The 72,089-nt window shown below is 40.0% G+C and overlaps 1 protein-coding gene across 1 annotated transcript; it reads right to left on the bottom strand.

The window, feature by feature from the left end:
• Positions 1 to 33,895: 33,895 nt before the first annotated feature.
• DNAJC10 (DnaJ heat shock protein family (Hsp40) member C10) lies at positions 33,896 to 70,497 on the bottom strand. Its single transcript, XM_073306089.1, has 23 exons — positions 70,346 to 70,497; positions 68,915 to 69,294; positions 66,026 to 66,191; positions 64,112 to 64,162; positions 60,099 to 60,181; positions 59,759 to 59,890; positions 58,565 to 58,658; positions 58,199 to 58,276; positions 56,216 to 56,259; positions 55,678 to 55,815; positions 54,331 to 54,420; positions 53,454 to 53,567; positions 52,102 to 52,216; positions 48,079 to 48,206; positions 47,647 to 47,763; positions 46,164 to 46,265; positions 45,408 to 45,563; positions 43,940 to 44,073; positions 42,028 to 42,081; positions 41,247 to 41,394; positions 39,456 to 39,575; positions 37,934 to 38,053; positions 33,896 to 36,800 (listed from the first exon to the last, which is right to left on the bottom strand). Exons 2-23 carry the CDS (start codon positions 69,119 to 69,121, stop codon positions 36,789 to 36,791), a joined length of 2,403 nt encoding a protein of 800 aa, XP_073162190.1. The 5' UTR covers positions 69,122 to 69,294; positions 70,346 to 70,497; the 3' UTR covers positions 33,896 to 36,788.
• Positions 70,498 to 72,089: the final 1,592 nt, after the last annotated feature.

Below are 72,089 nucleotides of genomic sequence, written 5' to 3'. Positions count from 1 at the left end.
ACTCAGTTCTGTGGTTCTCAACCATGTGTAGCCTAGGGGTATGCAGAGTTCTTCCGGGGGTACATCAACACATCTAGATATTTGCCTAGTTTTACAACAGGCTACATAAAAAGCACTAGCAAAGTCAGTACAAACTGAAATTTCATAGACAAGGACTTGTTTATACTGCTCACACTGAAATGTAAGTACAATATTTATATTCCAATTGATATTCTATAATTATATGGTAAAAATGAAAGTAAGCAAGTGATGGGTAATACTGTGTTGTGACATTTTTGTATTTTTAGGTTGGATTTTGTCAGTTTAAGTTAGGTGAAACTTGGGGGTACACAAGACAAATCAAATTCTTGAAAGGGGTATAGTAGCTAGAGAGGTTGAGAACCACTGACTCAGTCAATATGGATGAACCCCTTCCAGGATATTCAAATCCAAAACCAAACATGAGTAAGAGTCTTCCAATCCCTGGCTCAAGCTGGACTCATCCCCTCATTCCTGAGGGTACCTTCTCTCTTCAGCCCCGCTTTGGCTCCTTTAAATAAAGCCCTCTGCTCCAGCTTCTAAAGGAAACTTACCCTATCTCAGGGCATAGAAAACAGTCTTACCAGAACAGGCAGTCTGCACTCACCAGGGCCTTCAGCCCTGTCTCTGGGCCCCTGTCATGGGGTCACTCATCAAACTGGCATCTCCTGCTGGGCGTTTTGGGAATTGGCTCCACCCTAGCAGGTGAGCTCTTGGGGGGTGGCTGCTCTCCCGTCCTCGCCTCTGCCTGCAGGCCTATTACGACTCTTTCCTCTTGGCATCTGCTTTGTAGCACAGCCCTCCGGCTGTGTCACCATCCGGTTCCCCCCTTCCGGTGGACTCCTCCAACAAGAGTCCGGCCACTCCTCGCAGTGGCTTGGCAGTCCCCAGCTGGGCCGCTCCTTCAGTGGCTAGTGGGGGGGCCCCAGGCTGGCCCGCCCACTACTCCGGGCCCCTGCAAACGGCAGCTGCCTGCTAGCTCACTATTGTTATTCCCTAAGCAACTTCCCCACAGCCTCAGTTCCTTCTGCTCCTGCCTCTGGCTCCAGCTCCTTTGCTCTCTTCCCAGGACCTCAAGCCTGTATGTCCTGGCAGCCCTCTAGGAAGCCAGTCTTCTCTCTAGCACTTCCTGTAGCAGACTAACTCACGCTGGTCTGCAGTTTCCTTTTATATGGGCCAGCTGGACCCAAATTGGCTGGTCCAGCCGCTGCCCTAATTGGCTGTTTCCCCTGCAGCCACTCCTTTAGCTGCCTGCAGTTCAGCCTCCCTAGGCTGGTTTTAACACTCTCAGGGCCAGTGTGGGCCCGTCACAGCCCCTTTAAATGTAACCCATTTTCTTGGGGTTTTAAAACTAGCCATATCCCCTTTTCAGGGCTTAGGCCACTCCAGCAGTGGCTGGTGGGGGGACCCAAGCCCGCCCACCCACTATTCTGGGTCCCAACCCAGAGACCCTGTACACAGCAGCCACGTGCTACTTTCTTTACTTGACAGGTTTCAGAGTAACAGCCATGTTAGTCTGTATTTGCAAAAAGAAAAGGAGTACTTGTGGCACCTTAGAGACTAACCAATTTATTTGAGCATGAGCTAGTGAGCTGTAGCTCACGAAAGCTCATGCTCAAATAAATTGGTTAGTCTCTAAGGTGCCACAAGTACTCCTTTTCTTTTTTCTTTACTTGGTTGCTGCTGCATTCCCTGGGCCTCTTCACATCTGTCCATTACTGGCTTAGGGCTAGAGGGCTCAGGTCCTTTTGCTTCCAGGATTAGCAAACAGAGCCCATCACACTCCCTTTGGCCAATACAGTGAACTCCTCAGCCCCTACAATGCCTTTTTTCTGAGCCTGCTGAGCTCTGATTGGCTGCTTCTGTGCAGCTTCGGCTTGCCAACTGTCTAATCACACAAGCCCAAACACCCCTGCCCTGTCTCTTCCCTGAGGCCCCAACCCTGCCCTGCCCTTTCTCCGAGGCTCCGCCCCGCTCACTCCCTCCCCACCCCCTGGTCGCTTGCTCTCCCTCACCCACTTTCACCAACCAGGGGGTTGGGGTGTAGGAGGGGGTGGGGCTCTGGGGTGGGGCTGGGACAAGGGGGTTGGGGTGCAGGGTGCAAGCTCTGGGAGGGAGTTTGAGTGCAGGAGGGGGCTCAGGGCTGGGGAATGGATTGGGGTACAGGAGGGGTGGGTTCTGGGAGGGGACTCAGGGCTGTGGCAGGGGATTGGGGAATGGGAGGGGTACAAGGTGCAGGCTCTGAGAGGGAGTTTGGGTGAAGGAGGGGGCGAGGGTCGTGGGCTTCAGCCGGGTGGCCCTTACTTTGGGCGGCTCCCGGTCGATGGCGCAGCAGGCCTGCCCTGGCCTTGCACTGCTCCCAGAAGGCACCACCCCCATAACTCCCATTGGCCGCAGTTCCCGGCCAGTGGAAGCTGTGGAGTCAGTGCTTGGGGCGGGGACAGCACACGAAGACTGCCTCCCCATGGGCTGCAGGGATGTGCTGGCCACTTCTGGAAGCAACGCGGAGCAAGGACAGTCAGGGAACCTGCCTTAGACCCACTGTGCCACCAGATTTTTAGTGGACTAAAATCTCCCAGTTTGGCTTCAGTAGCTTCCAGGAGGTAGAGCCCGATTCTGGGAGACTCCTGGCGAAACCGGGAGGGTTGGCAACCCTAACAGCCTCTTGAGGCAGGCCTGGCTTCTTCCTGGGGAGAGGTATGATAGAACCATGGGGCCTCAAAGGGCCTGGTATACCCCGTCACACCATCCCTGACAGGTGTTTGTCTAAACTGTTCTTAAAAAACCTCCAGTGATGGAGATTCCATAACTCCCCCTCCCCCCCTATGATTTGTTCCAGTGCTTAAGTTCATAACTGTAAGGGTAGTTTTTCCTAATGTCTAACCTAAATCCCCTTTGCTGCAATTTAAACCCATGAAGTCTTGTCCTGTCCTCAGTGGATGAGGAGAACAGTATATCACTCCTCTTTTATAAGAGCCTTTTATGTACTTAAAGACTATTATGTCCCCACTCAGTTGTCTCTTCTTCAGACTAAACAAACCTAATTTTTTCCATTTTTCCTTGTAGGTCATATTTTCTAGACCTTTAATTATTTTTGTGTTGCTCTCCTCTGGATTTTCTCCAATTTATCCCCATCTTTCCTAAAGCATGGTGCTCAAAACTGGACACAGTATTCCAGTTGAGGCCCTCTCATGCTGAGTAGTCAGCCAAATTTGTTGTCAGTCAAATTATAATTGTTTGAAAATCTTCTCCCGCTATTCCAGCTGTGGTATGGTAGCTATGGTAGCTCTGTGGTAGAGGATAGAGACCCAGATTCAGCTTTTAAGTAATTTTAAATAGAGTAAAAATGTCTATGAAGAGGGGAAGAGCGAAGCAAAGGGGGTAGCTACTAAGAGTTCCATTTTGGGCAGGACTAGATCCAGGTTTTACCACCCAGCTTGTTGTATTCAATCCCTGCTTCTGGCCTGGGCCCCAGCATTTTGTTTGTAAAGGCTTGAAACATCAGCCTTCATTCCGCTACTGGTAGGCATTGTGATGAGCAGGTGGGAGACCATGTTGAGGCTGGGATTGCCTCTAATCGCCTCAGCTGTTCCTTCGAAGTTACTAAAGAGAGCAAGAAGGATCTCTCTCTTCCCCTGGACAGAGCAGGCCTGCTCTTTTTCTCTGGAGCATGCTAGAAGGGGGAAGTAGGCTCCACGGTCCACCTCTCCATCAAAAAGGACATCCAGGTAAGAGGGAGCCTTTTAGGGGTGTGTGGCTATGTGAGAGAAACGATTGTGATCGGGGTCTCAGTAATGATAACTTGAAGATGCTCCCTATTAATTGAGCTGTAATATCTTGGGCTGATGAGCACCTTGGCCGGTGAGTTTATTTAACCCAGGACATGGTTAAGAGTTCCGAAACAGACAGTGTGCACGAGTTTTCTAATTGAATGGAAGTTCTGGTTAGCTAGCAAATCTGAACTAATTAATAGTGCTAACATGGTTTATTTACCTCCAGGACCCAAGTTCTATGTTGTACCTGTACCAATTGAGAATATATAATCAACAGCTGAAAGAGAGCAGGGCCTGCGGTGAAATGTGTGGGTGATATAACATGAAAACCTGAACTTGGGTCTTGCCAGATAGGAAAGTAGCAGTTGATGTTCAGATCTTCTGTTGCAAAGTTTATTAATCTGTGACATTTAAGTCTGCACGTGTGTTCCCTATGGGCCATTCACATCTCTGTGCACAGCCTGAGGAAACAGGCTGTGTGTAGGTGTACTCTCTGGAGACTGCAAGGAGAAGGAATTGTCTCTCTGAGGCTATGGTGCAGCAGTGCAGCCGCTCTGAGGCCCTCACTGTAGCCTCAGAATGGAATTAAATCCCCTTGTGTGCTGTGATTCCCTCCGCTAAGGGGGACTGGCCATCTACATGCTGGGAAGAAGGGATGTGTGATGCAGTCTTTCCTCTTCTCCCTAGACCCTTCCGTAGGGGGTGCAGAAGGAACCCATGCTCAGAAAATGAGCACAGCCTGTGTCAGCTGCCAGCATCCTGCATCCCCTGCAGTGGAATCACTGAGGGTCAGGCATGGCTGTTAGGCCCCTCCTTGGGGTCACGGAGTGGAAATGGGATTTTTCCATAATGATTGGGGGTTTTATTTTAAACTGCTCATTTAAAAATATTACAGCTTTCTGATTACCTTTCAAACTTGAATTTGTTTGGAGGAAATATCTAGATCATCGTACACAAGCACAAACAAGTACAGATGGGCTGAATACGCTGACAAAAATGCATGTGACAGCCAACTTGGACCATATGTTAATTGTGGAGACTGGGGGTATTTCACTGTGTGACACACGTAATTCGGTGCATGGGATGTATCGGATGATTGATTAAAAACCAGGCCTTTCCCACATCTGGCTTTGGTTATTTCAGAAAGCAAATATGCAACTCGAATCTCTGTGGATAATTAGTAGGACATGTTGCTGACCATAAGGGAGCATTTCCTATTACAATTCCACAGATGAGAAGGCAGGAAGAGTAAACACTTTAGCATTGCCATTCACAAGCATGTCATGGTTTCTGGTTTTGACTCATGGTTTTAATAATTCTGTACAGCAAGCACAGCTGTTCAGTGCTGTATACATGAGCAATAAGGTGAAAATAATAGCAGAGCTTCAGTTTAGTCTACGTAATGCTACTCAGATTTAACCCTACTCCCGAGGAAGTCAATAGCAGCGGGGCCAAGTGCCATACATTGAAACACAAGATCCTTTCATAATGCCTGCCTTAACATTAATGGAAATAGCAAATCTCATTAAACTGTAACTGCTCTTTCTCAGAGACATTGGCAGTACAAATTGAAAGACCCAGGGCCTCAGGTTTTCAAACATGTCTCCATTTTGAGTAGGAGAAATATCACTAGGCTGCCAAAAATTAGCCCCACAATATGGGGAAGGTTCTATCACCATTTTAAAAGACAGAGTAAGATTCCAAAGGGAAAGAACATAAAGTTTACTTAGTGAGGTGACCAGGGGCCAGGCTTTTAAAGGATTCTAGTGAGTCAAGCCTGAGGAAATGTCAGCTGAGTAGAAGACTGATGGCAGGGAAGGAAGCCTCCCTACTTTGAGTTATAGCCAGGGCAGATCCAGTGTCTTCTCTGAGGAACCAAGCTGCTAAAGCTCCAACCTTTGGGGAGATGTCATTATGATTATTGACTTACATAACAGCTGTGGTGTGCATGGCACCTTCCAGACCTCTAAGATGCTAAGGCCCCTATCCTGAAGTTTAAATTAGGCAGATAAGGCATAGATGGTAGGAAAGAGGTAGAGAGAGAGAACAGTAAACACAGGGAAAGTAACACAGCTATGTTACTCATAAGCCACAGGAGAGATTTACCAGGCACTCCTGCTTCCCTTCACTCAGAAGATATAATGTAAAAAACATTGATACACAGTTGCCTCATAACCTTCAGTCATACAGCCGTCCTGATGGCCTAAGAAAATAGGGAGAGAGTTGGAACTTCGGGGATCTACTCCCAGTTCCCTTGAAAACTTGCTGTGTAACTTTGGGAAAGATGCTATGCCTGTCTGTGTCCTAGTTATCCACCTGTAAAATGGATATAACCATACTGATTTACCTCCTGAGGGAATTCCATGTCTCTGTAAAGCATTTTACAGTCCTTGGATGTAAGGAATTTATATTCAATGATCATCATTGAAAGGTCACAGTTATTTCTAATTCAAAGTATTAGGGAAAACGAATATTTCAAACACAACTTTGTGCTCACTGTTGGCAAATGTTGACTCTTTAAATGGCAACCACGGTATTGTTAAGTGCAAGACATTGCTATTATTCCTCTCCCTGTAGCTGTGTAATAAATCTATGTGAGAGACACAAAGTAGAAAAATGCAAACACACCTGAAGTACAGCTCCCCTTATTGATAATGAGCACCTGGTCCATACAATTATGCTAGATTCCAGGATGTTCTGAATGTTCACTTGGCCACAGCAATAATGGGGGAAACCAGGAGGTAGTAATGCAAAGAGAAAGTTCATTTTCTGACAATCTTACCCATGATGTCCCTAGCGCAATTTCTACTCTCACTGAAGCCAATGGCAAAAGCCCCTTTGACTTCTGACGGAATAGGATCAGGCCCTGATTCTCAATCTGCTCTTGGCTTGTCTGCCTTTCTCTGAACAAATCCTTTGTCCCGTTCAGGATTCCTGAAGAGAAATGCATTTGTCCTCCCCAGCTGAATTGTAACCTTGCTGGATTTCAGTCCCATTCCTCTGAGCATTGCATTGACTAGTTCATAATTCTTCCCACGCTTCCTAACTGCTGGAGAGCATTCAAGCTATATTCCAGCTATCGAGCCATCTGATATGATGCTTTCCAGATATGTAGTAAATCTCAATTTTCAGCTCACAGTGTAGAATTTAGTACAGATGACAATGTGGATGAACCACGGAAGAAGTGGTTGCTTTCTTCCATGGAAGCATCTATTCTACTATGAAACATGAGAGAGGGAAATTAGAGAGGTGTCCCTCCCCCCCCCCAAGAAGTCCTGACTTCTAATCCTGGTTCTTCCAGTGACTCCCTGTCTAGAGTTGGGTAACTTCCTTAAGCGTTCTGCCTCAGTTTCCCCATCTATAAAATTGTTAATACCTACCGTACTGGGGCGCTGTGTAGATTAATGTTTGTACAGACTTTGTAGTTAAAGCACTAAAGTTTCTACAGCACTTTGACCCTATAAAGGGAGATATACGAGCTAAATATTTTCATCTGCTCAGATTGGAATCTTCCTGAAAAGCCTTTAATTAAAAAACAAAAACAAACAAAAAAAACCCCCACCTCATTTACATTAAGAAGGTCTCGGGTAATGTCCAATCTTTCATTAATTCAGTGTACACTATTGCTTGTGGAACCTTGAAAATCCTAGAAATCGGGAACTGACTATATAATCAGCAGGCCCCTGAGAAGGTAACAGTGAGATCTAGCCATCATCTTTTATCCCAGGTCCCCAAAACTTAAAAGGGTGCCTTTAGCTTATGCTGGCTTTGACCTGACTATTTTATGTCCCTTAGATACCCAACTGCCATAGAATAAATGGGCCAGATCCTCCGTTACACCAAGTTTACACCAGTGAAACTGCTGAAATCAACAGTTACACCAGCAGAAAAATAGTGTAACAGAGTGGAGACTCAGGCCTCACAACATTAATTCCACTCAATGGAAAACCAAACCTCTGAGTTTAAAAATAAATAAATAAATAAAGTCAAAATAATTGTCATATCTTTGAAATTATCAGCAACATTTGTGTCCAAAGGTTTCTGAGGTATACAATATATTGTACAAATGTGTGTATATGTAATATACATAAATAATGACACACACACAAACAAAAGCCCCCCTACATTAAAAGAATGTTAAGGTTGCAAAGTCAAGGACTCCGAAGTTAGGAAATGCCAGAACTAAGTTTGCCTCTGCAAATTTAATGTGCTCCCTTGTGCATATGTATTGTGATGTAGTGTTCATATATACTTTTTCCGTAGGAACTCTGCCTCATTCAGTGCACAGTGAATGAAAAGTCCTCCCACTCCCATTACCTTTCCCAACTGGCTCCCAGTCTCCTTGTCCAGCCAGTCCCAGTCTTCTCCCTAACCAGCTCCTCATCCAGTCTCAGCCTTCTCCACATCCCATTGTCTTCCAATCCTTTCAATCCCCCACCCCCCAGCTTCCAGTCTCCTTGCCCAGCCAGTCCCAGTCTTCTCCCTAACCAGCACCTCATCCAATCTCCGCCTTCTCCACATCCCATTGTCTTCCAATCCTTTCAATCCCCCACCCCACAGCTTCCAGTCTCCTTGCCCAGCCAGCCCTAGTCTTCTCCTCCTGCCAGCTCCCAATCCCAGTCTTTTCCCCACAACCCCAAACTCCTTGTCTTGCCTTGTCATCCACCACCAGGTCAGGTTTTTGTCTTATCTGCATTTGAGCCAGGCCATGTCCCTTTCTACGTTGCCTGGGCACCAGCAGCAGGAACAGTTAGAGCCTAGAGGAGACTGTTTCCCTGCCCTCAGTGGGCCACAGCAGCTGGGAGCAGCAATTGCTGTGGGCAAGAGCAGGCTCAGTGCAGACAGAATCCTCGGGGAATTTACCAGCCACATTCTAACATTTCAGCTGGGCATGTGTGAAGTGAGAATTTTTTCAAAGGCTTGTAAATTGGCCAAATTTGGGTTTTAATTCACAGGTATAGGAAAAGGCACATTCCATACACTATGGCAACCCCCTGCCAAAAATCAAGTCCCTGCTCAACGCATGGAGAGGCTAGAGTTTCTCAGTGAAAAACCTGTAGATATTTTTTAACGTGATTGACCAATTTCCCCCCTCCCTCCCTTAATCTTGTTCTTGGAAATAGCTGAAATATATTTGATGAAACTTTCCAAATATTCCAGCCTATGGTACATGCCCAGCATAGAAAATTTCAGCCCAAATGGTTAAAATCTGGCAAAGTCATAAGCAAGTGAAAGCAGGGCATTATAATAAGAAATGTTGGGGAATCTTAAGTATAGGCGCCTTTGCCAGCTCCTCCTCTAATAAGTAAACATTGGCTGTCATGGTGCCCAGGGTAGTCAATTTCCCTTTGTATGAAAGAAACAGCACAAAATATTTCCATAATACTTGGGAAAAATCAAGGCTTCTAATATATGTGAGATCTTTGAGTCTGCCGGTTGATTTTGAACCCATTATTATTTTAGCACATTAGCTTTCGTTTATAGTTTTACTGTGTGTCACTGGAAGTAGGAACAACAACCTGACTGATCTTTAAGGGTAAAATACACTACTCTTCTTTCAGATAAACTCCTAGTAATATTACTGTAGATGCTGTAAAAATTGTTCCTTATTAACAGGCTTTCAGAATATGCTCATGCATTCCAAATATTTCTGAAATTACCTGGAAAGCAGAGTAAAATATTTTACCCAAAATGCCCCCAAGATCAATCAGATCCTTTCTCCACTTAGATGAACACAGTAAAACTATAAACAAAAGTAAATATCTACATTTCCCTCATCATATGGAGAAAAGCCAATGGACAGACTCAAAGGCTTTTTAATCCTTGAATTTTCATGTTGAATCCACTGTAACCCTCTCTTGTCCATTGTTGGGGGTCTGTTATTTCCTGTAAGAAATTTTGACTCCAGCTAGCTAAAATTCTTTAATCCTTTTTGGCTTTTGATGTCACTTTTTAATGGTTTGCATTTTGCAGTTTTGTAATTAGTAATTTGAGATGCCACTGAAACTTGGCTCACATATATGATTAGTGCTGCATGAGCCCTGCTGGTTCCCCTCATGTGGATTATGCAAAATAAACCCAGTAGCAGACAGGGTTTGCAGAGATTTTCCAGCAAATCCACTCCTGCTGATTGCTTGGTGGTACAGGTTCTTGAGGGGCCTGTATCACTGACAAGGGGCAGGTTCTTCAGTGCTCCAGAGTCTTGTGTAGGATTGCTACAAATTATGGGACCTTGCTCAGAGCATGCAATTGCACAAGGAACAATAGGGTCCTACCTGCCCCCATAGCAAATATCAGAAAAGCAGGCTAGGCTTTCCTGCTTCCCCTAAAGACCCTTATTTATAGTAGTGAGCAAGCTAGTGGCCGTATGGTGATCCCCACAAATTATACAGCAAACATTTCCTCCCTTAATTTTTAAAACATTGTACAAAATACGTACAGTGCCTAGTTTTGATAGAAAGCATTCTAGGTAGCGATCAATGAATGTTAAAGAATGTCTCCATATAAAATAACTTCCCCCAAACCCTCTTACTGTTGGCATGTATTTGTTTCTGCCTTTTAAGAGTGCTGAAATTTTGTAAGTATATTACAGAAGTGAGATTAATGACACAAGGTGTTGCCTTTGAGTTTTTTCACACCTGTTCTTTGGTCTTCCATTATTTTAATTCAATTTAATGTAAACAACAGCAGGGGTGCAATCCTGGTGTTGGTAAGAAAGGGGTTACCCCTCCCCATCTGACTGGAAGGACCAAAGTTGCTAGCCTTAGTGCAGAGATTTTTGCAGGGTGGGAGGACTGAACCAGCTATGGGGAAATCATAAATTCCCTCCACATACTATAAGAGACATAGTTGTCAACATGAAGAGTTTTGCCTGGGAAAATTCTCCTAATGCTCCAGGAAACAGCTTGACAGATGGATGTGAATTCAGGTGGATTTTAGGTTGCTTTAATCTTGGAAGAGTGAGAGGAAAAGGCAAAGAAAAATTACCTGAAATTCACCAGCAGGTTTACAAAACACTAGCTTATTTAACAAACTGCCCTCCTGTCAGTGGGGCCTATGCCCCTTCACCCCACCAAGGCTCCATCTCTCCCCTAATGGCTTCTTCCTTCATTCTGCCTATGTCGCCTCCACTTTTCTTGCCCCCCAAGCCTCCCTTGAAGTACTTTTAATACAGCATCTCTTTAGCTCCCCCTTTTTCCTGCTCTCCACATGACTCTGCCTGCCCCTTGTGTCCCCCCACCACTTTGTGTCTTCTGTCTGCCACATCTGTCCCCTTCTTTCTTCCGTTTCCCCCAAAGTTCTGCCCCTTCTATGTTTGCAGCCCATCTTTTTCTATCCCCAGTGCCTTCTGCCTGCTCTGCCATGCCCATCATTCCTGGGTCAGGGCAGATCTCCTTTTTGCTCTCCTGGTGCTGTGACCAGCTGCTGCATCTCAACTCCAGCCCTCCTGCTGAGTCCAGTTGAGAGGACACAGGCAGGGGGCAAGATTGAGAGCTGTTGCTGGGAAAGGAAGTCTTCCTGCCCTGATCAGAGCGCAGCTGCGCTACAGCTGTCAAGAGCTCTCGGAGTAACACTGGCCAGAACAGCAGTTCCCTTGGAATGGGTTTGCAATCTCTAAGGAGCAGTTCCTCAGTTAATGTAAAAGGTCGTAGATCCACTGAAGTCAAAGGACCTGTGAGAGTTTATACCACATGAGGATCTGGCAGGAGTCTGTCTTGCTCAAGTAGGACTATTGACAGTGGCCAGAGTACTGTAGACAGTTGGAGCTAAGTTTGGTAGTGCAGGTCAGGAAGGAAGGCTTCTCTAGGTTGGAAAAACATTGTAGACTACAATTTGTAGCTTACAGAAAAAACCGTGGCAGGTTTCCTTTCTTTCTCCCTAGAACTTGATTACAGTGAGCCACCCTTGCACTGAAACTGGCATGCTTTATATCAGTACTCTAGATGAGAGAGAGGCGCTTTATTGTGTGTGCTGGCAGAATGGTCTTTACATCTACTTTTCTGTTTTTGAAAAATAAAAAAAAAATCACACCACAAAGACATACACCTAAGCATGGAGCATGCTTTCTTCTCTGAAAAGCCAGTCACAGATACTTTAAGTGCATGCCCACACCCACCACCACCAAAAAAATCCATTAGAGTAGTATAATTTTATCACAAACATTTTTATCTTTTGGGTACTTTGAAGGCACTTGTCATGTTGTGATCTTAGCACCATACAACAAAAAAGCATTGTGAAGGCTGTAATCTTATTTTGTGATAATTTTATCACTAATCAGGGATCTTTTTTAAAGTTTTATATAATTATTTATGCAAAATTAATACTTTGTTGTCTGCAAAAGATAGTTTAACACACTTCAGTACATGACATAGTTCTTAAGGACTGAGCAGTCCCATTGACTTTAAAGCTAAATCTGTTTTTAAACGCTTTGTTGAATCAGGTCTGTATTTTATACTGAACCAAGAAATCCTCTATTAATTGCCTGATAGAAATGCTGTAATTGATTTTTAATTACTCTCTGATTTTTAGAGCAGACATACTGACAACTATTAAAATGATGGGGACACTTTAAAGCTCCTTTTAAAAATCCTTATTAATGTACAGTATATTACATTTTTTAAACATTCTGCTAAAACCCTTGATAACAGGAAAAAGCTCTGGAAAACTGCTGATCCTGCACAAAAAACTATGGCGTGTTTAACCCTTTCAGAAAAGAAGCCTGATTTTACATTTAACGTCAGTATTTGATGACTCCCATATGCTCCATAATTTAAACAACTTGATCTGTTCATACCTCAGGGGTGTTTATTTGGACTCTGATCCTGAAATTGGTTCATATCAGGAGTTCCATTGTACAATATACTGCAACTCTGTGTTGAAGATGGTTATGCTAAGCTTCCATCTACAGATCCAGGTGATGTAGGCTTATTTCTGGTCACCATAAATTACACGGTTGTGTTAATTTCCCCATAAAGTCCACACCCGTAGTATTGGAATTTAACTTTCAAAAATATATTTTGTGCAAAGACATTTAGAGGCCCATCTCCTGCAATAGATTCTTATCCACTCAATAATGGGAATGTGGTTTTGTGCCCTAAATATTTAAATTATAATGCTTTGAGACTTCAGCATTAAACGCCTCATAATTTCCAGATCACTATTCTTTGAAAGTCTGCACAAAATTTTTTGAGGGTGGGTAGCAGAACTTGATGTACTTTTAAACACTGTCCTCAAGTTAAAAACTGGAATATCAAACCTATAAGAATGTGTTTTAAAACCAACAAACTGGAATAAACATTCTGGAGTATACTGCTAGCATGAAGGATTCAGTAATGATATGGTAAATAATGACAAGGTTATAGGGTATCCAGTGAAACTAGTAACTAAAGATATACTTTCAGTTTTTATGCCAGACAGATAGGTTCCTGTTATATTGTGGTGTTTACTATATTACATGGGAATTACATTTTCTAGCATTTAATCTACTACTATCTCATTTTCATGTGCTTTGCATTTTATATCTTTTGCTAACTCAGCTGTTTCAAGGTACAAATTTAAGCCAAAGTTTTGAAATACACATGTAATAGAATATTACCTGTATATTTATATATCTCAACTTTGTGTTAAACTCTGTACAAGAATTAGCACGTGTAAATGGCATACTAATTGTTTTTCTTAGAAATGTATTTTATAATAATCAGTTGATTTAATCCACTATAGCTTTCTCCTAAAATAGCTTAGCTTTATATATTAAATACCAATGATGTTTCCAACTGTTGATCTGTTCCACAAATTGCTAAACTTGAATTGGTTTGAGTAACAGTAACTCAACATTCAGTGATAATCATATTAATTCTGTAAGTGTAACCTGTTTACTTTTTATAACAAAAATTGTGTGTTCTTATTTTCAAAGTTTTCAAAGGTGTGTCTGAGTATTGATCTATCATGGTGTTCAAATCAAGTTCAGAGTGTAGTAATTAAAATTATTACTTCTGGTGGCTGTTTGACAGCCTATATGTGAAATTAGTTGTTTGGTCTCAGCCTAATGTCTAGTGAATAGGTGTCCACATCACAAAAACTCCACCACTCTCACAGTTGGCATCCTCACAGTGGAGGCCATAGCAGAGAGGCCAAAGGATTTGACATCTACATTCATGTATCACTCAAGCTTGAAGAATGAAATAAGTTTCATTTCATTCATACACCTCCATTATTTGAACTGTGGTGGGACTTCTGGCTTTTGTGAGCTGTCTCAAATTCCCACTGTTTCCTCCACATGCCTTGATTTGGTTTACTTTGAGGAGACAGGTGTTTACCCAAGAATAACTACAAAATACAAATATATTCCAGCACCTTTATCTGTCCTCTCGTGGCATGGCAGTTTTAAAAAAGGAATAACTGAGTCATAAATAGAAAAGGAGTACCTGTGGCACCTTAGAGACTAACAAATTTGTTAGTCTCTAAGGTGCCACAAGTCCTCCTTTTCTTTCTGCGGGACAGACTAACACGGCTGCTACTATGAAATGAGTCATAAATGTGGTGAATTAACTGCAGCAACAATACACTGAGAGTACATATATGTCAGGGTTCTGGAGGTTTGCGGGGGGAGGGAGGTAGAGAAACAAACTCCCCCTGCCTGTCATCCTTCTAACCAATCAGGGCCCAAGGGGCAGAACCAACCACTTCACAGTATTGCTGCCTCCATGTGACAGAGGGTCTCATAGATACTTTTATTATTTAGGAGTGTGGGTGTTGAATAAGTTACACCTAGTATGGTATGCCTAAGCTATTTGGAACACATTGAACCAGATTCTGCTTTCAGTTACACTAGTGTAAATCTGAAGTAAAACCACTTGAGATATAGGAGCAATTCTGGATTTAAACTGGTGTAAATGAGAGAAGTCTTTTGTTCATTCATTATTTACTGTATGATAGTTTAATTATTTATAGTGCATCTTTTAAAAATCTGATTATATTTTTTCCTAGTCACATGTCACAAAAATGTGTATGTGTGTGGAAATATATGTAAAATGAACATTTGGTGTTGTCATGAATTCAATGCTTTTTTATAGTGGCATTCAAATATGCTCAAACCTTGCTTTGTTTTCTGATATGCCTAGGTAAAGATGTTAACACAGTGTTTTCTTTCTGTATCTTAAGCAGTGAACAAACTACATTTGTAATAGTTGAGGAACTAGGGTGACCAGAAGTCCTGATTTTAAAAGGACAGTCCCAATTTTTGGGTCTTTTTCTTATATAGGCTCCTATTACCCCCTCACCCCTTGTCCCAATTTTTCACATTTGCTGCCTGGTCACCCTAGGAGGAACTAACAACTAGGGAAGGGATAAAATCACTAAAGGTGAATTACACACCACGTAGGCAACTCAAAGATAAATGACAGCCAATTCTGAGTAGTCTGAAAGTTCAATCTTAAAGAACAGTAGATAGCAAATTGTTACACCAGTCTTACAATATTTCTTGTTCATTTCTACAAGAACAAAACATAGGGTAGCATAATGAGAGACTGCAAATGCAGCCAAACCCCACAGGGCTAGAAGATAGGCTATATAACTAGTCTTTGATTCTCACAGAGATTATACAAGTATTAAGACAGGTTTCAGAGTAGCAGCCGTGTTAGTCTGTATTCACATAAAGAAAAGGAGGACTTGTGGCACCTTAGAGACTAACAAATTTATTTGAGTATAAGCTTTCGTGAGCTACAGCTCACTTCATCTAAGTTGCCACAAGTACTCCTTTTCTTTTTACAAGTATTAAGTAACTTTTAGCAGCTCAACATTGACCTGTTAAAAGGTTTGGGCACTTCATCTGTTACAATCCTTTCTCATTTCTGTTGTCTCAAAGGAATATCTTTGTGGCTACTGTACATGTTTAGAAATCATGCAGCTTTGCTATTAAAGTTAGCATGGTCATGAAAAGATGAGGGAGGAAGAATGGTGAGAAAGAGAGGAGAGAGCAGGAGAGGGAAAAGGCAGTGCAAAGAAAGAGAAGACAAAAACGTGAAAGAAGTACAAAGAGAACCTGATAAGTTTTTTTGGATGAAGGATGAAACAAATACAGTGAGAGCTTAGTCCAAGAGACAATGTAGGCCAAAACCAACATAGAATAATAAATTGTTGGATCTTCTGCTATTTATTGTTTAACATGGCTCATGGAGGAGGACCGCCCCAGCTCCTGGCTCTGTGCAGACACAGAAAAGGGCTGTGTGTGGCTGCAGAATGGGGGCCTTGTTTCTTATTTTGATTAGTTATTTTTGCAGTACCACCCAAATGCTGTACTTATCATTCGAGATCTATTCTGTTGGGTGCTCTGCAAAAACATGAGAAGACACAGTCACTTCCTCAAACAGGCTGAAATCTAAAAATACAAGATAAACAAAATGCATACAAGCAAAATCTCAGTCTACTGAAGGTGCTCTTTTTTTTTAATTTGTTTTCCCTTCCCCAGTGACAAATTGCCCCAGTCAATCTGCGTTATGATTGCTCCGAATGTTCCCTCCTACACCCATCTCACAGTAGGTTCAGGTACAGGGTCAGACACTGTATACACCCAATTAAAAAAGAATCTCTGCACACTCTATACCTACCAAAAAAATAAAAATAAAAAAAATCCTTTTGCTGGCAGAGGTATGATGGCAAAAATCATGTCCCCAACCAACATAGCTATGCTGGCAAAACTTTGAAGTGTGGATCAAGCCTAAGTATATGACAAGATACCACAGCATTTCTTCTTCTAATTATAGAGAAGTAACTGGTATATGAGATATTGTGTTTTAGTAACAAACTTTGCAATGACCACTCTATTTGGTGCTTAAAAGGTTACTATTTCTCTCTTTGACAAAGTGTGCTGGTAGCACTTTGAGCAGTCCCGTTAGTTTGGAAGTTGGGCCTACCAACCCAGTTTACTGAAATCAAGATGTACAAACCAGAGGAACAGTGTAAAAGATGTCTATGATGATGTCTATATATATATATCCATATATCATATCCATATATCCTTTGGAGTGGATTGAAGTAATATTTGCATTCTGTACATAGGTAAATTAATGTGTATGAAATGCATTTAGAAGTGGAGCATCTGTCTGACAGGGCTTCATTTAGCAGGGCCAACTCCAAGGGATGTATTCACTTGTCGAGTCATCTGTCTCCATTAAGACAAATAGGAGACTGTGCTTTTGAGGGAGGTTGTGCTCATGTTAAATATATACAGTCAAATACTTAATTTTAAAGTAGCGAAAAATGCAAGGTTAAACCTTGTAATTCTGATTAAGACAAGGAATGCTTCCCCCCCCCCCTTAATCTATTTTAATAAACTAAACGTAACCAGTAAAGGGCTTTCCTGTTTTTCCACTTCTAGTGGTTTTTATATGCTAATAAAGTTATTCTTATCTATATGGCACAGTTGACCCTTCCTTCTAAGTCATTTCAATCTGCACAGCCTGCTTTTGCATGCTAATTGAACTGTCAACAATAAACAAAGGAAGGCAGACACTTTAAGCTACTACTTTAAATTACAGAAACTTAGTTGGAGGCTACCTGCTGTTTCTTCCAAGTAAGCATGAGAAGCAATTAGGAAAAGTCCTGCATAACCCTGCAGTCTGCTACATCAAGAATAATCTGTATGTCATGAACTGACAAAAGACGCACAAAACCCCTGCAAATCTTCTCAGGACAAAACTGTGTGGGATTGTGTTTGTAACAATGTGTGGCCCAATTAATGGGAAAGCATTTAACTGAAAAGTTATATTGTCCTGTTGCCTTTTGCCCTATAAACTGGTGTCTTGCCTTAAGCATGAGAACCCTTGCTGAATATTTGTTTTACCAAGACAAGAACACAATGAAGTGGATATGAACCAGCCTGATAACTTTACCAATCCTGGGCCATGTATTAATGCTAAGAATTTATACTGAATGAATACATACCTCTTTGTCATATCTCTGGCTGTGGTTGTGAAAAGGTTACTAGATTCCCACATGATGGCACAAAAGGCCTAGTAACGCTTCTTGGGAGAATGTATTACCCACCCACACAACAGCTTCCTTTTATAGCAAGAAAGTGTAGATAAAATAAAAATCTAGAGCAAATCTAAGAGGACTCTATTCCCCGGTGTAATTGCTGCTCCTACACTATACAATGATTTCACTTATCCTTCTTCACCATGTTAAGTTTTCTGAGTGCTAAACTGCAGAATGAAGACAAATGCAACATAAGAAAATATGGACCACCCTGTAAAAGACTAACACACATAAGCCAGATGAGAGGATCCAGGTTAGAAAAGGGACAGTAAAACATATAAGGACAAAAGCACCTTGGAAGGGGGATTGAGAGAAGGAGCTTTAAGGTGATCTTTGAAAGTGAAAAGAGATGGATTTTAGGGGAGAGTGTATGCAGGCAGGATGTATGTGAAGGAAGATGCCCATCACAACAAGGCTAGAAGAGCAGGTCTCTAATGTACTGCATTACGCTAGGGGTTCAACTGTTAAATGTCTGATATAGCTTATTGAATGCCCACTTGGTAGATTGCTTGGCCCAGTTGTCCCTGCTTCCTAAGGCTTTGTGTTGCACGGTCACTTTGGGCATCAGTACTTGAAATGTTCACTCTGGCAGTTCACTACTGCCTTGGCTTCATTGTGTTCTGAGGCAGCACTGCCAGGGGAACTGAGACGGGAACACAAGGGGAGCCAGACTTCCTCTTTGTACAGCACTCAGCTGCCTCTGCCTTGTCATGAAGCCATAAGGGGGGGGAAAGTCTTTATAAATCTGTTTAATGTTCTCTAGGACCGTGAACAAGGAAATCATAACTGTGTAGTTACTGCCTGTTGTCACTGCAGGGCAGAGCTGAAGTTGTCTGGGTTCCCTAATTATGCATTCCCACACTTGACTGTATTGGGGATTCTTTTAAGTTTACCCGTAACTCTGCAGTTCCTCGTGCTCGTTTTTGTAATTTATTTTACCCTTAAGTTTTGGACTGTCAACTTTAACTTCATCTTAACAAAGCTTTTTGTCTGGGAATTATAATAGGCTTGAATATACTACAAATAAACCTGAAATGTAAAAGGCCCAATTCTATATATATTCAGGACAGCATTTCAGTGGGACTGTTAGGCTCTGATTTCAGAAAAGTATCTCGATTCAGGAAAACACCTATCAGCTGACTTCAGTGAGATTATTCATATTCTTTGCCCAGAGGTATCTGAAAGATTGGACCCTTATATAGTGATGGCCTATGAAACAGATGCTTTAATAAACACTGCTGAGAACAGAACCCATTTATTCTGAATTTGAAAGTGAATTTCATAATGCTTCCTTTGCTAAGGAAACAGTTTGCTAATTTAATCCAAATATATTCAAAATACAAAGAAACCAGTTTAGTAAAATTTATAAATGTTTATGAAAAATTAACTGGACATTGGATGCAACAGGAATCTGGGTTTTATAAGGTATAAGCACTTTTGGTAATATTACACTGCTAGCTCCTGGTTTACCTTTTCAGTAAAGTACAAAATGGCTAATTCATGTTAAAGAGCATTATTTATGCCATTCCAAGGGCAAACCTTGGTAACTTCATTGTAGACAGCAGCATTCTTTGTTCCATCCACCCAAAAAGCAACTGTAGCAAGACTGGACTTCTTCCTGCATGCCCCTATTTTTAGTAACTCACGGATATATCCTCAGAAATGCCAGCTACAGTCAGCGTCTGTCTCTCTTAAAGTAACCAGTTAGATCAAAATGTCTTTGGGGTAGTTAAAGTCTTGGTCAAACAACATGTTGATTCAAATGGTAAGAATGACTCAGGGTTGGAAGTATTTTGCATGGCACTGTTATAATGATAAAGGCATCATTGCAACAGTATTTTTTTAAAAAATGTCCAGAATGTGTTAGTAATTATAAGCAGGATCTTTAGAAACAGGTTTTATTTTGTGGGTTTAAGCTGGCTGGTATCGAGCATAAATATTTTACCACTTCGCAAACGTGAAACAGAGAACGGTGGAAAGATACAATTCTTGATTTACATTTTGAACATCAAGGTCCCAATCCTGCAAACTCTTATTCATGGCTGTAGTTCCCATTTCACTTCACTGAGGATACTTGCAAGAATAACATTACTGTTATACTGACCCTCATATTTGGTTAACTTATGGAGTCTCCCATTAAGATGATTTTATCAGTGTGATGTGCCATGCCATTTGTTACAGATCTGAACAGCAGCAGTATCAATCTTCCAGAAACATAGGATTTGTTTTATGTTACACGGGTTATCTTTTTTAGTTTGTCTGATTTTAGAATCCACATTTCTTTTTTAAATGAAGCAGAGAGGACCACTCAGTAATTCTAAAAATATTCAAATAAAAAATCAGGGACGGAAGGGTGGGAAATCAGCAGTAAGCAGAAATTATACCTAAAATATTGCAGCTAATTAAAGTCTTATCCAAGAATGAGCCAGTGCTCCGGCTGCTAGGTTCAGTGTAACATTAAATACTACCAGCTGTGACCAATTACTGGGCCTCCCAATGGTAATTTTAAAAAAGTAGTAATCACAGTAATTTGGGAAAATATATTTAGTATGGCATGAATATGTTGCACTGACTGCAATAACATTTTAAGGTATTATCTGACATTATAATGGCATATACCTATTAGTTTCTGCATGCTCTGTTCTTTATGTTATGTTGGGTCACATATTTTAATAGTTTTAATGTGTGTTAAAGCTCTGTACAAAAATAGGAATTGTTTGGCATAGGAATTGTAAACATTTTACTGAGCTTGCTTGAATGAATACTCAGGAATAAATGCCAGTATAAATGTCCAGTCTCCTCAAAAGTGATCATCTAGTCTGACCTCCTGCACAACGCAGGCCACAGAATCTCACCCGCCCACTCCTGCGAAAAACCTCTCACCTATGTCTGAGCTATTGAAGTCCTCAAATCGTGGTTTAAAGACTTCAAGGAGCAGAGAATCCTTCAGCAAGTGAAACCGTGCTCCATGCTACAGAGGAAGGCGAAAAACCTCCAGGGTTTCAAAAATCATTAACTTGGTTCTAACAGGAAAACTCCAAAATAAATTGAAATAGCTATTGGAAGAACACAATTCAAAGTAACAAAAAATTTACCATGGATTTTTCCCCCCCAATAACATCCCAACAAACTCATGGATTTGTTTCTTCTGAATTCTGTAGTAGAAGCTAGAAATACCCAATATTTTTAAAATAGCTTATTTCTCTGAGAATGTACTAGCAAGATGTTTCTCTTAGTCTGCAAATGAAGTCTATCTTGATGAGTGCAATAGTCTTTTCATGGGGATTCTGAAAGTTCAGAAGATATCTCCAAAGATCATTAGATATGTAGTAGGGTCAGATTTGCCCAGCAGTAGGCTCTTGTTAAGATCATGATAATTTGGGCATTCTTAACGCAACCATTAGTTAGACAAGTTTCCAGTAGTTCTAGGATAATATCTAAGCCTCTCAACAACTCTGTTTATGTGGGTGGAGTATTTAATATTTCAGCTTTCCATTTGAAGTTCTTCTGTTCCTCCCAGCTCCCCATCAGCTTAGCTGGGGCAGGAGCAGACAGTAAATTCAGGGAAAGGGAGTGGGAGAAAAGAACCATCTACTCTCAGAAATCTCTTTCCCATGCAGGTACTCATAGATAGTAGTTGAGTCACTTCTTATTCTTCTTAGAAAGGATATGAGCTACACTGCATTCTCCATCACTTAAAGTCAAGACTTTCTTTCTTAAACATATGCTGTAGCTCAGACATAAGGTTCTAGGGTAAATGTGATGCAGAAGGTCAAACTAGACAATTGTAATGTTCTCTTTTTGACTTTAAAAATCTGTGAAGGGAGAAGAGAGGGAGGTGAAGATCTTGTTTTGCCTTTGCCTTGAACTTCAGAAAAGCAGGAACAAACAACCCTACAGATGAGAACGTAGGACTGACCATAGTGGATCAAATTCAGTCTATCCTGTTTCGGTTAGTAGTCAGTACTAGAAACTTACAGCATGAACAATAAGTGAACAATAAAAGTATCTCATCTTATCATTCAAAAGTGGAGATGTAAGATGATACAGGAAAGCCAGGCTTTTGCTTTTTAGATATAACGTGATTTATTTCCCCAAAGTGGGCTGAAATACTATGTTCAGAATCATTTTAAGGACACAGGACCAGATCCTTCACTGTTTTGAGTCGGTATAGCTCCACTGAAATTAAAAGAGCTACACCTATTTACACTAGCTGAGGATGGATTTATATTTTGTGCTTCTCACCCTTGATGGCTGGGTTTGAGGGGAACCACCAAATTCTCAAGAAATGAATATGCATTTTTTTAAAAAAAATTAGGTCATATTTTAAAAAGGGTTTAGATGACGCTATTTACGTTGCTTCTCTTGTGTACTGTCAAACTTTTCAAAGAACTTGATGCAAAGTCCACTGAAATAAATGCAAAGACTTTTTATGACTTCACTGGGATTTAGATTAAACCCAGAGTCCAATTGCTTGTAAGAAGCCAAACTGATAGCTGAGTTGTTTTCATGCCAAGCGTTTTGGTATCTATTGTATAGGTTAAAATGGCCAGTATGAATTCCAATTGCATTCATTACATTATAAATTGGGTTGGCTGGAAAATAATTCCCCTTTTCAATAATTTCGAGGTTTTGAAATTTTTGTTCCACATCAAAACAAAACCAAGACCTTTCAAAAATTGTCATGGAAAAAATGAAAGAGAGAGAGCATACGCCAGACCACCAACCAATAATTCGGTGCCTAGGGTGTAAGTCAAGACATACATGAACTTTCTTCATCCAGTTACACTTAAATAAGCAGTTCTATAGTGTTTGTTAGTGGTACTAAGAACAAATAGTCTCTTTTTGTATAGGTATATAGCACTAGTCCAGGTTTTCTTGTTTAACAGAGAGAGGTCTGCAATGTATTCGTTCTGATACAAACCCAATCAGCCCAGCAGTATTTCTAACAATTCTGAGCAGAGAAGATGATTAGGACGTAGCATTATGTTGATATGCTCATTACTATTTTTGAATAAAGGGGCGTTTAAAAACTTTAAATCTGACCTTCTGCTTGGTTATTACATTTAAAGATGTTGAGGGGTTTTTTTGGCATCACTTAACCACTGTTTCAATTTGTGCTTAAAGCCACGAAAGTCAGGAAATACATAGACCAAAAAATTCTCAGCTCTGTAAGTTTATGGACTGATTCAAGTTTCTCTCTATGGGAGTGGGGGAAAGATGTATAGAAATGTCTGAATAGAGCAGGGTTCTCACAACAAATTTCTGGTGGCCTCAGAGTGTTGCCACCAACTCTTGCTGGTGGCCGCTCTGACAATTTTTCCTAAAATACTTAATTGACTTTTGGAAAAACAAATAAATATGCACATATACACGTCCAAATCATTGTAGTTTATGTAAGAGGGTTTTTGTTTGTTTGTATTATTGAGTTTAAAAACAAACAATGTACAGTTGTCTCTGTTCTTTACTGGACCTAAACAGAGTAGAAACAAAAATAAGGTGCTTTGTATGTTCTTGTCTTTTGTTGTTGTTGTGTCTTTTGCTTTTTTGGTTGCTCTGTTAAAGACTTGCTAGCTAGTAAGTCTGCTGCTATGAAAAGTGATACTTTTATGTTTGTTAATATCATTTTTCACAGCAGCAGACTTGCTAGCTAGCTGGGAGGTAGTGAAAAGTGATATTAACAAACATACAAATATCACTTTTCACAGCAAATTTACAAAACCCCAGCAATCTGGGGGGACAAATTAAGCCTGGATGGGGAGGTGGGTAGTGAGACAGTGGGGGGCCAGGGCAATGGATGGGGGGCTGGAGGAGGCAGTGGGGCCAGGGGCGATGGGCTAGGGGAGGCAGTGGGGGGTCAGCGGAATGCATTTAACTTCCCCTTTTTATTTATTTTTAACCCCCCCGCCCCCCCGCGGAAATCACTGGGATTACGTGTCAGAGTCTGTGAAAGCAACATTGGCTTCTTGATCTGCAACAGTCCCATTGGAATCATCCTGGTTCTTCTATTAAGGTTGTGGTAACTGCTTTGGAGCTGCTGTGATCTCAGTGGTCCTTAATCTGTGGCTCACTGACCTGACAGACCCTAACAACTACCATCTATGCACTCTATTAGGGACTTTTAATCGGCAGGCAATTGACACAATGGGCAGGCTCCCCTAGAGCTGTAGCATTCTATTGTGCCACTTGTATTATTCAAAAAATATGCTGTCTTGTTGGCATACTGTACTGTGTATTGAAAGGAAGTGTGAATACACAACCTCCTCTGAAAAAGGAGTTAATACACATGTACAGCTTCCCCCTTTAAAAAATCTGAGTAGCAAAGATGGTTTAGGATTTCAGGTTTCTTTTGTTCTTATACAAAGGTATGATTCTATGTTCTGGAATAATCATCTGCAAAACTATTTTTTCAAATTTTGGGAACTCCACAAATGCCTGAAACCATAAAAATTACATTCTCTGTGGTCTCCTATTACTATAATCTATCAAACTGATTTTAACTCTGCAGTGTAGACTTTCCAGGCAACGAGCGCCAGATGCTGGCATAAAAGAATAAATCAAAATAAATTTGAGAATCACTTGTTGTCAGGCTTATATGCCAAGTTTCTTCCTGAAGTGACTGAAGTTACATCTGAATGTCAAAGGACAGAAGAACAGGATAAATAATGGTAAAATCTGACAGATCTTTTAAAGCAGCATGACCAAGCATTCCTATCATATGACTTAAGTGATACTGATTACCTTAAATATGTAAAAATCACACACATTCCTCCCCATGCTTTATCCTAAAAGACACACTGAGATAATATTCGGACAGCTCGAGGGCAACAGTGATCAATCAAGCTTTCTTGTCAGTCACACTTGATGATGAGACATAACATGCTACAGAAGGAGTTTTTGTTACAGTCTTTGAAGATCTACAGCTTTCACTGTTTATCCAGAAAAGAAGTGGCCTATTGCTTTTTTGATGTGACCATTCTGTGGAATTTCAGCTATTTATAATAGAGATAGAAGATAAAATGGGTCTCGGTAGTATTTCTGAGATAATGTAATTAAACCACTACCATACAGATACCTGGCAGAAAATAACAGAATTGTGGAAGCAAGTTTCTCTTATTTTATTAAGCTTCTCCCCTAACATTTCTAACATTACATCAATTCCATACCAGGATGCTGGAACACTTCCCCCTCACAACAGGATGCGGATGCACTGGCAAGGAAACCTACTAAGCAGACACTGTATTCAGAAATTCACTTGAAAGCATTTACTTATAAAAACATGGAACCAAGCGTTTCGTGCTGTTATCTACCCTTATGGACATTTGGGAGGTATGGGCGTCTTTTCACTGCACAGATACAGCTAGAAATGTTCAGACAATCAAGGGATCCATGTGAATGTTGTTAACTCACACTGTTGTGCCTGGGATTGCAGCACATATTGTAGTGCAGGGTCATAGATGCCTTTGAAGTGTTTGGGAGAGATATGGTATCGAAACATACAGAAAATATTTAACCCTAAATCCATTGTTTTAGACACCTCTGTTAACATATCAGAAGATATTTGTGCTTTCATGTCTGCTCTTGTGCCAACTACTGTAACTTCCTTCTTAATGGTCTTCCTAAGTATGGAGAACCAGAACTCTCAACTCTTCACTGGTATCCAAAACCAGAGCATCAATTCTTTGCCAGCTTCTTATCCATTTCAAAGTCTAGACCAAAATCTACCTTGTCTGTCTTCTCCCTCCCTCCCTTCCTCCCTGTCTTTCCCTCCCTACTTCCTTTTCCTTTGTAGTCGACACTAGTGGATGGTGGATCTGTGCTTCTCCCAGGTTGCTCCCAAAATCTGGATCAACCTCCCTATTTCTTTGTATTTAATGCCCTTACTTTTTCTGAATTGAATCTCTTCTTTCTGTCTTGTTTCAGAGTAGCAGCCGTGTTAGTCTGTATTCGCAAAAAGAAAAGGAGTACTTGTGGCACCTTAGAGACTAACCGATTTATTTGAGCATAAGCTTTCATGAGCTACAGCTCACTTCATCGGATGCATACTGTGGAAAGTGTAGAAGATCTTTTTATATACACACAAAGCATGAAAAAATACCTCCTCTCACCCCACTCTCCTGCTGGTAATAGCTTATCTAAAGTGATCACCTTCCTTACAATGTGTATGATAATCAAGTTGGGCCATTTCCAGCACAAATCCAGGTAGATTCAGGGTATAGCAAGTTAGTAGAATTTTTTCAACACAAAGGAAACTTTAAAAGTCTTAGCATCCCTTTCTCCAACCTTTCATCCGTCTTATCTATTAAAACTGCTGAACCTGCAGTTTCTTGTGTGGGAGCAGATTGCTGCGTTTAGACAGAGCCCCAAAATCAATGGGTCTCCACGGGGGCACAGCTGTCCACCTGCACACAAGATCTTGCAGGATTAGAGCCAGAGATGGTACTCTTTGGGAAAAGGACCATTCCTTAGATTGTATGTACAAAGTCTGGCACAGTGGGGCCTTGATCTGGGTTGGGACCGCTAGATGACAAATATTAAATAATGCACCACTGAATATCAATAGTCTTTTGCTACGTATTCTGTAAACTTCAATTGAGAGTGGTGGTCAGAGGTTCAATTCAGATAACGCCCCTAAAATTCACAGGCCTTTTCACTGTTCTTTTGATCTGAGAATTGAGCTGAACATTATACATAAATAGGCTCTTTTCGCATGTGAAACCAGAAGGGCTGGGTCACATGACTAACTACACTTATCAGACATAAAAAAGGGGGAGGAGGGGTTGATTTAAGTTTTAGGAGCAGTTTTTACTTTGTCCAAACTGGTTCACCCAGTTCTAATGTAATGGGATATATATATATATATGTGTGTGTGCATATATATATATATATATGCACACACACACTCTGTTTGACTTGGTGCCATGCAAGGAGTCCAATATATTGCAGGAAACCCAGAAAGGAAGATTCTAAATTATTAGGTGCAATTAATTTCAGAGCATGGTTTTGTTTGTTCATAAAGTAGCATTCGTGTGACCTTTGTAAAAATCCTAATGTTTCAATCACATAGAATCTTACTGCTGGAATTGTAGGCTAGCATTAAACTACACCTTAGAATTATTTTGCTATAATCTAATTGCTTACTTGTTTTAAATAATTCAATTTATAGAATTTGTACTACCAAGAGAAAATTTCCATAAAACAAAGAGTCAAATTGTCCCTTGAATGATTACAAAAAGAGTTATTTGAGACATACAAAACAGAATATAGCCCTACATTATTTATGAATAATCATAACAGTTAAAAAGCTGAGGGAAGGAGGAGTCTGAGCAACTTTACAATTGACAAAAACATTGGGAGAGCATATCAAGGGTATAAATAAAGCAGAAAAGTCAGGAATATTCATTGTGAGGAAGTGGGGAAAAATAGCTTTTTGTTGGAGGTTCTGTGACTTTAACAACAAAGTAATATGCTGTTGTGAAGTGACTGTTGTAAAATGGCAGTTTAGTGCAGTGAAATTAAGTAGTCCATTAAGACTAGCTTTTTGGCTTCTGATGGCCGTCTCTCTTCTGGTGTTATATGCAGTGTAGTAGTAGCGGTGTTGGTCCCAGGATATTGGAAAGACAAGGTGGCTTGTGTCTCTCACCAACAGACACCGGTCCAATAAAAGGTATTACCTCACCCCCCTTATCGCTCTTCTGAATCGTGTTTAGAAGCCATCACTTTACATGTAGGCCCAATTCTATGATGTTCTGAGCACTCTCAACATCCCTTGATGGCACTGGGAGTCAAAGGTGCACAGCACCTTACAGGATGAGGCCCATAATGAAGGCAAAGAGACAGGAAGTGAAGGTAATAATCGTAAAAATTCCTACCTTTTGCTTTTCCAGTGGGACTCATCCTGCAAATTCTTACTTCCAGAAACAGCCCCAGTGACTCAGCTAGGACTGTTCATGTAACAATTTGCAGATCCAGGTCCAATAAGAACTGACAGTTTCTCTCAATTTGTTGTGGTTAATGCTTTTGTTGATTTATGTCCATACGAAAAGGGATTTAGAGAATAGGATTTTTTTTTTTTTTTTTTGCTGGGGGCATGGGAGTGGCAAGGGTGGAAGGATGAAATCAAATGGGCAATGGAGAAATGTTATTTCACTTAGCTTTTATTGGATGTTCTCAAATTGATCCTGGGAGCACTTGTTATGGGTTTATAGAAAACTGGATGATCACATAGTGTTTTCTTCTCCTCTTTTATAAAATCAAGTTGATTATTTAGGTAGCTTGAGATTTGAGTCAATACTCATGAATTTTTCATTATCTTCAAACTACAAAAATATAAATTTCAGTTTATCTCAGAACAGTATGAGAAGTAGCTGAGAATAAACTATCAGAAACCAACGTCATTTGCATTCAGCATATGGACTGAGGACGAGAAGTACTGTGTAGACATGAGGCTGCTCTTTGGCTCTAAAGGTACATTTGAGCGTGAAGGCAGGAGAAAATGATTTTTTTTATTAAGAACAACTAAATGTTATACACTTTGTCTTTTTGTCCTGAGACTGCAAGCATGTCTTCAAGTGACTCACATGAGGACCATATCCCAAATCTTTACTGCCACCTGCTGACAACCACTTTATCTGTCATGTCTTTCTAACTGTAGTACCTACTCTAACTGTATTTGTTACCTCCCACACCAGGACTGAAAAACAGAGAAGGAAAATATGGTATTAGTACGGGATTTGCACTGGCTGCCAGTTGGTCTCTTGGTGTGTGATTCATAAAGCCCTAACTAGCTGGGTATCTACCTACTTGCAAGATCACCTCTCTCCTGCTGATGCTGGAGCTGGATTTCCTTCACTGTAAAGAGAGGGCAGTTCCAGCAGGGCATTCTCAGGGCCCTGGAACTCGCTCCCCATCTTAGGTTTAAAATAGCTGAATATGATCCTGAGCATGTTTGCAGAAACCATTTGTTTGAAAGGGTGAGGAGGAGTATGTTCCTGGGTATGAATTGGGGCTGGGGAGCTTTTGTATTTTGTCTTCTGGCTGAGGTAAATTACCTCCACTTGATTATTGAAAGCTGTTGGCCAAAGGAGTTTATTTGTATACTGTGTTAGTATTAATGCTTCTGGGTGGCTACTATTGTCAGGAGGCTCAGAGGCCCAAATTTCAAAGCTATTCCCAGTGGGAGGTAGTTGCCTAAATACTTTTGAGGATCTGGGCCACAAACACACACAAAAACAACAACTGTGATTGATTTTTAGCCGGCTTAGTTCTTAGAAAGTTTATCTGCTTCAGGTTTCCTTCTACAGCTCTTGGCTAAAGCTTTCTTGTATAATGTAATTTTAGTGAGTCATGAAAATGTGCCTCTCCTCCATCCAGTGCCAGGGAGTGCCTCTCCTCCGTCCGGTAGAGGGAGTCTACTGTCCCATGATCCTCTTGAGGAGATGACAGTTTTACCTCCTCTAAAATGGCAGCATTGGGCGTGGTGCCTTAAAAATGAACAAATCCATTCATATTTTATAACCCACACATGACAGGCTTTTATTCTGTGGTTTCAGTGCATCTATGGCTAGCAACAGAATGTGCAACAAGCCAGGGCATTTTAATGTGAAAAAGGCCGAAGTGGTGTCAGCCATCAGAGTTTTGGCAAAAGGAGCTGCTTCCACAGCACTGTGACACCTGAGGGCAAGTGTGGTACTTTGGGATAATTTCAAGCTGTGTTTACACTGTGAAGACAATTCACTTGGGGTGTTTTTAAAGACATTCCACATCCGATCAAAACACCAGATGTCTCGACTGAGTTCTAAAATTGGTCTTGAAAACAAGTTGGCACTGACTACACCAGCAGCCAAAGTGTTTTCCACCCTGGTCAGGAATGAGATCAGGATGGATCTGTTAGCAACGTGCACTATCTACAAAAGCATCCAATGAAGTGAGTGGTAGCTCGTGAAAGCTTATGCTCAAATAAATTTATTAGTCTCTAAGGTGCCACAAATACTCCTTTTCTGTCTACAGATGGGTCACTTTCCTATCCTACACAGGGACTTAGTGGCTTCTGATTCATCTAGTTTTGTCCCAGTCTCTTTGTCAGATGTTTTATGGACACTCTCCACATTTAAAAAGGTTGGGGAAACAAGGCACTCCATCATCTGTTCTGTTTACTGCTGTCCATTGAAGCATCCAGAGTTTGTTCCAGTTTTAAATTGACAGCAAATGAGAATTTGGCTTATGAAGGTGTCAGTGAATGTGCAAAGAGTTCCATTCTTTTTTCCTCCAGAGCCTGAATACTTCCTTTCGTTCTGTCAGGACTTTATCTCAGGGTTTTCCCTTGTCAGAGACATACAAAGGAAATCCATTTAAAAAACCAAACACAACAAATTAACTTTAGCAGCAAGGCATGAGACTACCCTGCCAGAAAGGAAGAGTCAATAAGATTGTTTGTGAGCCTAGTGTTGATGAGACACATTTTAATTAACTTAAATTCATTCACACTCTTCCATTAGCTCCAGTTTTTTTTTGTAAACTGGGTGTGGTCAAATGATATCTACAGAGATTTACAAAAGCACTGACAGCCACCCATGTGGTATTTCAGGTGGAGGTATAGATGCCGATCCTTGCCTCTGGCTGAAGAGCACTCTGTGAAAGTCCAGAGGTGTTGAGATGATGTAAAACCACTTTTGCACTTCCCCAATCCTGAGGCTGCCCTGCACTGGCCCAGTTCATTGGTGTGTTAGGACAATTTGAGGACTGCTCTAATGTGTGCCAACTGCCCATAGCAGTTGGCAGTCTCCAAGGCATAAGGACAATGGGGCTATACCCTCTTACCCAACTCAAGCCCCCTATGCCAGCTAAAGGGATATATGCCACCCAAAAATAATTGTTTATTTGGGTGATCCTCCTATGATTTGCGAATCTGGCATTAGCCTTGCACCAGTAGAGCAGTTCACAGCTGCTGTGGTATGAGGAGAATCTGGCCCACAGTATGCTGATAAAGCAGGTCCCAGCATATGATATGCATCAACCCAGATCACTAACCCTCAGTGGGGCAAAGTCTGGATGTCTCTACCTTAAAGTTATCCAGCACAATGGTGGTGGTGGGGAACCTTTTCCCATGCACTCAGCTATCATGGTGTTGGGGACTGGATTAGAATATAGATAGAACCTGATTGGGGTTATATTTATATTCACATGCATAACCCCTAACTCCATTTTCTCAAAAAAGAACAACAAAGAATACCTATCACCCTTCCAAGTAATATTTTTTTTTCCATTAGAGTGAACTTGTTCCGCAAGCTCAATGACATTGTTGGCGCTGTCTTGTTTTTACTGGAAAAAAACTTCAGATTCCTGACTTCAGAGCAAAACTGAATCTACCATCTGCCCAAAATATTTGGTGTCCAAGAGCGTTTGCACTAACACAGAAGGCAAGAACTGTATTTATCTGTAAAATCGATTAGAAGGGATTGTGTTTGTGCCTGTATTTTCACTGCAGCTGATCTAAATGCATACAGAACAATCACCCAGCCAGGGGCACATTCTTTAGTTTTAACGAGTTTGGGCTCCTGCGCTCTACTAATGGCTGTGTATGAAGAAAACATTTGAAAGTCAGGCATACAAATGGCAAGAACCATTATGCACACATATGGCTACATCTAATATATAAAAAGAAGAGGAGGACTTGTGGCACCTTAGAGACTAACAAATTTATTTGAGCATAAGCTTTCGTGAGCTACAGCTCACTTCATCGGATGCATTCAGTCGAAAATACAGTGGGGAGATTTATATACACAGAGAACATGAAACAATGGGTGTTACCATACACCTTGTAAGGAGAGTGATCACGTAAGGTGAGCTATTACCAGCAGGAGAGCGGGGGTGGGGGAGGGGAACCTTTTGTAGTGATAATCAAGGTGGGCCATTTCCAGCAGTCGACAAGAACATCTGAGGAACAGTGGGGAGTTGGGGTGGGGGGAGATAAACATGGGGAAATAGTTTTATGCCCCCACCCCGCTCTCTTGCTGGTAATAGCTCACCTTACCTGATCACTCTCGTTACAGTGTGTATGGTACCACCCATTATTTCATGTTCTCTGTGTATATAAATCTCCCCACAGTATTTTCCACTGAATGCATCCAATGAAGTGAGCTGTAGCTCACGAAAGCTTATGTTCAAATAAATTGGTTAGTCTCTAAGGTGCCACAAGTTCTCCTTTTCTTTTTGCGAATACAGACTAACACGGCTGCTACTCTGAAATCTAATATATATGTTCTAAACCAAGTCTTGCCTCACTTACTTCTGTGGGATCACAATTTGAATCAGTATGTGAATGTAAACAGAAGTAAGGTTCTCATCAACTTTCTCACCCACACTGCAGCTATATAATACTTTCTTTTACTAATGATGAGTAAAAAACAGGTGTAATCATAATGGTTGGGGCACCTTTATTATAGTGTATGCAATCCAGAATACTATAATCAACACATTGTCAGCTGGATATTTCATTTTCTTCCTCCACATTCTTTTGAAATCTCCCAGCCAACGATATATGGGCGATTAGCTTTAATAGTAATCCTTCAAATGAATCTATTGTCCATAGAAAAGTATTGCAATACTGTGTACCTATAATCTGTGCTTCAGTACAGCTCCCCCTATGTGGGAAAACGTTCTCATCACTTTTCCATGTTCAAGTTAAAAACACTTAATTGTGTCAAATTATTCAAGCAAAAGAAGTAACTTTGCATGCTATCCTACCAGTATGTTCAGGCTGCCAAATTCTCAGTTTCATGATATTAATTGAACAAGCTTTTACTTTGTTTCATATGCTTTTCAAGTAACATTTTAAGACCTATTTGTTTCAGCAATGAATATTTATGTATCAGTTTAATTATGAAGACTTACTGATGCTCTTATGTATACTTAAAAGACTTGGTATCTGGGAATTGGCGAGTACGTACAAGGTGTAATGGACTTGACTCAGATATGTAAGGTTTTCAAGTAAAGAATCTGTAAATAGAATTGATGTATAAACTCCTTTCTGGGAGCAAGTAGGGAGTGGGGAAGAAAATTTAAAAGGGAAGTGAATGGTATAAAGGGCCAGATTTACAAAGGCATTTAGGTGCCTAAAGACTGATAAATGTGTGGTGGGATTCACAAAAGCACTTAACTGGGTTAGGTGCCTAATTCCCCTTGAAAAATACCTAATCTATACCTAAAAATACCTAATACCTTTCTACATCTGGACTTCAATCTTAGCATCATAAACCCATCTTGATTAAAGCAAACATAGTTCAAAGAGCCAAAGGCCCATTTCCAAAACCTCCAAATCTGTCAGGACAACTCACGCACATCTTACATATGTCTCACCCTTACACTACATGCTGGACAACCTTTGTTTCACATCCAATTCCATGATGTGGGGCAGGGGAGGGAAGAAGCCCAGCTGTATTAGTTTGCTCTGTGTAACATGAGAAATTTGACAAGCTTGACATCATTGCCGGGGGGAGTGATAGCTCAGTGTTTGAGCATTGGCCTGCTAAACCCAGGGTTGTGAGTTCAATCCTTGAAGGGGCCATTTAGGGATCTGGGGCAAAAATTGGGGGATTGGTCCTGCTTTGAGCAGGGGGTTGGATTAGATGACCTCCTGAGGTCCCTTCCAATCCTGATATTCTATGACTTAATACCCTGAGTGTCTTCAGCAGCTGAAGCCCTGGAGATAGCTGGTTGTGCTCTGGCTTGACTGAAAGACATTCCATGGTCTCCAGCCAAAGAAATCCTTTGCACCTCAGGTATTTCTCCATCCTGTGGAGCATGAGTGGTGGATTGAGAGTGAGACAAGGGACACTGAATGTTATTTAAAAAGGAAACAGTTGAAGAATCATCAGGGCTGGGTATCCTAACATTTCCCCAGAGGGAGAAAGCTATGGTGTTGGTGGAGTAATGTTGCTGGTGGGGATGGGTAGCATTCAAGCTTTATTGTATCTGTTTCTTCAGAGGAGAGGAAATAAGGAACCATTGAATATCACTTCTTAAATCAGAGCATCCAGTTTATATACGAATCATGATTCATCTTCCAGTTTATTGCATATACAAAAAGGCTATTAGGTGTGTTCTTTTGAAGAATTTTTTAATGTAAACACTACACTTTAAAATATCAAAACAGCAGTTACACAGTTTATTTTGAAATGCCTGCTTCTTCTGTATTAGAGACCATGTGGTATTTTAAATTGTCAGTTTAATTCTCTATGCAAAATGTTTCCATTTTCTCATTTTGTTAGCAGAGTTCTCCAGCATCTCCATTTGTTTTCACTCTAACAGCAGAGCGACTGGTTCTGACTCTTCCCGATGCTTCTTTGAGGGCCAATATCCTGCAATTTATCCTACAGCTTGCAGAATCAGGATCTTCTTCTTTAGTGATCTTGCTATTGTAGGTGTCCTGGACAGTGCATTTAAACTATTGATTAAATTATAGATTACTAGCATAAAATTATATCTGTGATATTAGCAATTGAAAGTAAATGTGCCTTAAAAAAAGCAAGCTAAATAATGTAAGAATAGTATTTTGCACAGATAGAAATTAAGTCTAGGCTTTGACAGTAAGAATTGGCAGACAAATCAGTTGCCAAATAAAACCTTTCAAAAGTCTTTGAAAACATACAGCATCCTATAGTAATTTTTCTAAACCATAAGCATAAAGAGATCTTTTGGAGGGTAGAAGAAAAACCTTCAATACCAAATCCCTAAAAATGTAAAATACAGTTTATACAATATAATTTTTTTCATTTCATGTCTTGAAATTATGCTATTTCAGAGGTGTGGCAAGAATCTTTCCAGACTACAGACTTCTACACAAGCTCCTTCACATCAAATTAAATCTTAAACCATTTTTTTCACTTTACTTAGACAAATTACCTCCTCATAGCCCATTTTGTATTTCTTCTCTTATACAAGGTGAGGTCTCATATCTGTAGACTTCTTGGGCTACCAAATACTGATATTCTGTGGACTGGACACTTCTGATGGGCACAACAGTATCCTATTTCCATACTATCAATACAAGTTTGGAAGGACTAACATGGGAGGGAATATTATTGAATCTGTATGTTCATTTAAGAAAAGCCTAAGTGTTAGAAGGGCTACAGTCCAACTAAGCCAGTTGGTTCTTATGGTCCTATTACTTTAATCAAGAAGAATGCTGTGAATTCTTCATACTTATTGTCCTAAAATTTCTATAACTATTAATTGCAAGTCAAGGAAGACTGTCCAAACATCTCTGTTACTGTTTGTAGTTCTGCTGGAATGAATTTCGAAAAATATTATCCAAGAACGTATAACTATGACATCCATTGCTTTCTACCTTTCCTCCAGGGGATGAACGTGAGAAATGAGGTTGCAGTTAAACAGGCACTGACCAAGACAAAAGAGCTTGACTGTTTTGAAGTCACATAAATTTTAACACTTTCCTGAGTGTGGAAGGGTCCTTGATAAAAGAAACAGATGTACTACTTTTTTTTGGGGGGGGGGGTGTCTATGGCTGGTAATATGTATTAAATATCCTGCAAGCAATATAAGTAACTGTAAACATGGGGTAAAAGTATTTGAGTTTGGGTACCTCAGACTGGCGAGAGTCACTTTTTGTTTTCATGTGTGTCACGCTCTAATTTATTATATAAATTACTCAGTGAGGACAGGACCTCTTAGGAATTTCTGATGTACTAATCATTATGGTACCTACAGTAGGTTCAATCATGCCAAAGTTGGGTGGGTGGGTGGAAACGGGGAGAAAAACTCATATGGCAATGGCTAATGTATATTTTAGAAAAGAGTAAATCATTTCAAAGATAGTGATCTTTTCAAAGAAATTTAACTTACAGTAGACAGTTTTTGTGGACTCCAGTAAAACTGAAATGTAAAACTATTTAAACATTGCTAAGTGCAAATGGTGCATATAGAATCCTTTGTCGCATACACAATTTTAAAAAATAACTCAAAAGAATTACCTCAGTGTCTACATGAACAATGTTAAATGTCCATTATGAAATAGTCAAAATTCAGAAGGCACTTGTACAAAAAAGGGAAATATGCACTGTGGGTCAGGACCATATTTCATGATGAAGATTTTCAAAGGTGTCTGGGGACGTAGGGTTTGACAGTGGTTATACCAAAACAAGTTAAAAAGATGTGTCCCATGTATTCATCTGAGTTAAAGATAAACTGGAACAACTTTACTATGAAACAAGCTGAGAATTCTGTACAGGATACTTCAGTGGTATAACACATTTGTATTTGAGTTAAACATTGAGTTTTGAAATCCTAATGTGGTAAGATGAATTTAGGAAAAAAAAGAGACAAAGCTCTTCAAAACTTTTGTCACCTCAGCTGGTAAAATATAGCAATATTCTACTAGAAAGGTGATTTGTTGATTCTATAAACTTATCCAACTACGGGTTGCTTGGTGAATTACTACAAAATTAAAAACCCAAAACTAAACTTCCATCATGAGATAAGATTATTTTTCCTTCACATTGATGGCAGACGATTCCTCAGTGTTCAGGAAGGGACAATGCACTCTGCTGTGTGAAAATGAAAGTTTGGCTGGCTTGATTACATGCTCGTCCACAGGTTGAATGCAACATTTGTGTGGAGTGTGAGGGAAGAGATGTAATACAAGAGGGTAGATGAAAACCAAATAGCCTCCACTATTGTCTAAGCCCTTGATTAAGAGACACAAACTTCAGCAAGTGGGGCAGACACAGACTATTCCCAAATTCTTGTAATCCCTACACAACAAATAGAACAACTCCCGCCACAAAGTTTTATAGAATTCATGTGGACAAGCCTTGGTGTCCATGAATTCAAACTAAGGTTCATTTCTGTTTTTCCTATCATGAAATTAGTCTAACTTATATTTTCATCATGGTGCCTTCTATTTGTCACAGCTTCAGTATACTCTGACTTTTATCCTCTTCAATATCAGAGTTCATCCTGGTAATAATAATAATAAACAAAATTACAATCCAAAAGTACTGATACTCCGTTTTTTTTTCTTCTTCACACCAGTAATTTTACATTTTTTTGCACTAGCTCTTTAACACCGTAACTTGGCTGGACAAACATTTAGCAAACTCCAATTTTGACATTTAATAATTTAATATTTCCTTCCTGCTGAAACACAGAAATATTAGTCTTGGGCGAATATCCCTCTGTACCTATGTCCCCTTGCCTGCCAGGCTCAGGGTAAGTCTACCCTCCAGTGCAAGACCAGGATTCAAACTCTAGCTCAAGACTAATTTCCCACCCTCTACAAACAAATCACATTGACTTATGGTCCCAGAACCCTATGGGGTGGAGGGTCTTATTCCGAGTCAAGCTGGAATCCAGTGTTCAAGCCCTATTGCTCTGCAGTGTAGACACAGCCCCACTGGACTTGTGCTCTGGGAGCCTGCCCAAAATATCCCAGAATACCATGGGCTGACCTTCCTTGTCCTCCGGACTGTCAAGTCTGGTGGACAATCAAGTTTTCTCTCACTGCACCACTAGCAAAGGGCTAGAGAGGACACATTTTGGGAAGGCGCTATGAAGTCTGGGATATGGGTGGCTGGACTCAGGCTCACAAAATGCAGTGGACACTGGAGCCCCAGGTTGGGACCCAGAATTCAACAATTTCTAATCTAGGGTTACAAATAAATGTAGATGCTCAAGCCCTAGGTTAACAAACCCAGGGTCTGCTAACTCTAGTTCTACTAAACTAGAGATTACGTTGCAGAGTAGGTATACCCAGTATAAGGGGCTTGGCTAAAGCACACTTTTCCAACTAACCCCAGCTAATGAATGGCCCCTTGGGATGGTCCTTTTTACATTGCATTCAACTTTGGCAGGAATAGTGCAAAAATAGCCTCAGGGAGGATGTAGTAACTGGTTCTGTGACAGTACCACTGAACTGTGCTGTGACCATCCAAACAAGCAGAAAAGCTGACTCAGTAAATACTGTAACTAGACCAAGACTGCATATAAAAATACAACATTTTATGGACATAAAGATGAAAGGCTATCAAGATTCTTTAAATAGCTATTCTTTACATTAATACGTGTCTTCACAAAGGCCACAAGTTTCCTACCTTGTTTCTAGAAGATTTTTTTCTCTTTCCTTTATTTTTAATGACGGCTAATCTTTCAGTCAGAAGATCAGCTATGCCCTTTGCATCTCTGCTGTCTATATGTTCTCCAAGAACATTTCTCTTTAAAAAGAGGGAGAAGAGTAAATTATTATCACTTCATGCCTTCTCTACTGAAGAGAAATGGATCTGGTGACTGCTGGATGAAATTCACATCCATTCTGGAGACAACTGCAAGGCCCTATGCAGTACTCAAACTCCCAAATGAGGTGACTATCACCCTTCGGAGAGAGAAAGAGGCATCTGTAAAGTTTGTGCTTTATAAAATGTCAACTCCCTCAGTAATAATTACTACGGAGTTCCAGTGTGTGTAAAACATGCACATTAAGGAAAACTCTAATGCTTAACTAGAATATTTTTGATATGCATATTAAAATATTTACTCAAAATGAATACATATTTTAGAAATCTATCACTTTGTTACCTACATTCAATAAATCTCTTACTGCAGGTTTGATCTGACAAACTCTCATTCAGAGAGAAATCCCGTAGAAGTGAATGGAATTACTATGTGAGTACAGACTAGTTTCAGGCGTAAGGATTTGCAGAATCATGCTCTTAATATTGCCCAATAGAGGCTGTTTGTAAATGCAAAGTAAAATTGAAAGAATCAGCTTTGTCATTAGAAAGTATTGAAAACTGAACACTTTCTTAAACAAAACAAATAATTACAGATCTTGCCATACAGTAGCTTGGAAGTTTAACAACAACCAATGATTTCTAATGAAAAAGGCGACTTTCTAGAGATGGAAAGCTTTTTTTTCTGGCTGAAAAATGCTGATTTGTCAAAAGCATGATATTTGGTAGAAATGTCACTTTTGACTGAAGTTCATTTGGAAAGAAAACTTGAAAAAATATTTCAATAATCTCAAAACAGAACATCCAAATTTTCTGTTTTGACAGAACTTTGTTTCACTTTTTATATAATACAAAATAAAAATCAAACTCTGAATGAAATGTTCTGTTTTATTGAAGCAAAGCATTTTCAACTGGATCAAAAATGTTTTAAATTTTGTTTTGCAGGAAATTTTGAAATGTGATGCTTTTGTTCCATTTAGGAGTGAAAACTTGTGACATTTCTCACTAAATGAGAAATCTAGTGCCCACTTAGCTCTACAATTTTTCCTTACTTTGCACTATCAATTTGTCTAAATAGCAGCTTCCTTTCCCATCAGACACAATGACTATTATCTCTCATTACACTCGTGTTTTCCTGCTACAGAAATTCCAAGTATCATTAAAAAAGCATCAATTTTTAGTGTTTCATTTCCTTTAGAAAGATTAGTTTAGGGAATAAATGTTAATACAATCTGAAATAAGAACTATAATACACTTCAACATTTAATTCCCAGTACAAAATTAAGCACAATACAATCTTAAATAGTAGTGGGGCTAGACCAGTTAAGCAGCAGTACTTTCCCTCATTGGTTCACACAATGGGGACACTATTTAAACTAATATTTACCTTTGCTCCTTGGTAGGGATAAAATTTAACAGTAGGGTAGGCTCTGATGCCAGCCGTCTGACAAGTAGGAGCATAAGCTTGACAGTCAATTTTTCCAGCTTTTACTTTTCCTTTTACAGTCTAAAAAAGAAAATTGTTTACTAGAAACCCCATTAGAATAAGCAAAGTTCAAAATTTCCATGTGACTCAGATAACTTGTTATAAATTGGAATTGTAGGAAAAACACAACATAAAAATATGGTATAGAATATGTCCATTTATTTTACCAAGTGAAGATAAAGGGTAAAATTAAAAAAAAAATACTTTAAGTCCCAGTTTTAAAATTAATGTAGGCACTTGGAAGCCTAAATCCCCTTGATTTTCAGTGAGACTTAGGTTATATCTATAAATGTAGAGTAGGGGTGTAATTTGCAGTTTGTGTAAATGTACCAGTGCAAGCTTTAATTTACTTAGAATGCTAAAAATATGAATGAGAATGCGGTGGTGTAGGCTTCTGCATGGCTGTACAAAGAGCTGAGGTGCGATTTAAAAGTTTTGAAAACTCTGCTAAACAGAGTGAAAATAAAAAGCAAAATCTTTATTCAGACTGAAAGAAGAAAAACCGTAAACAAAGAGGCCTGAATAACACTTTTCAAATGGAAAGACCTAGGATGAGAGCTGCAGACACATAAAAACATCCATAAAGGCTGCCTTCTGAGTACCCCCTAATAAGCCCCGAAGCAGGAGCATGTGTGCCAGGGATATGGGAGAGGTGTGTCCATAGTGGCACCACAGTCAGTGCTGCGGCCCATGGGGCAGCCCCAGGAGATTACTGTAAATTAGTCAGACCCCCAGAACTGCTGGAGTTGCTGCATTTCCTACAGCAGTCCTGAATCTGGAGGGCGCAAAGGTAGCTTAACACCACTTTAGCCTCCCCTTAGCCTTGGTCTGCAAGTTCTGTGCTGCTCATTTTGAAAGGTGTAGCACAGAATCTCATCCCTACAACTTTCAAATTTGTGTTTGTCTTTTGGAGCTCAGTTAGGCATGGCTGTCACCAATTTGTCTCCCTATGAAGACATGAACTACTGGGACGCCTTTCTTATATACCAAAGGAAGGCAAAAGCACTGAACAGAGACTTGGGTTTTGTTCTTTTTTCTGCCACCACTGGTTCTGACCTTAGACAAGTCCCTGAATCTGCCTGTGCCACAGATTCTGATCTGTAAAATAAGGTACTTGCCTACTTCACAGAGGTAATGAGGATAAACTCATTAATGTACATGAAACACTGACATACTGCGGTGACAAACACAAGTGGACTGGCAAGACCTATTTAAAAATCACATGTCCCTCTTCCCTGTAATGGAAGGGGACCATAATTTCTCTGATTTCTAAATATTTAAAGTAAGTAAAGTAAGTAAATAAAAAATTAGAAATTATGGTCCCCTTCCATTACAGGGAAGAGGGACATGTGATTTTTCTAAGTTTAGAGAAGAACTTCTCTCCAGTCACATATGCAAGTACCTAATGGTGCTGAGGAAATAAACTGAGAGGGGAATAAAAGACTTGTCCACATAACGAATTACCGTGCGGCAAGTTGGTGCACTGCAGATTCACACCATGGCTTGCTGCCTGGTAACTCACTGTGTAGACATGCCCTACAATTTATAGTTTTGAAATAAATATTTTACTTCATGGCAGTGGCATATAGAACTACTACTCAGTCTACTGATGAAAAGCTATATAAGAAGTAGGTATTATTATTACTTATCAGAAGCAAACTAACTGCTGGTGTCAATAGGTTAAAAACTTACCCTAGCTAGCACCTCAAATTCTGGAGCAAAATTTTGGCAAGGGCCACACCAAGGAGCATAAAAATCAATGACCCAATGATCTTTCCCATGCAAAACTTTTTCTGTGAAGCTCTGAGGTGTCAGATCTACGGATACTTGAGGTAAATATCTGGGGAGAGAGGAAAAACATTTATAATAAAATTAAAAACCTTAAATATATTTAAAATTGCAGTTACACTACAGAAAGCTTCCAGAAATTAGAGAACAGCTATAATGAAATGTAAATAAACACAGTAATACTATTATGTTGAAAGGCCCTTTAGTTTACATGAGGTATAGGCATCTAAGCATTATCTCATCCCTCCTTGAACCAAAAACTAAGGATGTTGTCTAATTTGAGTGTGGGGAGGGCAGACCTGTGTCCATTCAATATGAATGGTCTTTTCTCATCAATAGAAATATCTTCTTCCTTTCTTCAGAAGACCTGAACTTGGTGCTTAGTCTGAATCTGGGAAGTCAAAGAGCTGTGTTCCAAGACTACAATAATGCTTTATATTTACTGTGGGTTTAGGAACGTGACGCTAATGTGACGTGTTGTAGGAAGCTAAGAATACCTTCTCTAAACAATGCTTTTAAGGCTTGAGCCAACAGAGTACAGAAATTCCTGCATCTGTTTTATGAAGCAACATATCCATCTATCTAGGCATTTCTAATGCTTTGTTTCCATGGCATCTGGGTGCCAGCTTCTCCTAGACACAACCATTAGGCTAGCTTGTGAACAAATTTTAATGTAACAACTCACCCAAGTGCCCAGCTCCTTAACGAATACGAATCCCTGTGCCAACCATTGTAACTACTATTAGAGAACACACAAGAAAATACTAATTATACAATAGCTTGAATAGGTTTGAAAGACTTTGTAGAGGTGTTAAATCTGAACCCAGAACAACCTATTCACAAAGGTTGATATAAAATTAAGTTGAATGCATACATTTTAAAATATATTTCTACTATAGTTCAGATATTGAAAAAGCTATTTTAATTTCAAATCTGAATAATACAAGTCAATAATACACATTGTAAAGTACTGGAACATGAAGAGAAGGAAGGATCGGTCCTATGTTATGTTAAATTAAAGGAGAGTAAGGTAAATTTAGTACGTCAGTCAAATTGACTTTTTGTCAGCTAAAAAGGCTTGTGAGCATTGTGTCTTTGGTAATATTTCCAGATAAAGTTTCTAAATCTAATATAGGTGGGACAAAAAAATAGCACATGATCAAGTGGAAAACACAATTAAGTAAAAAAACCAATTTTAACCTATTTTACAGAGAACATTTTATTATTACAATGGAAATATTTTCAATTAATTTTACTTTTCATTCTATCAACTTCTGCATTTATCTCAGCTTGGTAACCCAAAGGTTTATTATTTGAACTGTAAATACTGTAGGGGATTGTTTGTTTAAAAACATCTTTCACAGGAATTTTCACACAAATTAGTGAAACTAATAAATCATAGGCTGTGAGAGTTTATTTCACAAAATATAAATTCACAGTCAAATCTAACCAAACAGTTCTTAGTGGCATTTCTTTCCAGGGGCACTCTTTATCCCCAGAGTATATTTTAACATATTTCTTAATTACAAAATCTGCATTATTAAAGATTGAATTTTTTTCCCCAAAAAAGGAAAATAAAACACCTCTTCTGGGGAATTTTAGTGCTTTGGGAGAGATTTATATAAAAGAAGAATAAAATCAACTTTCATCATAGGCGGTCCAACAGTCAAAGCTTCAACAGCCTATTAGGCACCCCTCAATACAGTCTATATAATTTACTATCAATGAGCATTTGATGGAACCCTTCAATTGTATAAATAATCATTAGTCTTTCCCAATTCAGTTTAATCTCTTACTTCAGTATTCCATTTGCCTCTGAGGTGCCAGGGTCAGAAATGTAAAGTGTTAGATGTTACAAAGCTATCATGTATCATAAAGAATCGGAGCACTGTTACAAATTTTTTTTTTAAATGGTCAGATTTCACTTTCCGTAGCAGTAGTATTTTTCACTATTTAGCATTTTTCTGTCAGTGTCCCAAAGAAATGGTGTGGTGAATGTGCTCACTGAACACGCAAGGTCAAAAGTTCTATAATGTTGATATCAGACACACGCTAAAGAAGGTTATTTATATATAATATCTACACGCATACTGATCTGTTTTAAAGGTCAGGTTGCACTGAACTATGCACCGTGAGTTAGAGCTATTGATATTTGCTGCAGAAGACAAAGGACTGGAAAATTTAAGAGTCTATGGCACTGTTCTGTTTGAACTATGTATTTTGGCCATTGACATGGCAAAGGACTAATTGTTTAAAGTTATGTAATTCGTTTTTATGTTACTAATGAATACGCTGCTCATGAAAACCTCTGGCAAACTTAATAATAAAACACAGGAACCCCAAACAATTATTTAGATAAACTAAATTAATTTCTTGCATTATTTTAGTATTACAAAACTGAAAAATCTCAGAATGTGTGAGAATAAAATCATTCATACTATACTTGTAAACACTTATGAGTTTCCAGTGGCTTTGACTTACCATCTGAAAGATACTATTTTCCCTCCCAGGCCCTCCTTAATACATTTTGAAGATAGCATAACTCTTGAAATACAAATCATGACGTATTTTCCAAATGTAAGCAGTTATTCACTTACTAGTAATGACGACCTGTATTTGATTTTTGAGGAAAGAGTCTTATTTCAGGATATCCCTGTACATTTTCTTGGTGACAGAAAGAAAAATATTTTTGACAATCCATACTGCCAACAGTGATTAATCCATTTAACAACTGAAAGAAAAAATATTGCATTTTCTAGTTAGTAAAATCACTCTGGGATCACATTGAGGTTAGTTCATGGCATATGAATCTTTGTCAGAGATGAATACTTCAAAATTCAGACATCAGCGTTTATTGCAGTCCTCACCTCTGGAGTACTCGGCAGGTAAAAAGCAAAAAGGCTGATTTTTTTTTTTTATGATAACTGTGTGTGTACAATCACATACATACTTTGCACATGAAATACTATGCATGTAGTAGAACCCCTATTTTATAAACAAACTGGAGACAGACATTCATAATAATCAAAACATTCATAAAACTGGACATCTCAAAATTATAGTAGGTACAGTACATAAGCTGCAGGATGGTGCTCTGAATTGCTTTTTTTTGTCCCTCTAAGCTCTGTAAAGCGACTTCCAATGCACTGACGGCACTGGCCTGTGAAGGGATGTCAACTTGTTCTTAATTGACATCACTTTTGTTATGGGGTCCCTCATACCCTGGTTGGGGAAAAAGCGTTCATATAACTGACTGTTAGTACGACTCGTGTTTATGAAAATCAGTATTATACTGTACATGTCCAGAGCCATGATTAGTCTATACACACTGCTAACTGGCACCAAATGGTCTCATGACTGCACAAAAATCAAAGATTTGCAATACTATTACACAAATGATTACATAGAGCAATGGCCATGCAAAGTAAGCACAGACCTGAATACTGAAGTGTGTACAGATCACTGAAAAGCAGACTTAAAACATCCTGGAAATACTATTTAATAACATGAATTGAAAAAGCCCTCAAAGAATATTTTCAGGTTTTTTAAAAAATATAAATAATGTTTAATTAATGTTTTATACCTCGATTTGAAATCAGAACCAGATCCTGATTCGTTCCTCTAGGTGCTACTTAAATACAAATAATTATAATAAGCTATCCATTAATGAAGTTAGAGGGGAAAAACGGTTATGGTTACTTAAAGCCATTTATGATCCAATGTACATAAATGTCTTTTTTTACCTTTTTTATTTTAAACACAAATACCTAGTCACCTTATAATTCACAATATATAATGAATTAATCAAACTTCAAGGAAAGTTATTCTAAAACTTGTCAAAACTTGTGGGATTATGGGTATTATAGGACGACAGTAGCAATGTTCAGGAACTTAAAAAGTTGGGACAACATAAAACTGCCAAGCAGGAACTTATTATTTTGTCCATTATATTAATCACTCATTTTTTTCCACTTATGGTAACTTCTCTAGGCCAATTTATTGAACAGTCTCAATACTTCTATTAAATAGGACATTTTAAAACTTGGAATGTGATTTCCATTTTACCCTGGCCATCCTTTTCCATTCTGGCATTAAAGCCTGGCAAGGCCCACACCATGGAGCATAGAAATCAACCATCCAGACTTCATCCCGCTTTCTTTGTTTAACTAGTGTACTGAAAGTGTCTGGTGTTAAGGAGACCACCGAAGGGTTCATGAGATCCTGAAATACACAAATAATGAGACTTACATTTCACATACAATTAAATTATCCTGAATGCGGCACTATCAAATACAAACAGACTACATAATACTACCATGCTCATCTCACTAATGAAGCTTGTTTGTCTTTAAGTATCAATAACTCAAAAATCCTATAAATTAACAGCCTTTGAAGAATGGATTGAGAAGGTAGAGATCTGCACCTTATTTCACAAAAGTGATAAAACTACTCACAATTTTAGGTACATATATTGGGAACCACAGTCTCTGAGCACTCTCAATAATGAATGTATTTCTCCTCCCTATAAAGTTAGGAAGTGTTATTAACACCATTTTACAGGCCGGGAACTGAGGCATAGAGACATAAAGGACGTGCTCAAGGTCACAGAGAAAGTGTGTAGCATAGCAGGGAACTGAACCCAGGTCTCTGAATTTCCAGACTACCACTCAGAAGACCATCCTTCCTCTCCCTCCACTCTTTCTGATTTTAAGAACATCAGGATAGCTGGTTAGAAAAGATACCTTGGAATGTTTTACACCAAAACAGCATGTATAATGTGAATTCAGGGACTGACGGTGTCATAATGTGAGAGTCACATACCTCTATAAACGCCAAGATCTGTTCAGCTGAGTGATGCCCTTCATATTCATGAACATTGGACTGGTTGAACACCACTGTTGTTGGGTAAGCTCTAATGTTATGCTATTGAAAAACACAACAACAAAACAAATTGCAAAGAATGTTCCTGGTTGCTGCCAATCCATTAAGGACCATTGGTACTAATGATCCATATTCTTGCTAGCCAATTTGCTTTGCACAATACAACTCTTCAAACTTTTAGATAATATACTTAATCTTGCCTTAGCGGGGGGGGGGGGGGGGGGGAGGGAGAGGGGGATAGACTAGATGACCTACTGAGATCCCTTCCAGCCCTACATTTCTATCATTTGTTGGATTTTGATAAATGGGAGTTTGGAAGGCCTAGAAAAGAGTGGGGTCTCCAAAACCTAATTCACAGTGAAAAGGATGCTGGCTTGTTGAAGAGGCTGTACTGTTGGAGTTTAAAAGCTATCCCACACTCCTTTCGCTGTGCTCATGGTTAAGGGAACAAAATTACAGCCTTTTCTAAGTCTTCTGACCTGTCCCTCCTAATTTTCTAAACAAACAAACCAAAAACCTTTATTTGAAGTTTTCAGCTGTACCACTCCCCAACCTTCAGGTAAAACAGCGTGTACTGTACTACTAACTGTACATTAATTTTGCTATCTGTAAACCTAGATTCTTCAACGATTTAAGTCCTTCAGTATCAGAGGAGTTGCCAATGTACACAATCTTTAAGGCTTTCAATTCTATGCCGATTTCCCCATGTATCTTACGACTTTAAATTTTTCACTATAAAACCAGAAATATCCTGGTTAATTGTGCATATGTTAGGAGATTACACCAGTTTGACTATATATATATATATAATACACACACACACACACTTTTTTTTTAACATCTGTTGTTGAATTCAAGCAGTGCACATATATAGAAAAGGCCTAAGCAAGTAAAAAGGCAAAAATGCTTAGGAAAGCGCCTTCTTAAATATGTTGACTGGTCCTGCATTTCTTGTGACCTCCAAAATTCCTGATTTGTACTGCAGACAAAAGCAATGCACATTACAAAGCAGCTGTAGGCTGGCTGGGAACTTGAACTCTCTGTGGCATTCTGAAAATGGTGCTCCATCAGCGTAAACTGCTCTGTTGTTTTTATCTCTCCATGTTCAAAGCAATAATAGCACTAGTGTATATTTTGTAAATAGATTAGGAACGAGTAACTGGGTCTGTGCTCAATCATTTCTCTCTCAAAAGGGAATAATCCAACACTGGAATTCAAACCTTTCCTGACCACTAAGGAGGCCGGACAAGACTTTAATCTTTTACAGAACACATTTTAAGTTTACAGATTTTAAGAGACCTGTATAGTTTATTCCCTTGAAAAAAGCCTTGATAATGGAGCACCCTCTTTGGATGTGTTTTGAAATTTTAACTACAAGAAAACAGAATTTATTGAATAAGACCTTTTAATACTTGCAGCTTACCATGTTGCAAAGCCCTTCATGGATTGTGCAGTCTAGTGTGCCAAATTTAAGCTGCCCAATAAGGTGCTTTGATGCTTTTCTCAACTCTGGCAACAAAGCTCGACATGGAGGACACCACTAAAAAAATGCAAATCATAATACTACTGTTAAAATAAAGCAAAAAACATATAACTCTCCTGTAAGCAGTTCTCTGCAGAAATATGAATACATATATTGTCTCTCAGTATGCCAAGCAATTTGTGTGTGGTCTTGACAAACAAGACTCCAATAAAGGATAAAAACATTCAATGTAGGAATGGTGCAACCTTGGATTAATGAATTATTAGGGTGCTCCATGCTATAGAATATCATCTTCAAAATGCTGGTATTTTAATAAAATATTTACATATTTTAGCTAAAAAGGGAAAAGAAATATAGCAATCTAATACTTACAGGTGCAAAGAAGTCAACAAGCCATGGTTCCTTCTCCTTGCCAGGAAAATTCTGAGGCCCAAGTGTGATAACATTAGAGTTTACACTCTCCTTAGCGAATGCAACTATGTCATATAGGATCATCTTCCCTAAAAATACCCACCGCAAAACAACCCACTGTTATTCTTAATATCTATATTCTTATGATTACTCAATATTCATTTACCAAAAAACAGGAGCATGTTTCATTAACAGTGTATGATTTGTCTTATTACAAATGTTATACCAGAGATCAGGCTGAAGAGCTGGTAAATGCAAACTTTGTCACTGGCCACACTGGTCCTGATTCAAAGCCCACTGAAGTCAATGGGACTTATTCAATTAACTTAAATGGGCTTTGAACAAGGCCTTATTAAATAAACTGTAAAGCTATCATCTTACCTCAACTGATGTAAGCATCATTTCACTAGTCTGCTCAGTGTAGGTACCAAGTAGGACAATGCATGTTGGATATTTGGATAAGAAAATGCTTAAGGCATAAAATGTCTAGCCAGGATAAAATATAAAATTAGTGTTCTTTGTGGAAAATGCTTTTTGTTTTGAAAATGATTGAGTTGAAGAAACCCAAAGTAGCAATGTCTCAGGTCACAGCACAGTGATGATGCAATTTAATATAGCTCTCACTCAGTTTAGATAGATGAGACCCTCAACATTACCCTCTCATAACCAAAATAATAAATAGGAGACGTACAAGTTGTGGCAAAGGTTGTAGATGCCACCTATTCTGTACAAATTAAAAGGAGCCTTCTGAAGAGACGATACAGATATCTTTAAAAACTTGCAAGGACAACGTTAGATGAATTGGCACCGACTGCAGTCATACCAGCATTAAAAATAAGATAAATTCTCTTTATGCTGTTTGCATCTTATATAGAATTTGGTTACAAAAATGTCATACCTATTTGACAGGAGCTCTAATGGTCCCTTCTAAAGCAATGACTTTAGCTCAGTAGGAGGTTTTATCAGACTAAGTTTCTGGTTGAGATCTTTTGTGTGCTATAAGAAAAGGAGTACTTGTGGCACCTTAGAGACTAACCAATTTATTTGAGCATGAGCTTTTGTGAGCTACAGCTCACTTCATCGGATGCATACTGTGGAAACTACAGAAGACATTATATACACAGAGACCATGAAACAATACCTCCTCCCACCCCACTCTCCTGCTGGTAATAGCTTATCTAAAGTGATCATCAAGTTGGGCCATTTCCAGCACAAATCCAGGTTTTCTCACCCCCCACCAAAAACCACACACACAAACTCACTCTCCTGCTGGTAATAGCTCATCCAAAGCGACCACTCTCCCTACAATTTTACCACCCCACCCCCATACACACACAAACTCACTCTCCTGCTGGCAATAGCTCATCCAAACTGACCACTCTCCTTACAATGTGCATGATAATCAAGGTGGGCCATTTCCAGCATAAATCCAAGTTTAACCAGAACGTCGGGGAGGGAGGGGGTTAGAAAAAAACAAGGGGAAATAGGCTACCTTGCATAATGACTTAGCCACTCCCAGTCTCTATTTAAGCCTAAATTAATAGTATCCAATTTGCAAATGAATTCCAATTCAGCAGTTTCTCGCTGGAGTCTGGATTTGAAGTTTTTTTGTTGTAAGATAGCGACCTTCATGTCTGTGATTGCGTGACCAGAGCTTTGGATGAGCTATTACCAGCAGGAGAGTGAGTTTGTGTGTGTAGTTTTTGGAGGGGGGTGGGGGGGCTGAGAAAACCTGGATTTGTGCTGGAAATGGCCCACCTTGATTATCATACACATTTTAAAGAGAGTGGTCACTTTGGATGGGCTATCACCAGCAGGAGAGTGAGTTTGTGTGTGGGGGGGCGGAGGGTGAGAAAACCTGGATTTGTGCTGGAAATGGCCCAACTTGATGATCACTTTAGATAAGCTATTACCAGCAGGAGAGTGGGGTGGGAGGAGGTATTGTTTCATGGTCTCTGTGTATATAATGTCTCCTGTAGTTTCCACAGTATGCATCCGATGAAGTGAGCTGTAGCTCACGAAAGCTCATGCTCAAATAAATTGGTTAGTCTCTAAGGTGCCACAAGTACTCCTTTTCTTTTTGCGAATACAGACTAACACGGCTGTTACTCTGAAATTTGTGTGCTATGCTCTTCATGCTTCAGAGCCTGAAAGCCAGATCTTCAGCTGGTGTAACCCTACATAACCTGTCAATTGAATTTGATGAAGCTACACTGATTTATATGAACTGCAATTCCAGCCCTGAGTCTATACCTAAATTTTTACAGCATTTCAGAATTCTTTACAGGGGACACTTCAATATTATAGGTTTGGAATTATTTACTGGTGAGCTTTGGAGGAACTAAGCATATATGGCAAAAGTGGCTGTGACTGAAAGCACCCCTGTATTCACACTCTGCACACTAATGTAGTAAAACTAATAACTCACTCGTCAATAATATCATGGTGAAATGTATGTAGCAATATTATATGTAAAGTTATGACTTCCCGCTGTATGTTGTTAGAACATATTCAAAACCACACAGCGCTGCCTAGACAAACGTTGTTAAACAGGTCTATCCTAAACAAAGGAATGTGTGTTTACCTCAATTTACATATTAGTAGTAAACAGCATCGTCAAGACACTAGGGGGAGAAGATGGCAGGAAACAGAACAATTTGCATTTTAGCAAACGCAAATGGAGGAAGAAAGAGCATGGAGCCTCCTTTATCATGAGACCCCATGTCGCCTTCCGCCTGCTGCTTTGGATAAAGTTTACTTTTTGGGGGGCAAGAGGATATCCTTAGAAGAATACATTTCAAAGATTCAATGGCCTATCAAAGAAAGGGACAGGTACCCCCAAATTCTCTCTTTTACCTAAGACAAAAGCACCAGAACCTTTTGGGCCTCTGGGACAGATCCTGATCAAGGAGAGAGTCAGCCACTATCTTGCTGGAAGACTGTAGGTGAGAAAGGCCATCTTACACAAAGCCTTGAACCAAAAGTTGCTAGATTTAGTTTTAAATGTGTATTTTCACTTTTATTTGCTGGTAACCATTTCTAATTTTATCTCTTATACTTGAATTAACTTAAAATCCTATTTTTTTAAAATCTAAACCAACCCAGTGGTATGAACTGTTTGATAATTCCAGTTAAGGTAGCAAAGTATTGCTGTTGATGATTCCAGTTAAGGTAGCAAAATATGACTCCTTAAAAGGGTAACAAACCTTAATATCCCTCTGATAGTTCCAGGACAGGGCTAGACATTTCAGAAGATGTGTTTTTGGGAAAATTCAGGGCCGGGGACTGTGTGGACTCATCATCCCAGTAGTTAACCAAGGCTAGGTGAAGCCAGTGGAAATCTGTGGCATTGCAGGCATTGGTCCAAGGCTGCCCAATACATAGACAGAATGCATGCTTGTTGCTAACTGTGGGACTTCCAGGCAGAGAGCCAGTGACAAGGCATTATGAGGCATTTGGGGTTACAGGGAAAGAGGTGATACAACTCTTCACTGATGTGGATTTCACCCCATAATGTGACAACAGTGGGTGGAAGTGAAATTAGCAAATGAACACATGTAAAATAAGAGATCAAGTCCCAAGATTCTGAAGCCAAAAGAGTTGTGCAAGCGGCGTGATCAGCATATGGGGAAGGGTGTGTCTTATATCATTTTTCAGCTACCTTTGCCAAAGCAAAGAGCTGCACTGATCAGCTTCAGAAATTCCCATTCTTATTCCAAGGCTGTAATGATGTCTTTGAAATAGAGGGAGTACTAAAAAGTGAATAAGTCGGAGGACAACCTTTTGGGGTTTGAGGATTGCTTACAGAAGAAAAAAGTATACAGAATAATATAACTCAAGACAATAGGCAATGTTAAAGCAAAATTATGATGTAATATCATTAGAATTGTGAAAACAACTGTTCTGAAAAACAAATTCAGTTTGCAAAAGACTTCACCTAAAAAAATTAAACATTATCTTAAAACTTCTGTCAGTTTGCCTTACCATGATGAATTTCATAATCTTCAGTTCCCTTTCCTTTAAAGACTGCTAGACATGGCTGATAGACATACAGATTACTGCAGACACTTGGTGAAGAAAGGCAGTCAATCTTTCCAACCTATTATTAAACAAACAATAACATTTGGGTTTTTTAAATAAGGGAATCTAATTTATTTATATTAGTATATTTGGAAAGTTGACATAAATTAAGATGCTTTTCCAAAATAGTACTTCCTGTCCGTTATAAATGCAATATTCTTTTATAAGTGCTAGTGGTCTTTGATCCTAAAGACTGATACGATGTTTAAGGTGTAATACAATTCATACAGATGTATTATGTACCGCAAGCACAATTAGATAGAGAAAAACTTCTAAAAACAAAACAATTTAATATTGCGACACAGCTAATCACTGCTAATTCTTACCTCAAAGACAGGTTTAGGGAATAGAAACTAAAACAATCCAATTTCTTCCAAATAAAATATCAAGAGAGAACATAGCATCTGAGATAAATACTAGGGGACCAAATTCTGCTCTTAGCAGAGTAACTACTGAAGTCCATGGAAATTACTATGAACTTGCATTAGAGAACTGTATGATCTATGGTGTTTAAATATACAAGCTTCCCCTGGTTACACAGGAGCTATTTTGAATTACTTTTAAGAATGAAAGTTAATTTAGTTCCAGCTTCAAGCACACACAAATATAATTATAAAATCTTTGTGGGGTAAATATTTAAAATACTGTTCAAGATTTTCAAGGCTTTTTTTGTTTAAAGTAGGTCTTCATCTTCTGTGAAGAAAAAACTGCACTAGGTTTATCATAGACATATCTAATGTAACTGTTGAAATGAGACAAATACAGACTACAACCAGTTTTCAAACACAAGTGCCTAACCCATACGTAGGTACCTAAGTCCACTCAGGTTTAGTTAATGTGCAGCACATTTGATATTAAATTCAGTGGAAGCTGCAAGTGCCCAGGACTGTGAAAATCCCTTTGATTTAGACATCTAAGTCAGGACTTGGGTGCCTAACTTTGCACACCCGAGTTTAAAAATTTGTGGCCTACAGCAGGAATCACCTATCCAATGCAACAGTCGTATACAATAAGGAAGGTTTAGGAGAATTTGTGTTGTAATTATTTTCAGTTTTTATGTTTTAACATACTCAAGTTCTACTTAATGGGCCAGATTTTGTTCTGAAATCAGTGGTGTTACCCCAGATGTACACAGGTGTGAGAGCAATATCTGACTCAGTACTTACAACTGATAGGTGATAATAAAGAAGATAACATGAAACAGCTTGTTAATGGGAAGCTAGGGTGCATAATGCTAAATAAATGAGTATTCTTACCTGAATATGTTCATCTTTAAGTAGAAAATTCAGTTTTTTAAACTCATGCACATTTGACTTGTCACTCCCACCGAACTGAAAGAAAAGCAGCCATCGGTGATGAGCCACATGGTCCTTAAAATGGGAAGCAAATGAGAGAGAAATGCTTATCTTCCAGTTTCTACCAGTTATGTAAGTTAAATCTATGTTTTCAGTCATGTTACTGTAAATCAAATGCTAAGCAATTCACCAGAACCTAAATCCTTATCCAATACACATTGCATTGCCCTTCGAAACGATATAAATTTAACAGCTTTTCAATAGAGCACCGCCCTAAGAGAGAAAATCTAAAAACTACTTTATATAACTTTTTAATCTTGCTTCCAACTTGCCTCCCTCATACTAGATCAAAATAGCTAAACTTTGCATTCTCTCTTGAAAGCAGTGATACTCAGACCTCAGTTGTTCAAGAGCCAAAGTAGCGATCAACATTACCCAAATGAGCCACAGAAGTGTGAATTCATTGTTTCATTTACTGTACTACAATTAATATTTAACAGTATGACGGGAATATTTATTTTATATATACTCATTCTCACAGCAAATAAGTTGTTAACTTAGTGCAAGATGATAACTTATCGGGTTAATAACGCAGTAACAGCATCCTGATTGGTTAATAATTAAATCAGTGTTTTAACATCATGTGCTGCAAAGAGCCGCAGGCGACACATTAGAGAACCACTTGCAGCAAACATTATTATTAGCCTAGTGAAAGGAGACTGAGGCTTAGGGCTTGTCTTTACTACCAGCCAAATCGGTGCTGCTGCGATCAATGCAGCAGGCATCGATTTAGCAGTCCTGGTGAAGACAAGATAAGTTGATGGGAGAGGCTGCTTACCTCTAATGAGGCTGCAGAGAGCATTTCAAAATCTGGAAGATGCTGCATTACTTCCAAATATATCTCTTTGGCATCCAAGGAGTTAAGAAACTAGAAGAGAAAAAAGTCACTCTAATTGTATAGGTTTCAGAGTAGCAGCCGTGTTAGTCTGTATTCGCAAAAAGAAAAGGAGGACTTGTGGCACCTTAGAGACTAACCAATTTATTAGAGCATAAGCTTTCGTGAGCTACAGCTCACTTCCTCAGATGCATATCGTGGAAATAACGATATGCATCTGAGGAAGTGAGCTGTAGCTCACGAAAGCTTATGCTCTAATAAATTGGTTAGTCTCTAAGGTGCCACAAGTCCTCCTTTTCTAATTGTATAAAATGTATAAACATTAACCTGATTGTCGTTGATTAGCAATCCTCAACAGAATTAACCTGATTAGTCCCCATTCATCAACTGAAAAATGCTGTTAATCAACATATGTTACTTGATTCGAACCTCCCTTTAATGGCTGGTTTCAGAGTAATTGCTATTACAAGAACACTATACTCTAAGCAGTCTGCTGTTTTAGGCCCAGATTTTAAAATGTATTTAGGCACACTGTGCTCAGTGTTGCGACGCCAGAGTCTCATTTTTAAAAAGTGATTTAGGCACATAGGAGACTAAATCCCATTGTCTTACACACTGCTTTTCTCCCCATCCCCCGCACTAAAAACACAAAATACCGTGCTTTGTCAAAATGAGTGCTAAAACAAAGTCATGGCCTCAACTCACAAAACACTTTCTTTGGCAACATGTCTCTATTTTACTGTACTATTTGTATAGTTCAGATCTAGTTACTGTATTTCTGTAATTTTGCAAACATCAGGAAGTGCATAAGAAGTAGTAACTCAATGCTGGTGGATTTAATGTAGCTCCAGTGATTGTTACTTTCTCTTCAGGTTCACTTTTGAAGAAGGGCTTTGGTGGCCGTAGCATGAGAGAGAGGGAGAGTCATGTTTCAGATTGGTGATTTTCTTGCATAAATTAAGAATATTAACCTCAAGACAACTGAAACAAGAGTTTAAGGTGATATGGTAATAGGAGAATAGCACAATACAGCATATATCCATAGTGACATGCAGTGCAAGTCCATTTTCACTGCATGTAGACCACATTTTGAGATTTTAAGAGGGGTATCTAGCTCATTATATATCAAATTTACCAATAGCACATAAGTTAAATGTAAAACTGGGAACAAGCATTTCTCAGTGTAATAAATTCAATTTTGTTTGATTGGTGAATGTTTATAATCCACTTTCTCATCACCACCACCACCATATTGTATGTAGACCCAAACTGTTTAAAAGTAACTCATACCAAAACACCTCCTTTCTCTTTATTAGTTAAGGTGGCTCCAGGTGGAAAGTATGCTGTAGTACTAGATGAGATATCCAAATTATCACAAAGCTCACCCTGGGTGGCACAATCCATCCAGCCTACATTAACAAGGCCTTCCTAAAATAAAAAAGCAACAATTTGATAGTGTTATTTTGAAACTCAAGGTCAGAAGAATTTCTGCAAATACAATAGAGGCAACTAGCTACTGTTTTTAAGAGATGGGGGGGGGGGGGGGGAGGAAGACTTACAGGGAAGCACAACAATACTTTGATAGTCATGTACTCTAATTTAGGAAATCCTTTAAACATTTAGTTCCATTATATCATGTCCAATAATGAGATGGCTCTCAAACATTAAGCTGATTTGAAAACAAAATGTTTGAAAGTTATTGGGTGAAATCTTGGCCCCACTGAAGTCGGTGAGAGTTTGCCATTGACTTTTATGGCATCAGGATTTCACCTTTTGGAATTCTGATTTAAATATAATGGGTAACATCTCCAAATGAAATACTGCTTACCAACATGCCAGCTAGTTTAAGGCGCGTCTGGGAAGTCAAACAATCTGGAAAATGAAAATAATGATTTACCATTAAACACAAGGCTTTAAATGATCAAGTAATTAAACTTACTCTAGTTTAGAATTTTTCTTATCACCAAGAATCCCAGGAGGAGCAGGCTACAGTTTTCCCATGCATGTTTGCTAGCTTTTTAAAAACAAAATTTTTTTTTGTAGCTTTTCAAGTGAAAATCTTGAGAAGCTACTGCCTATGCGATGACAATTGTGAATGAAAATATTCTATAGTGGCTTAATCGATAGAGAATCCCCTCATTTTGAAATATGAGCAGTTGTTTCACATGGCTTATGATTCCTGCCCTTGTAAACTGATTCTCACCTGAGCAGTGTTTTAAAAATATCTACCTATGTATCAAATTTTGTCATAGAAAGAGATTTCATTGAAATTATTAGAAACCCCACAAACATTTCTGAAAAGTACTAACTTGAGAAGATAACTGAGTTTTTGAAAAGGAAATGCAGTAGATTTAGTCTACCTGGTTTTCAGTGCTTGATACAGTTCCACAAGGGAAATTATTAGTTAAATTGGAGAAGATGGGGATTGATATAAGTATTAAAAGATAGATAAGGAACAGGTTACAGAGGAGACTACAATGTGTCATGCTGAAAGATGAACTTTCAGGCTAGAGGGAGATTACTAGTGGAGTTTCTCAGGGATCAATCCTGAGACTAATCTTATTTAACATTTTCGTTACTGACCTTGGCCCAAAAAGCAGGAGTGTGCTAATAAAATTTGCAGATGACACAAAGTTGGAAAGTAAGGCCAAAATGGAGGAGGACCGGAATATCATACAAGATCTAGATGACCTTGAAAACTGGAGTAATAGAAATGAGATGAAATTTAACAGTGCAAAGTGCAAGGTGATGCACTTAGGGACTAACAACAAGAATTTTTGCTATCAACTGGGGACTTTTGAGTTGGAAGTAACAGAGGAGGAGGCAGACCTGGGTGTACTGGTTAATAACAGGATGACTATGAGCTGCTAATGTGATGTGGCTATGAAAAAGGCTAATGCACTCCTAGGATGCATTAGGTGAGGTATTTCCAGTAGAGACAGGGAAGTGTTATTGCCTTTATACAAGGCACTAATGAGACTTCATCTGGAATACTATGTGCAATTCTAGTCTCCGATGTTTAAGAAAGATTAATTCAAACTGGAACAGGTGCAGAGAAGGGCTAGTAGGAGGATCAGAGGAATGGAAAACCTACCTTCCTTATGAGAAGAGCCTCAAAGATCTTGGTTTGTTTAGACTAACCAAATGAAGGCTGAGGAGAGATGTGATTGCTCTCTATACATACATCAGAGGGATAAATACAAGGGAGGGAGAAGGGAGTTTATTTATTTAAAAAGTTCACCCGTCCCGTTTTTTATTATTTGATCATCAGATCCGTAGTTTGCGATATGCAAACTTAGGTTGTGCAAGGGCTACATAATGCCTAAAATATTTAATCATTATTCAATCTTTTTTGCATTATGATTGGAGAGGGAAAGTCCACCACTCCCACCAATCCAGGGCCAATGAGCAGGGATGCTGCATACTTTTCTCGTATCTGATGTTGCAGCTTATGAGCTGTAACAGCAGCCAAAACCTGTCTGTGTCAGTTGCATGGGATGTGGGGGCTACTGCAAAAGTATGGATCCTATGGCAAGGCCTCACTCATTGAGCCCAGGACAGAGGCCAATCCTGTCACACATTTAGGGTGTGGAAGCACCACTGTATAGTTCCTCCATTAATGTTCCCTTTCCCTAGTAGCCCTATAATGGGGCTTAAGTGGTCCATATGGCCTTGTGCTGGCCTTCCACACTGTATGAATTTTACCCCACTAAAATATTCATTAGAAGCAGCAGCAAATATGTCACTGTCAGCAAAAAACAAAAGAGAATTGTATTCTCTTCAATCAGTTTGCCTTATTTAATACATTTACCTCCACCCTCAGCACAGAAAGTGATCAGCCAGCCAACACCAGAGGCAAATGAAGCTTGAATAGCATTCACAAAATTTCCTATTAAAAAAAAAAGTACAAAATCCATATCAATTTCTGTTTGAGGTTTTGTTTTAAATATGAAAAATTATGGTATGTAAACAGTGAAACGAACACGCTTATTAGCACAATTACAATTAAACTATTTTTTAATTTCAAGTATTGTGTGTGTGCACATGCACAAATTTCAACCTTGAGTAAGAAATACTGGGTACACACACTCAATTAAATGTATATATAATCCTGGCAACACCTCCTTATCTTAAAAAACAAAATAAAAAGATCAATAGCCCAAACAAGTTACATTACCTGCCCATAACTCTGTCACTGTGCTTGTGACATACTGCATGGCAAAACTCATTAAACTTTCCTTTGATCTGTCTCCATAATATTTTACTGGATTCTATAAAAAAAAAAAAGTGTTAATGCAAAATTTAACTTATAGAAATCATTACACAGTAATTGATAATTGAAATTATTATTTACACTGCAGATGGACCTTGACCAAAATCCTAGAACCACATGCTTTCACCCTCCATCCCAAACTTTGGAGTTCAACCTTAAATTTGAATTTTGTGACTCAGGCCCTTGTCTAGTTTATATATGGCTTCCATTTAGTCCAGCAATACCAGGATCATAAGGCCTCAGAAATATCAGTTCCCATAGTAATGTCTATTTGTTTAAAAGAAGTGAGTATTGTGCCAGTCTTCTGTGAATATACATCTCCTCTACTTTAACCTCCTCAAAAGTTTACACATTCTCTCCACTGTAGCATTATGTGCTGAATGCTCAATAACCAGACTAAGTAGCATGCAGTACAGCACATTGCTACAGTGGAAGAAATTTTGTAAAAATAACATGCAGGTGTCTTTTAAAGGAATATTCTTAAAGTTTCTTAAGTTTGAAGCAGAGTATTGCATATATTTAAACATTATCCTACATTGTTGGAAACTCCAATACAGAACTGTGATAGAGGGCAGTGTGGCTCAGTGGATAGGGCACTGGTATGGGTGTTCAAAGCCTTGTATTCAATTCCCGGGATCTATCACTTACTCATTGTATAGCCTTGAACAAATCATTTAACCTCAGTGTCTCAATTTCCCCAAAATGGAAGAAGCGATACTTACCCTCTATTGCAAAATGATTTGAAGAGAACTGTTTGAGAGGTATTTATTTGTTTCCTCACTTAGTTATAATATAACATGATCAAAAGTGAAATTGGCTAGAGTAACTGGGCTGTTCATGGTGAATGAAAGTCCAAATTTTTTTTTATAAAAGAAGAATAAATTAGACTATTATAAAGAAAAATTCTTTACCAGTATAGCATCAATGATAAAATGTATTTTAGTTGAGTATTCTTCCTTAGAATTCTTTAATTTATTTTAATTATTTTTATATAATATAAACACATAACAAAACACAAATACATGCACAAAATGGAAAGAGCATATAAACGTCCATTATTTATAAAACCTGGAAAAAAACAAGAGTGTAATTACTCACTATTCCAGTTTTGAAAACATAGAGGCTTGGATAACTATTAATTCCTTTGATCCGACAAAGCATTCTGTTATCACCACAATTTACAGCTCCAATGCGTATTAGTCCATCCATTTCTTTAGCAAATTCTCTCCACTAAAAAGGAGGGGGCAAAAAAGAAAACTTGGGATATTTTCCTTTGAAAACAATTTTCAAAATTCTTCTGCTGTTGGCTTCTTGAATCAATGCTGTTTTAGGCTTTGGCTTCAGCATTCAAATCAAACTTGACAAAGTTTTACTCAAATTAAAAAGTGTCTACTTGAAATACATTTTCAGAATTAAGATGTTGACTGTAAATACATACCGTAGGTGCTAAATCATGGCAGTGTGAACATCGAGGGGAATAGAAATTTATGAACCAGAGTTCTCCAGAGTTAACAGCAGCATCTGGTTAACGAGACAAGACAAAAATATACTTAAGTTAAGAATTGATAAAAGCTTCCTTTTAAATTTTGCATCTACGAGTAGTGTGAGAGAGAGAGAATAAATACACACCCATTTTAAGACCTGAGTTCAAGTGATTAGAATTCCCTGATTCAGTGGATATCAGTAATACCTAGTATAGTGTAATGACTGCAACTCCATTTACACTCTCACTGGCATATGCAGGACACATGAAAGGCATAACTGAAGTGAAACCACCTGCTTAACTATGAAATTTTGTTTACATGTAACTGAGCTAGTAAACACACTATAATAATTTAAACCCGCTAACAAATTAAACATATCACTTTAAATATTAAAAGGATTATAGAAAGTTAGTTACATTAACAAAATACAAACACTACCTCTACTCATCAGATACACGTTATCTCCTGCCAATCACTTGCACTCTTGCCATATGGTAAGTAATGATCAAACCTGAACCAAATAAAAATTCTGTTTCAAAGAGAGGTTTATTTTTACATCTGAAAATGCAATTTAAATTGCAGGCTGTAATTAATTTAATGCCCTTTGGTAAGGGGCCAACTACCTAATGACTAGTCTGAAAGGGGAGCACAGAATCACAGAAGCGTAGGACTGGAAGGGACCTTGAGAGTCATCTCGTCCAGCCTCAAGGCAGGACTATGTAATAACTAGACCATTCCCGACAGGTGTTTGTCTAACCTGTTCTTAAAAATTGCCAGTGACGGAGCTTCCACAGCCTCCCTAGGCAATTTGTTCCAGTGCTTAACCAACCTGACAGTTAAGAAGTTTTTCCTAATGTCCAACCTAAAACTCCCTTTCTCAATTTATGGCCATTACTTCTTGTCCTGTCCTCAGAAGTTAATGCAAACAATTTACTTCCCTCCTCCTTGTAACAACCTTTTAAGTACTTGAAAACTATTATGTCTCCTTTCAGTCTTCTCTTCTCCAGACTAAATAAACCCAATTTTTTTCAATCTTCCTTCATAGGTCATGTTTTCTAGACCTTTAATAATTTTTGTTGCTTTTCTCTGGACTCCCTCCAATTTGTCCACAACTTTCCTGAAATGTGGCACCCGGAACTGGACACAATACTTCAGCTGAGGCCTTATCAGCATGGAAAAGAGGGGAAGAATTACTTCTTGTGTCTTGCTTGCACCCCCTAATGTATCCCAGAACGATGTTTGCTTTTTTTGCAACAGTGTTACACTGTTGACTCATATTTAGCTTGCAATCCACTATAACCACCAGATCCCTTTCTGCAGTATTCCTTCCTAGGCAGTCATTTCCCATTTTGTATGTGTGCACTTGATTGTTCCTTCCTAAGTGGAGTACTTTACATTTGTCCTTATTGAATTTCATCACCTATACTTCAGACCATTTCTACAGTTTGTCCAGATCATTTTGAATTTTAATTCTATCCTCCAAAGCACTTGCAACCCTTCCCAGCTTGGTATGGTCTGCAGACTTTATAAGTGTACTCTCTATGCCATTATCTAAATCATTGATGAAGATATTGAATAGAACCATACCCAGGACTGATCCCTGCAGGACCCCATATGCCCTTCCAGTTTGACTGTGAAACACTGATGATAACTACTCTCTGGGAAGCTTTTTCAACCAGTTATGTACCTACCTTATAGTAGCTCCATATAACCTGTATTTCCCTAGTTTGTTTAAGAGGAGGTTACGCCGGACAGTATCAAAAGCCTCACTAAAGTCAAGATATACCACATCTACTACTTCCCCTATCCACAAGGCTTGTTACCCTGTCAAAGCATGTAAGTATATTAGAATACGCATTACTAAAGGGGTACGACTGACTTCAAATCATGTGGCTCAGAGTCCACTTTTAGTGGGGTTTTTCAGTCACGTTTTCCTATGTTAAAAATCTCTCTGCTGTTGCTGTGTGAAACACCTAAATGAACAGGGGAAATTGACTACAGTTCTGCTTCTGTAGGTGGCCAATGTCTCATGTGGAACTTTTTTGTCTTTGTGAGGTGCTATGTGGGTATAATGGTGTACCTCAGTGGTTCAAAGCCTAGCTGACTATATAAGGAAAACGATACACAAAATGCTGTCAAACATATACAAGTGGAAAAACAAGGACTTTTCCCCAACATTCTATATTAGTTAGTTTATCTTTAGGTGTTACTTCTAACAAGAGAAGAGAAAAAGACTGCCATAGAAGTGAAATTAAGTTGGCTATATCCCTTTAATTTTTTTTAAACAGAACTTTGTTTAAATTCATATATCCAGAATTTTAAAATGGAAGCTGTGATACATAGAAAATTATATTGTTTTGTTATAAAATAAATGTGTCATTAGTTTATCATTAACCATAGGTTAATTCACCACCCATCATAGAAGAGGGTGCAGGTCCTGGGCTGTTTTCCCAGTGACCGTGAATGGGGAACACCTGATGGGAGGGTTGGCTCCCGTCTTCACCTGGTGGACATCCAGGCTAGTGAGCCCAGGCCAGTTGGAGAACAGCTGCCAGTATGAATGCAGCACCTCTCTGATCTCTGCCTGCTGGGCAGAGGTTAGCTGGTCTGAGAGGGGAATTGATTCCGGCGAGGGGTCAGCTCCAACCTCAGGGTGCAAAAGGTCCTCAGAACAGTAGAAACACAGTGGTTCAATGGCATGGGGAAGGGGCAATACGGTGGTGGCAAAACAGGCGCACAAGAAGGCTCTCAGTACTGGTTCTGCAAAGCCCATCATAGCAGGGATTTGGGGGATTGGTTGGGTTCTGAACCACTGGTAACTGCATGAATCCAGTGATCACAAACACCTGAATATGAGGTGTACAAGAGTGATGGCTGCTGCTGTGAAAGTGAATGCTGAGGGGGCACAGGGCTGTCCTGTATCTTGGTTGGAGGATGGATTTAATTCCACTTTAATCCTCATATAGTTCCGGTACTAACTCATACTTTTTTGGCATATATGCGTGTTTCATCCTAGATATAAGTTCTACTATATCTATTACACATTTGTTTAACAAAGAGTAGCAGCAGTAAACTTCATGCACATTTAAGGAATCTGAGCCAAAGTGTATCTAAGAAAAACAAGCTGTCCTCTTTCAGGTACCTGTATAAAAAGTCACTATCACATCCTGGCTCTAATTCATTTGTGTTTTGTCTTTTCTGTTTCGTCTGAGAATTATTGCTTGTGCTATAAGATGTCAGCATGTTTGACTGAAAACTGCTGTCTTACTATAATGCTGAAGTATATTAAAAAAGATAGTAAAGATTTACTAATTTCTAGAAACTAATGGTAGAACACTGTCAATTGTCTGTGAGTACATACAGCATCTTCTTTTGAAAACACATCAACTGTCTGTAAACACTAACAATAAATATGAGAGGGGAAAAACAAAAGCCCCCACCCACATCATTGATCAGTATGAGCTGTTTCCTGGTGTCTGGATTAAGACTTTTTATTTTTTACCTCAGGGAACTAAGACTTAAGAATGTCAGAATAGGAATCCTGTCAAATGGTATCTTCAAACAAGCAGAACTGCAGGTAAGTAGAACTGACTGAATTGCTAATTTTGAAGATCAGCTGCCTCTTTGGGATTGTGTCTTGAGCACACATCTCCCAAGAGTGAGAATTCTGCAGGATAATAAATCCAGAGAAACAAAATTACAAGGTAAATAATTTTCTCTTCCTTGAGATATTACACACTTTCTTTCAAATTTAATCTAAAAAGCTGACTGGCATTGATCTGCATAGCATTTGTTAATTGACCCATGATGCTCAAAAACATTTTTCTCTTTGGATATAATATGCACGTTTTCTCTGGTGGTATTCTGACAATTTATAATCTATGTATACCATGAAAAAATTCAGTCTGAAAATAATATTTACACAATGTTAAAATATTAGAGAACCCATATGATTTGACGAACATACCAAATTCTCCTCTATCCAGTGTTATGATTTCAGGATCATCATCATAAATACCTAGTAAGAAAAAATACTAAGTCAGCAACTATTTTTCTTTTGCAATCTTTACATAAAAGAATCCAGAAATACTCTATGCTTCTTGCTCAAAATGAAATTTGTAGAAAACAAATGATGGTGCATATTAGCAAGGTGAAAGATTTTACCATGTGATATATAGTTCAGTGGTTCATATAAGATTAATTTGGTCTCAGTTCAATTCCCAGGAGATAAATGTCCACAACACAATAGCCACCATCTCAGCTGGGAACCTTTTGGCATCCTCAGCAGACAAACCAGTCATTGAGTAGGCATAGGAGACTGAACTGGCTGTTCACACAAAGACGTGGTGCATCTTTGTCACAGATGAGACACAATACGGAGTGCCTGATGAGGGTTTGAGAGGCCGCATGATTCAGTTGATAGAGCACAGCAATGAGACTTTCGAAACCTAAGTTCTAGTCCCAGGTCTGTCACTGGCCTGCTGTTTGACTTTTGTCACTTTCCCTCTTGGTGCCCCAAACCTCTCTAACCCTTTGTCTGTCTTATCTATTTAGAGTGTCAGCTCTTTGGGGCAGGAATTGTCTCGGCATGGATTGTACAGTGCCTAACACAAAAAGCCCAAATGTCAGTTGAGGCCTCTAGGTACTACTATAATACAAATAAATAAGACAGAACTTCAGTATCCTCCAGAGTTATCAAGCCAGCACCACACAGAAGCAATAAATTCATAATAAAATAAAATAAAAATCCAGAAGAAAAAGTAAACAATACGCATAACTGTACATAAACTTAAAATGAATGTTCGATAAAAGTTAAAAATCTGACATTTTAAATCAACCACTTTTGTCAAGAAGTGCAGACTCAAACACATGAAATTTTTAAATTATTGCAACCTCTAAAGAAAATTGAAATTACTCTCAATTTCATGTAATGTGCATGTCTCTGATTTATTTAATTTAGGTGTACACAAACATTAAAGTAATTCTTGCGGGGTTTTTGTTTTATAAAATGTTCCCTTTGTACTCTGAGTTTTTTCAGGGTTAGACTGCTTCAGCAAAATACAAGCGTAGGAATTCTCTCCTTCACTTGTGATGTTTTTATCCAATTCACCAAAATAGGGGCTCACTTCAGCTTCCATGTTTATGGTATGGTGGAAATCATCATTGCAGTCTCTCAGTTGCCTATTTTCCAAGTTAGCTACCTGTGTCACATTAGCTCTGAAAAGACATCCTAGCTGTCTAATTGCCAGCAAATATCTGGACAATTTTTGTTTGAAGAACTGATTTCAAAATCATATTTGGCATAACCCTATTGATATGGTGTGTATGCTTACTTCCTGGTATAGTTACATTTATCTCCAATAAGACTCCATGGGAATTAACTGTTTTGCAGGATTGGGCTCTTTATGTATAAAGGGTAATAAATAAATAAATGTAAGTTAGGGAGAATACTTGTTATGGGTTTCCAATATAAAAAAATCTGAAGGAATTAAAAAGATAAACCCTCCCCTTGTATTAAGAAGTTAATACGACACAATATTAGTATTTGATTACAAATGAACAAAGATCACTTATCACATAAAATACACACATATATATACACACTATAACTGAACAGTAAAAAAAAGCGAATACTTAGTATAATGAGTGGATTTAATACTAAGCTGACTGTACTATTACTGCTGTTTGGTGGATTATTTTAACAAGATACTTTAAGGCTAACACACTCAGTAGGGAGAAAGGAGAAAAAAAAGACAGCTGTGGAGTCTAGAAAGAAGAAGAGAGGGTCTAAGAGGAAAGTATGTACATAGAGTTGGCATAGCCAACAATTTTGCATTTACTCAGGACTGTAAGAGAAGCAAACTACAAACACACATCTTACCAAAATCATAGCGATAAAAGTTCCAACTCTCATATCGACCTCCTTGTTGGTGATCTTCAAGACCTTTCTCTCCATATTTATCATACTTCTTCCGTAGCTCGTCATCTTTTAATACTTCATATGCTCTATTTATTTTCAAGAAGTTTTCATGAGCATCTGGATCATTCTATCAAAGGAAAACCACATTTACTAAATATTTGTCTAATGTAGAACTAAAAATATTAAATGAACTTTCAGCAATACATCTGTTTCAATGTCTCCATAACTATGAATGTTGTAAATTGTTTCTCAATGGAAGTTGCCATCAGATGGAAGCCTCCAAGCAAGACAACCAGTATTGATAATAAGGTAGAGTAGCACAGAGAGAGTTCAACTCACATTTGAAGATCATCCAACAGTAACTTTGAAAGCCTCCAGCTTTTCTAATCACTCAAATGTGAGTTGAATTCTACACCAGACTGTCAAGCTAGCAAGTTTTCTGTTTGGTTTTTATTCTGTTTATTTTATACTTCAATATATTTGTGACTTATTTCCTTAGAATTAGATGTAGTGATTGCAATATGTTATTACAGTGCAATTTTCCCTTAAGAAAACATTACATGCCTTCTGAGGATTTACCATTTTCCTAAAGAAACAAAACTTGAGCACACACTGGCCTTTGGCTCTACATTATTTGCATCTGTCTGGGGGCACAAAACAACTGCAGCTAGGAACTCCTGTGACACAGAAGCAATATCTGCCTCCCACTATACCTCCCACTCCTCTTTCCCATCCCCACTCAGGTGTAGGGGAAGTGATGGAGACAAGGTGGGCAGCCAGGGGTAGAGATGGAATATAACAGGGGTGACCAACCTGTGGCTCCAGAGCCACACGCAGCTCTTCAGAGGTTAATATGTGGCTCCTTGTATAGGCACCGATTCCGGGGCCGGAGCTACAGATGCCAACTTTCCAATTTGCCAGGGGGTGCTCACTGCTCAACCTCTGGCTCTGCCACAGGCCCTGCCCCTACTCCATGCCCTCCCCTGAGCGTGTGGTGCCCTCGCTCCTCCCCCAGAGCCTCCTGCATGCCATAAAACAGCTGATCAGGAGGTGCAGGGAGGGACGGGGAGGCACTGATCGGTGGAGCTGCTGGTGGGCGGGAAGCGCTGGAGTGGGGGGCGGGGGGGAGATGATGGGGGAATGCTGATGTATTACTGTGGCTCTTTGGCAATGTACATTGGTAAATTCTGGCTCCTTCTCAGGCTCAGGTTGGCCACCCCTGGAATATAATGTTCTCCAGTGGTCCTTGGCTAGAGACGAGCGATCCTTTAGGGACAGAACAAATGATGTAGCTGGCACAATTAAGAACAATCCTTAGGCTTCCTTTAATTACATCAAGGACCATTTTGGCTTCTAGTCTGCTCCAGAATCAGGGGAGTGGAAAGGTGGCTTACAACTACCTTTATATCCCTTCTCTCGGTCCTGTGCTGACTGAGAGATCTAGCTCACCAGTATTATATTAATTCTCTCACCTTTCCCATTATTACTTAAAAACTTGCCTTAAATAACTACATTAATGTACAGCAATACTAAAAAATAAGTTATAAAGAGACTATTTCCCTCCTGATGCACCTGTACACCTGCTATTAACATTACAGGGCGTTACATGCATGAATCGATAGTGTCATCTAAGAGTCTACACAAAATGTATGTTTAATTCTGCAGAAGGTAGTCTGTTGAGAAATCTTTCTTACATAGTAATATTTCCATATTTTATGGAAATTATAGATACCACTTTGGAATCTTAATACTTTTGAAAGTATAAGTAGAGAGTCCAGTTAAAACCTATAAAGCAGCAGAGAGAGCATTTTAAACACTGTTAATAAGCTATTCTATTTCAAGTGACATATCAGTTATTGCTGAATTGCTCTTTGAGATAGCAAGAAACAACCACATATAATAGGTTACAGCTGATCCGTTTTTATCTTTATTGTGGGTGGAAAGGCAAAATAAAATTAAGTCTTCCTAATTAGAGGCTATATACTATAACATATTCCTCAACAGTTAATCCATGTTCAGTCACTCCTCTCTTCCCCATTGAAATGATAGTATATAGTCAAATACATATTTGCTTCCTTGACCCATGACATAAATGTTTGGTGAAAGTCCTTCTCCTTGATGTCAAGTTCAACAGTATAGCATCAACTTTGGCATTTTAGGCCCCACTCCTGCAGCTTGCTCTGTGCAGGCAGATCACTGTGCCCACATGGACCCTCATTGACATCATTAGGGCTCTCTGAGGGTGCAGGGCTCCACATACATGGAACAAGTAGCAGGATCAGGGCCTTTGTATTGTCCTACTCCAAGACTTTGTCTAATTATTCCAGTAAATCTTGAGTATTGTATAGGAGAATACAAATAAAAAATGTTTCCTTACAGGGGTCTCTCCATTTCCCCTTCTCATCCACAGGCCATCCCAGAATTTTTGCTTTCCCCTACTCAGTTTCCAAACAGGACGGACATGACATGGCCCAGCAATATTTATTACACTGATGCAATTTTATAGTAAGAACAATAAGTAATAGTTAAAACTGACAGATGCAGTGTAATTCTAAATAAGAGAAAATGTATAAACTATCAAGCCTTTTGGCTTCAATGGCTCAGTATGACTTCAGTTCAACTTTGCCACAATTTACTAACATATCCACTTTTATTTTTGCTTTTCTTTGGAGGACAGTCAGCTAGTCTAAACTAAGTATTATGTTATTACATCACTTCAAAAATCTAAGACACTAAGATGTAAAGTTTCAAATTTGTTAAAAAGCAAATAAGTCCATTTTAAAGTTAACACTGGACGAATTAGCTCAAACAGTGCTAACTTTATCACAGGAACTCAAAGATTTTACTTACCTGATTTTTATCAGGATGTAACTTTAATGCCAGTTTTTTGAAAGCCTGTCTTATTTCTCTATTACTTGCTTCTTTGGATATTCCAAGTAAACTGTAATAGTCCTGATCAGTGCAAACAAGAGCTATCAGACATGTTAAAACTAAAAATAATAACAAAGTTCTTTTCAAATCTCTAATGCAGTCTCCTCTGAATAATAAGAACTCCATTATGAAGCTTTTAAAAAGTTATACAAGTTACAATTCAGACAGACTTCAAAGAGTGTATCCAATGAGTTCCAAGATGTTCAAAAGATACAGATGTTTAATTTAAGGACTTTTCTTTAAGATTTTGGTTGTCATAATCCACAGTCACATGATAATTGCCTTGCAAAAGTTACAACCTGTAAAGGGGAGGGGGGAGGAAAAAGCCATTTAGTAAAGGTTTCACTATATTATATTGATAAGTTATTAAGAAACATTAACAGCTTTAGCAGAATGCACCCTAACATTAGTAACAGGAAAAATCAATCAACTCCTTTCTATATAATTTAAATGTTCATGGTCATTAACTTTTATCACTCCTTCTCTGGTATGGGCTAATTCCGCAAAGCTTGACTCATGTGACTAGCCCCCACTGAGAGACATTAAAGCCTAGACCTGTTTATCATTTAGGAATATATTTATCTTCTGCTTGCTTTTCCTGACTCATATTTTTTCCCCTGTAGTCTCAGTCACTTGGGGACAGGAGGAGGAGATATTTCTGCATGTGGGCGCAAGTAGTTTAAAAGTAGTTATTTCAACACTGCACAATCCTTCATCCCAGGAGTGAAATGTGTTTCAATTCGACATTTAAAACCTCTTAAAAATCAAAACGAACCTAAAAACCTCCCTCATTCAAAGGGCTTCAGCTGGCCGCAGAGTCATGCAGCCTGTCGCGTACCTAGGTGCACGCAGCCTTGGGTGATGTCTATCTGTGCATAGTATATGTGGGCTATGCGGGTTGTGTGAAACAGGCTAGGACCAAAGATAGCTCCTTTAGCACCTTAACCTGGGGGGAGGTTATACAACACTGGGGAGGAAGAGAGCAGAAGATGAGCGTGTGACAGACTGGGGAAGGAAAGCGGGAGGAGACAAAGGAGGGAAAGTAGAGGGCAGAACATGGGTGCAACAGGGCTAGGGACGGGCGGGTGGAAACGGGGAGAGGCTGTTGTGGAGGAGGCAGGCTCGGGATGAGGAGAAGATCTGGGACCGAGGGGGGGGAGGACGGGGATGGGGAGAGGGAGGCGCAGGGCTGGCGGGTTTGGGGGAAGCAGCCTAGGCGGGGTAGGGGGTGGTTGAGGGCAGGAGGGGCGGCCCAGGGAGGATGCTGGTGACACAAGAGGAGCAGTGCGGGGACGAGGCAGGTTCACCCGGCTGCTCCTTCCCCGGGCGGGCCAGGCAGGCCGCGCTTACCGGTCTGTGTGGCGCTAGGCTCCCCGGCGGGATGCGCAGGAGCCGGCTGCGGGCAGGCGGCGGAGGAGGGGCCGGGCGCGAAGCAGCATGGGCCCGGGGAGGAGCAAGGCGGCGACCCGAGGCGGATCCGGCTCTGAGCCGGAGGCAGGTGGGGCCGGGAAGGCTGACGTGGCCGCGGCTCCTGCGTTGGGGCGGGGGCCGGGCTCGGAGCGCCGGGGGCGGGGCTGGCCCTGGGCGAGAGCCTGGCCCGGCCGCGGGGAGCTGACCCGGCCCCAGTGTTGCGGTGTAACAGTGGGAGAGGCCCAGGCCCGCGTGTGCCGGGCTGCTGAACCCGGGGCTGGAGCGAGGATCACACAGGGGGTCGCCGCCTTTTCCTTTCGGAGCCCCCCCGCCCCCCAAAATCTCCAGGGCCCAGCGCGGGGGGGCGTCCTAGGTGCAGTTTGACTTCTACAGGGCCGCGGAGGGAGCGGCGCTCCCCTCAGCAGGTCACCCAGCCTGTCTCGGGTCGGAGAGTTGCCGCCAAAAATCATAAAGGGGGGAAGGGGCTCAGCTCAGTGGGGGTAGCTCAGGCTGTGTGCGGGCGGGGGGGGAGCTCAGGGCGCAGGCAGCGGGGTAACTGGGGCTGTGCGGGCGGGGGGGGAGCTTAGGGCGCAGGCAGCGGGTAACGGGCTGTGCGGGCGGGGGGTAGCTCAGGGTGCAGGCAGCGGGGTAACTGGGGCTGTGCGGGCGGGGGGGAGCTCAGGGCGCAGGCAGCGGGGTAACTGGGGCTGTGCGGGCGGGGGGGGGTAGCTCAGGGTGCAGGCAGCGGGTAACTGGGGCTGTGCGGGCGGGGGGGGGTAGCTCAGGGTGCAGGCAGCGGGGTAACTGGGGCTGTGCGGGCGGGGGGGGAGCTCAGGGCGCAGGCAGCGGGGTAACTGGGGCTGTGCGGGCGGGGGGGAGCTCAGGGTGCAGGCAGCGGGGTAACTGGGGCTGTGCGGGCGGGGGGGGGTAGCTCAGGGTGCAGGCAGCGGGTAACTGGGGCTGTGCGGGCGGGGGGGGAGCTCAGGGCGCAGGCAGCGGGGTAACTGGGGCTGTGCGGGCGGGCGGGGGGAGCTCAGGGTGCAGGCAGCGGGTAACTGGGGCTGTGCGGGCGGGGGGGAGCTCAGGGCGCAGGCAGCGGGTAACTGGGGCTGTGCGGGCGGGGGGGAGCTCAGGGCGCAGGCAGCGGGGTAACGGGCTGTGCGGGCGGGGGGGTAGCTCAGGGTGCAGGCAGCGGGGTAACGGGCTGTGCGGGCGGGGGGGGTAGCTCAGGGCGCAGGCAGCGGGGTAACTGGGGCTGTGCGGGCGGGGGGGGGGTAGCTCAGGGCGCAGGCAGCGGGGTAACTGGGGCTGTGCGGGCGGGGGGGTAGCTCAGGGCGCAGGCAGCGGGGTAACTGGGGCTGTGCGGGCGGGGGGGGGTAGCTCAGGGCGCAGGCAGCGGGGTAACTGGGGCTGTGCGGGCGGGGGGGGTAGCTCAGGGCGCAGGCAGCGGGGTAACTGGGGCTGTGCGGGCGGGGGGGGAGCTCAGGGCGCAGGCAGCGGGTAACTGGGGCTGTGCGGGCGGGGGGGGGAGCTCAGGGCGCAGGCAGCGGGTAACGGGCTGTGCGGGCGGGGGTGGAGCTCAGGGCGCAGGCAGCGGGGTAACTGGGGCTGTGCGGGCGGGGGGGGAGCTTAGGGCGCAGGCAGCGGGTAACGGGCTGTGCGGGCGGGGGGTAGCTCAGGGTGC

This window comes from Lepidochelys kempii, chromosome 11 (genome assembly GCF_965140265.1).
Source record: "Lepidochelys kempii isolate rLepKem1 chromosome 11, rLepKem1.hap2, whole genome shotgun sequence".
Lineage (NCBI taxonomy): Eukaryota > Metazoa > Chordata > Testudines > Cheloniidae > Lepidochelys > Lepidochelys kempii.
Note: the sequence above shows the minus strand (reverse complement) of the source record. Positions and strands in the feature narration are given on the sequence as shown.

Excerpts from the sequence above, each read along its gene's own strand:
- DNAJC10 (XM_073306089.1), bottom strand. The coding sequence starts at position 69,121 with ATGGAGTTCTTATTATTCAGAGGAGACTGCATTAGAGATTTGAAAAGA. Across the intron at positions 60,182-64,111 it reads ACTGGATAGAGGAGAATTTG|ATGCTGCTGTTAACTCTGGA; the intron begins GTATGTTCGTCA and ends CTCGTTAACCAG. Across the intron at positions 39,576-41,246 it reads AATTTGAGGTGCTAGCTAGG|ACTGTAAAAGGAAAAGTAAA; the intron begins GTAAGTTTTTAA and ends TTTCTTTTTTAG.